Source organism: Girardinichthys multiradiatus, chromosome 7 (assembly GCF_021462225.1).
Source record: "Girardinichthys multiradiatus isolate DD_20200921_A chromosome 7, DD_fGirMul_XY1, whole genome shotgun sequence".
NCBI classification, from domain to species: Eukaryota; Metazoa; Chordata; class Actinopteri; order Cyprinodontiformes; family Goodeidae; genus Girardinichthys; species Girardinichthys multiradiatus.
This window is the reverse complement of record NC_061800.1, coordinates 34,065,084-34,137,172: the sequence shown is the minus strand read 5'-3', so window position 1 is coordinate 34,137,172 and position 72,089 is coordinate 34,065,084. Positions and strand designations below refer to the sequence as shown.

The window sequence follows — 72,089 nt, the reverse complement described above, 5'->3', positions numbered from 1 at the left end:
AGACCTGCAGGAGCCTTTCATGATTTGAAAATACATTCTGAGCAGACCTTCCTAGAATACTCAATATATTGATCTAATGTAAGGAGTTTTCATTTAACATTTGCTCTAATTTCTCTGAACAAGGGTGCTTGCATATGAGCTCTGGAGCATAGGGGAATCCCTGCTGAATTTGCAGCTGTTGGTTAAAGGGAAGTAAACAAAGCTTGATTCATTCTGTGCTTGCTGTGGCCTCCTGGTGGTCAGGTAAGGGAACAGCTCACAGATGCAAAATTGCAAATCAATGGCTGTAGACTTTTATTGATTAATTTACATATTCTGAATATAATACTATAAAGTACAATACAACCCTTGTGCCATATAGCAAGGGTATTTTGCTGGAAATAATTTTTCTTAAATACAAGGGTTACAATAAATCAACACAAAAGTTATAATTAAAGATTTGAACTCTGATCTGATTTTCACTTTCAGTCACAGTCAGTCAATTTCAGCTTAAATCAAAATCTCTGGATCTTCTTTTTGCATACAACATCAAATAAACAATTTATGAAATATAATTTGAGAAAGTTAGTTTCCAGTTTCTCAGTATTTTTCAACAGAGTGCTGTTCATTGGTTCATTGATTGTAGCTCTTCTGTTTGCACCCTGTATCCCAGTACAGTATCCATAGGTCTGTCCCTCTTTTTATGTATATAAAACAATGCGTTTCCTGGTGGCACATTGATTTTCCATTAAAAAACTGATATACATTCTTAAATATTTTCAAGATAACCTATTAGTTTAGTTTACTTTTAGTTTCATACAACCTTAATTTTTAACAATTAAGAGTAAGATTATAAAACGGAAGCAAAATGATAAATGGATTTCAAAGTTTTTTACAAATAGAAATCTAAGAGGTGTAGCATGCATTGGTATTCATCAATGTATTCATCCTCCTTTATTTGGTTACCCCTAACCCCTTACCCTGAAACTCACCCTAACCCCTAACCCTAACCCTAACCCCTAACCCCCTCACCCTAACCCCTAACCCCTAACCCTAACCCTGGGTTTCCTTAGATAGAAAAACTTTTTATCCAATTTGAATAAATAACTGAATCTGACTGCACTGTTCAATGGTTAGGATTAATTGGAATGTATGTACCTGACTTCAGAATCAGAATCAGAATCAGAAAAGCTTTATTGCCAAGTACGTTTTTGGACATACAAGGAATTTGTTTTGGCGTAGTCGGTGCAATACAGTACAAGTTAAACAGTACAAACATATCTACAATATAATATAAATATAAGTGCACAGTTTTAAGTGAGTGAGAGTAAATATAGAGCAGTATAAGATGCAAGAGCAATACAACAGTGCAGGTGATCATTGTGCAAGTAAAGCAGTGCAAGTAAGCAGGAGTCCAAGCTGAGCGTTAATGTAACGCATAGAGTTACAGGTTACAGGTGTCCTGTCAGCAAAAAAAGGGGGGGTGTGGGGGAAAGGGAGAGTGTCAGGGTGGTTTCCGGGCTTTGTTAACAAGGCTGGTGGCAGATGGGAAAAAACTGTTCTTGTGGCGTGAGGTTTTGGTCCGGATGGACCGCAGCCTCCTGCCAGAGGGGAGAGTCTCAAAGAGTCTGTGACCGGGGTGGGAGGGATCAGCCAGAATCTTCCCGGCCCGCTTCAGGGTCCTGGAGGTGTACAGTTCCTGGAGCGACAGTAGACTGCAGCCAATCACCTTCTCAGCAGACCGAATGACACGCTGCAGCCTGCCCTTATCCTTGGCTGTAGCAGCGGCGTACCAGATGGTGATGGAGGAGGTGAGGATGGACTCAATGATGGCTGTGTAGAAGTGCACCATCATAGTCTTTGGCAGGTTGAATTTTGTGAAGTGCCTTGAGACAACATGTGTTGTGAATTGGCATTATATAAATAAAACTGAACTGAATTGTTGTAAAGAGAAAAAAATGTGAAAAGGTTACTAACTTTTCAAAATATCTATGGAGATATTCATGACGTTTTCTTTTTACTTCACAGATTATAATCCATGAAAGCAACATGAAATAAACAGTGTTAATTACAGGGGTTCTCCTATCAGCTTTTAATGTTTACGTGTGTTTTTCAGTAGGCTAGTTGAAAACATTATCAGGAACCCACAAAATCTGTTGTCTTATGAAGTGGAGAAAGTGGAGTAAACAACCCTGTCTTCGTGTTCCTTAGTTACCGCCTGTTTGATTTTTTTGTCTTTTCTTTATCTCGTTTTTACTTACCATTGCAAAGTCACAATTTTAAACAACGTGATTGCATTAAATGCAAACATTCAAGTGCTGTCAGGATTTGAAAGTGTTTGAGTTTTGTTTTGGGTTTTTATATGACTGTTTATGATTTCCAGCTAGTGCTTTAGTTCATTCCTTTGGGTTACTTTTATACTTTTTCTTGTCTTTTCTTCATGGCACGTTTTAGTTTATGCTCTGTTACATATGTAAGATTTGCCTTTGGATAGATTGTTTTCTCTGTTCAGCTCATTCATGTTTTTGTTCGCACTCCCTGCCACAGTTAGCTTGTAATCAGTTTCATTCAGTCCGCCTGTACCATGCCAGTCTCCCTGCTTCACCTGTATATGTACTGATCCGTTCTGTTTGCTCCTCACTGGTTTATACTGTTCATGCTATGCCAAGCCTGACCATGTCCGCTATCCATGACTTGCCTGCACATTTCTTGCCTGTCACCTCATGCCTGGAAGTAAGTTTCTTTCATATTAAACGTCTTCTACTTACCATGCTGTCTCTACCATCCTGTCTGCACCTGGACCCTACACCAAAAGCCACCGCCTTCTCGACAAGTGCATGTACCTGTTCATGTAAAATACTTTTTTATGTCTTATTCTTTTCACTAGCTTTTTTGCATTGTCTTCTCTCCCCATTTGCTCAACCTTCAGACTCAAAAAAACACATTTTAGACAAGATGCTGAACTTTAGGTCTTAGTTTAAATGTAATGTGATTTGATTTATTTTGAAATGCCACCTCACCCCTTATTCACCTGGGTATTTCTACCTCCTCACCTGCATATGTATCATCCCTATACATGCTGAAATAGTATTTATTTTATTATTTATGATATTCATTCTCAAAAAACACATATCAAGTTCTTGATTTTTAATATTATTACATAACATGTACTACATGTCATGGGAAAAAAAGCACAGATAAAGATAACTATTAGCAAATATTTTAGCAAAATGTAAAATCAATATCTAAAAAATCTTTAATTGTTTGTTTACCTGTAGGAAACCTTCCATATGTGTCTTACATGTTACCACATAATATATCCACATGTGAAATGTTTTTCTAGGTGTTCCATATGTGTAAATTTCCCCATTTTTACATTAAAATAGATTATATAATTTTCAAATATTAAATATAATTGTGGGAGACCTTCCCCATGTTTTTCAAGTGTGTTTCACATTAGTACAAATTATAACTTCGGCATGTAAAACATGCATGTAAGTTTCAGTTTGTGGAATGTTTTCCCATGGGTTTTATGTGTGTAAATGTTCCAACATTTTTGACACATTACAATATTATATAATTTTCAAATGTCCCCATATCTGTTTCACATTTTAATACATTATATAATTTCTAGGTGTGGCATGCTTCTACACACTTTTATCATGTGGAAAATGTACGTGTATGAAAAGCATGGACAATCTAAGGATGACACATTTTCCATTTGCAAAACGTCTCTTTCACCATGTTTTACACATTTCATTTTTTTATTTTAACGTGAAACTTAACATTTTATTAATCACACATATGCACACATGTTTTCTTGTGATTTTTTTTTCCACATACAGAATTTATGTTTCTTTCTGTAAGGCTGTTTTTTGTTTGGTCCACAACAGTGATTTGTTTTCTTAAATTAGCTGATATTTATTATTCATTCTGTTCTACATTTGTTCAGCAAATGCTTTTTTGAAAACTATCAGAGAAATAAACTTTGATTTGACTTCTCAGTGTGCTTTTAACAAAGTTATCTTTCCAGCAGTTTTGCTTGTCTCTCTGCAGCATTTTCTTATTCAAACTGATTTGTCCTTCAAACTGTCAGCACTGAAGAAAGCAGAGGAGGAGACATAAAGAACAAAAGTAGACTCACAAAGAGCAGTGAGCAGCAGTGGCAGAGTTGACTATTTAAAGGGCCGTGGGCGAAACTAAGCGAGTCCCACAACTGTATATGGATTGTCAAATAAAAGCCTCTTTAAACATGCAATACCCTGTGTAATAAATATATTTAGCAAGTCTAATAGTGTTAGTGTGTTTTTCAGAAGCAATACAGAGTGACCTTGCAGCGGAGACTGGTGCAAATATGGCTGTTAGGTTCAAGGGAAATGCAAGAATCAGAGACCTCAGCTGGAGTTTCACAGTAAGTCCATCACGTTATTATTATTTTTTACATTGTTCTTGCTACTTAGAGCCGGCTGCTTTGATTTCTCAGACTTTTCGTTGTAGTTTTGCAGAAAGTTGCATGTACCTACCTAGCACACAGAATAGTGCTGTTTGCAAGGACATTTAAATTTTTTGTCCATTTGATTGGAACATTTTGAACCTCACCAGGTAATGAAAGAGAGATGAGTTATTTCCTATTCAAAGTACTTCCTATGTTTCTTAACTACAGGTTGTAGGATTAGATTGACGATAACCGTAGTAGTTTAATAGTCAAATTTGGTAGCACCTTTTTTTTTTTAGACAGAGGTCTAAATTCAATTGTTACCTAAAGATCAGCCTCGAAATTACAATTTATGGCTAAAACAAACGTTTCAACCATTAAATTTTCAATATATTAGGAAAAGCTGTTGGAAGCAAATCAATGCTGTCCTACAACACTGAACCAGAATCTGTAAATAACAACTGGTAAACTGTCATTTAGATAGCAAATATCTGAAGCTGACATTTACCTAATGAAGAGAGATAGTAATCTGCGAGAGGCAAGGAGAGCACATCCAAAACCCGCTCCAGTTTCCCGCTTCGCATGGTTAACCTTTGCAGTTCGAATGGGGTTTGTTGAATATGTTGATGAAATTAGCCCTCTCTGATACGTTCAGGGCGGCGTTTGTGAGTCAGACACAGCTCCGGGCAGATGGCGGCAGGAGCGGTGCACAATGTTTGCTTGATATTCATCAGGAAGCTGACCTCTGCCATGATGTATTCAAGCATCCAAAAAACTTCACTCGGTGTTCACGTCTGCATATTGAATGGATGCAGAAATTGAAAAACAGGCAGCTCAGTTTCATCTTTGCCTCGCTGCAGTCACAGTTTGCTTTTGTAAAATGGAAAAACAGAAATATTTGGGGAAGAGAAAGCACCAGTGTAGAATGTGGTGCAGAGTAAATCAATAAAGTTCATGATGTACTATGAAAAGAAAATGTCCTCAGCCTTACCCAATGAAAACATCAGTAATTGAATTCTTTTTTTACCAAGAGAAATTTTGAGTTGAAAAAATAAAATGCTTCAACTTAAACCGTAATACTGGCTTAAAATTACGCTTTTTTATCAGAATCTTATAAATATGTCTATCCAAATGTTTTTTTTTTATAGATGTAATAGAATAAAAGCTTTGTTTGACTAGATATATGTAGTGATTCTTTACTTTACTACTGCAGGTAAAATTTGTGTTAATGATAAAAACGCTATTGAAAATGTCTTCCTTTATGGCAATGTGTCAAAATGCTTGAGACTTTTATCTGAAAGCCACTGAAATAATATATTTGTGGTTTTCAGAGACTATTCCAACTACACACCTAGAGCATAGTCTACTCCAGAACGTTTGCAAAATGAAACTTATGTAAAAAATAAATTGAATTACCACAAATACTCTGAATCATAAAAACAAAAATGTATCATGTCCAACACATTCACTGATGTGTAAAATCTCGAGCACATTCAGCACTTTAACTTTTAAAGCATCATTGTTTACGTGTGCAGTGCACAATGCCAAATCGAACTTGATAATATGTACCTGATCTCTCTCTGGTTTTCTTTCATTCATCACTCAAAAAGCTCCTTCATTGTTGTCTGAAGTTTTTAAATATTCAGGTTAGAAATGACAAAGAGACACAATGAGCGCTTTAGAAAAGTGTGTGATTATTACCAATATTGACTCGAAGTCCTGTTGAACAAACCATATTAGTCATGCTCTCTTGTTCCTACATGAGCTCTCTACACCTTGCGGACCCTCAAAACTGCCAAGAATAAAAATACATGTTTCCTGCTGTAAATGTCACGCGACAGTTCTTATTTACCAATCTACTGATTTCTGTACTTGGGGCACAAACCTTTTCTGTACTGACTGACTCCACTATATGCCTGCTGAAACAGGTTGACTTCTCAGTACAAACACTTTCAGCATCATGGTTTATGACATGGCTGAAAAGAGTAGCGCAGACATCATTTGATAAACTTGGCCCTCTTCTTCTTGAGCATGTTCTCTCTCTGCTTCAAGTCTCCCACTATGTCGACAGTGAGTTGAAAAGAATTCAGACCTTTTAAACTTTCCACATTTTCACGTTATCATCACTAACTTCCAATTGTCGTATTTGTAGGCAGCCTCATTTAGGCCAATACTCCTGAATAAAATCCAGCAAAAACAACTGCTTTCAAAAGTCACCTACTGAGTTAACAAAAATAATATTCCAACATCTCACAGAGCACTATTCAGTCTACCATCTGTAAACACGCAAGACATGGCCATCAAACAAAACTGACATTAATCACAGAAACTCATGGTGGTATAGCTATTGGTTGTACAGTTCACAAATTTGGACTTTTCAGCTTACCATACGCTATATATGGGGAAACAGCAAAGATGAAAGAATGTGCTCTGGTCAAGAACAAGCGTTTTATTTTGCTAAAGTGCTTTGTGTTAAAGAAGGCTAATACTTGACATCACCCTAAACACTACCATCCCTGCAGACATTCCTATACTTATTATGAGAGCTAACTTATACAAATTCTGCTTAAAAGAATTTGTTAGATGAACAACTTTTTCTGACATTTAACTTACCTTTTTTGTCTTTACACAAGTTTTCTTGTCTTTGTAGTCTGTTATCACAGAAATAACACCACTAATTATAATATACATTCAATTCAATTCAATTTAAATTCAAAAATACTTTATTAATCCCAAATGGAAATTAAATGTTGTTGTAGCTCATTATGAGGGTTTCTTCAAAGAGCCGTTGTTGATGCTGATGGCTGTGGGCAGGAAGGATCTCCTGTAGTGCTCCATCTTACAGCAGATCTGAAGAAACCTCTTACTCAAGACACTCTGTTGTTGTAGGACAGTCTCATGAAGAGGATGCTCAGGGTTCTCTATAATGTTCTTCATTTTATGAAGAATCCATCTTTACACAATGATCTCCAGAGGTTCCAGAGTAGTCCCCAGAACAGAGCCAGCCTTCTTTATCAGCTTGTTGAGCTTTTTTAAGTCCCTGGCTTTGATGCTGCTTCCCCAACAGATGATGGCAGAAGAGATCACACTTTCCACAACAGACTTAAAGAAGATATGCACCATCTTGCTGCAAACACCAAAGGACCTAAGCTTCCTCAAGAAGTACAGTCTGCTCTGTCCCTTCTTGTAGATGGCTTCACAGTTGCATCTCCACTCTAGTCTGTTGTCCAGGTGAACACCGAGGTATTTATACTCCTCCACCACCTCCACTTCTTCTCCCATGATAGAAATAGTTTTTGACTTATTCCTGTTTCTCTTAAAATCTACAATCATCTCCTTTGTTTTAGTCACGTTCAAAATGAGATGATTGTTTCCACGCCATGCCACAAAGCAGTCCACCACCACCTTCCTGTACTCAGCTTCTTGTCCATCTCTGATCCACCCCACAACTGCAGAATCATCCGAGTATTTCTGCAGATGACAGGAGTCTGCCTTGTACTGGAAGTCTGAGGTGTACAGAGTGAAAAGGAATGGTGAGAGTACAGTCCCCTGTGGTGCTCCTGTGCTGCTGACTACCTGGTTACTCTCACAACCCTTCAGTCTCACAAACTGTGGTCTGTTTGTCAGGTAGTCTTTGATCGAGGAGATTGTTGAGGCCTCCACCTGAGTCTTCTGGAGTTTCTGAGAAAGCAGGTCAGGTTGGATTTTATTAAATGCACTGGAGAAATCAAAGAACATGATCCTCACGGTGCTACTGGCTTTGTCCAGATGACAGTGGGTTTGCTGAAGCAGGTGTATGATGGCATCTTCAACTCCAACTCCACAGCGATAAGCAAACTGAAGGGGGTCCTGATGGTTTACTTACTCAAGTGGGCCAACAGGAGTCTCTCTAGGACCTTCATGATGTGAGATGTCAGGGCAACAGGTCTATAGTCATTGAGGACTGATGGGTGAGTTTTCTTTGGTACCGGAATAAGACAGGAGGTCTTCCACAACACCGGAACATTCTTCTGGGCCAGGTTAAGGTTGAAGAGGTGTTGCAGAATCCCACAGAGCTGCTCTGCACAGGCCTTCAGGACTCTAGGGCTGACATGATCTGGACATGCAGCCTTATTCCGATTCAGTCTCTCCAGTTGCATCTTCACTTGACTTCTTGAGACACACAGGTGGAAGGGGGAAGCAAAGGAAGCATCAGCATCTTCTGATATGGTTGAAGGCAAACATGTAGAAGCAGAAGGGTCTAGGGCTGAGGTGGAAGATAACAAATTTGAGGTGTTACTGGACAGCTGTGGGTCCTGTGGGTCAAAGGAAGGTGGAATGTCTGTTTGGCTGTGAGCAGGAGAGGAGGATGTGAAGCTTTTTTCTGAACTGAACCCATTGAATAATGGGTTCAGTTCATTGGCTCTGTCCAGACCTCCATTGGTCTGATCATCTTTCTGCTTGAAGCCTGTGATCTTCTTCATCCCTGTTCACCCATCTCTGATATTGTTTTGCTGGTTCTTGTACACCTCCTTGCTATCCCTTATCTTGACTTTAAGTTGATTCTGTAAACTCCTCAATAATTCTCTGTCTCCCTCTCTGAAGGCTCTTTTTTTCTTGTTAAGCAGGTCCTTCAGGTCACTGGTGATCCAAGGTTTGTTATTGGGGAAGCATCTCACGGTTCTGGTGGGGATGATGTTATCCACACAGAAGTTTATATAGTCGGTTACACACTCAGTTGTGGCATTGATGTCCTCTCCATGTGACTGGCACAGTGCGTCCCAGTCTGTAGCCTCAAAGCAACCTTGCAGAGCTTCTTCAGCTTCCTGTGACCATTTTCTCACAGTCCTCTTTATTACAGGTTGCCTCTGAACAAGGGGCTTATATTTCGAGCAGAGAAAAACAAGATTGTGATCTGATTTGCCTAGAGGAGGTCTTGCTGTAGAGATGTATGAGTCCTTGACATTTGCATAAAACAAATCCAATGTTTTGTTTTCTCTGGTAGAGCAGCTGACAAACTGTTGAAACGTTGGAAGTGTAGCAGAGAGCGAAGCATGGTTAAAATCACCAGAAATTGCCACAAAAGCATTGGGGTTTTGTGTCTGTAGCTTAGCAACAACAGAGCTGATGGCATCACATGCAGTGTCGGCAACAGCGGAAGGTGGAACGTAAACTGTTGTCAAAATAACACTGGTGAACTCTCTGGGTAAATAATATGGACGAAAATTTACTGCTAACAGTTCAATATCTGGACTGTAGAGATGACACTTCACAGTTACATGTCCTGGATTACACCATCTGTTGTTCACAAGTACTGCCAGTCCACCTCCTTTACATTTGCTGCTCCTCTTTAAATCTCTGTCTGCTCGTATGGTTAAAAGGTCCGGCAGAGAGACGCTGGAGTCGGGGATATGATCCTGCAGCCATGTCTCAGTAAAACACATAATACTGCATGCCCGGTATTCTGGCTGGGTCCTTTGTAGGGCTTGGAGTTCATCCAACTTGTTTCCCAACGATCTCACATTGCTCATCATAATCAACGGAAGAGATGGTTTGAACTTCCTCCTTCTCTCTCTTCTCTTAGCTCCTGCTCTGCATCCACAGCGTCTCCTTTTCAACTCATCAGGGATTTGGGGTTGTAGTTGAAGTATTATTTGAGCTTTTGAGATATTAATCAGCTGCTCCCGGTTGTAAGAAACAACCCCGTTTCCATGGCAATGCATCATAACAAATGTCCAAAAATAGAAAGTATTAGGAAAAATCCTCCAAGCTGCACAGTATCTGACACCGGAGAGGACAGTTGTCCACAAATAAATAAAAAATCAACTGTATCCACCACAAGAGGAATAGTTCCCAAAAAAGAATAAATCAGAATCAAAAGTAACAGAGCTATTCCAACCTGTTGCCACCTTGAGCGGCGCAATTCTAGAACAACATGCCTAGAGATGTACTGCTAGAGGTGTTTTTTATTCAGTGAATACCTTCTTTGCTTGACATACATACAGTGTGTCTGTTCAGGCTGAAATTACCCTGTGATGTGTTTATAACAGGATGAGTTTAAGGAGTTTTTCTCTAAGCAGAGAGCAGGCAAACATAAACGTGGTGTCATGCACACACACACCAGAATGAACCCTGCTGAGTTGTGCCAACACATTAGCAGCGAGCTCTGTTGTTGTGGCTCACACAGACGCAGGCAAAAACACCTGGCACACTGTAAGCACGGATGTGATACCTGTGAGAATGTGTCACCCAGCACTGTTCCCACTGCAGCAGTGGGTGCAAGTGAATGGATCTATAATTTCTTTTTTTGGTGTTTGTATATTTGAGGGGTGGCAGAATAAATTACTGTGCATCTCACTTGGTACAAGATTTCTTCTTTTTTTTTTGCTTAAATAAGAGAATAGAGAAATTGTATTTTGTGAACGCTGAAAAAATATATCTGTGTGTGAGTTTATGCTTACGAGTATGTGTGTGTGTGTGTGTGTGTGTGGGTGTGTGTGTGTGTGAGAGTGAAGAAGGGGGTGACATAGGACAGGTGCTTTAAGAGAACCCCTTTGACTCTTTGTCTCTTCACTAATTAGGTTTAAGGTCTGTATGTGCACATGTGTGTGTTGGTTGTGCAGTAGTGCATACTTGTAAGTTCATGGGAAAGCTTTGCCTTTTTCACACTCTTATTCTTTGATAGCCTGGGTCTTTCACCTTACCTCAGAATGCTCTCAGTGTTGTCTGAAAAAGCTAGAAAAGATGTTTTGTGCCATTCACAAGAAAACATGCATTTATAGCTTTTACTGTGTTCACAACATCTGCAGTGATTTTCTTCTTCTAAGATTGAGAAAACGTGCTTCGTCTGTAAGTTCTGTCAAAATCTTTGTGTGTAAAATGTTCCAGTTATTCGCTCTAAAAATCTCATATTTCATTTTCAAGCAGATAAACTTACCATATGCACCTTGGAGACATCTAGTACTGAAATGAAAATGTCTCTTTAATAAGTTAGATATAATATAAAAAAATGTAAAAGCAGACTCTTACTGAATATAAATTTACTATTCACCAACACAGAGAGAGGACAAGTCGGTCATGTTCACACAGACAGTTCTTTGAAAACAGTTATTTTTCGGCACATATAATTACATATGCACCATTTAGTGGCTGATTTCCATTTTTTACTCATTTGACCTGCCAATACCAATTGTTGTCCAATCCTTGTTTTTGCTTGAGAGCTATAAAACAGAAAAATAAGAACAGCTTTGCAAATATGTTTTTTCTAGCATTCCCACATGAGCAGTTAATGAGTATATATATCAAGAGCATATTCAACATCACACCACTGTTTGCTAAAGTCAAAGTACACCAGTCACAGTAAACCAGCGTTTTATTATTATTTTAAGACATAAAACAATTACAGAGTTGATATTTCCATCTGACTTTAGCATCTTACATTTTGCAATTACAGTGGCTAGCATTACCCAAACAGCAATCTCTGTGTGTGCATTCTAGATATGTACTGTAGACCTTATCCTAACTCTTAGATTTCCAAATTGCTGCCAACCTTTCCGAATCCAGCATGTTCCATGACAGACAGAAAGCTCAAAAGGACAAAATAGAGCACCTATGACAGATTTCAGAGCCTTCCCATTATCTGCTGAATGTCTGGCTCTCTCTCACAGCCTCAATAACAGACAGGTTTGAAGTAGAAAAAGGTTTCATTTAAAAAAGGCTTCTTCCACCTCTGTGTTTACTCTGACTTCATTTTAAGCCTACCACTCATCCTAAAGAGAGCAAACTGTGAGTCTTATTCATTCAGTAAAGGCACCCAGACAAAAGAGTGCTGTTGTCAGCACCACCTGGCAGAGCTCAATAAGGTGCATTCATGGATCAGAAAAATATCACATTTTTAAATTTTTGACTGGCAGTTGACCAGTCAGGGCTGATGAAGATGAAAATTGTCTGTTTCCAGTCACTGGTGCTTGTGTGCATGTAAGATACAAAAATAATAAATTACCGACACAAAAACGTATTTTACTGCTGTTCTGCTGTAATGCTGCAATTTGCATAAAACAATGATGGTTTTCTCTTCGTATGTACAAATACGTCTGCATCCACCAGCTGGGACCTTGCTCTACAGCCTGAGTGGGAGTTCTTGGCTTAGAAAGAAGAAGACAGAGAAAAAGTATTTTAAGGTTGATTCTGCTATTGGTGATTTTTTTTCTGTATCACCATTGCACTCAGTTGTTTTTGTAACACTATAGCTTCAGCTTTGATTTATTCAAATCTGATGATGAGGTTTGGCCATGTTGTTTTCAGTTTTTTGGCTTTTCTTGAGGAAAAAAAAATCATTATTGATACTTAGTTTTCTTTTTGTTTTGTTTAGTTTCTGAAAATGTTGGCATTTAATGAAAATTGGGGGCAGATCTGACTGCATTGCATATTTATTTGGTTGACACTTGGATTTATTTCCTATAAATACTAATGCAAATTAACACTGCCTCCCACCACAAACTTCTGTTAATTTTGAGGTGGATTGAAAGGATCAATAAATGTATTAAAGAGAATTTGTGTTCAGTTCCTACTCTGAGAAAGAACATTGTTATAGGGGATAAGTGCATTCCCTCTAAATTTACATGCACTTAAGCAAGCTGAATCTTGCCCACCACCCACTAGCTATTTTCCACCTGCTGCCCACCTACACCAACAATAGTGAAGCAGAGCTAAGGATAAACACAAATACAGACCCAAACAGAATGCACATGGTGGCCACACTCTTCAGATTAACCTTCATTCACACTGATGAGACCCATTCTCTTTACCTGGAGCTCTCTGCATCCAGAGCACCACACAGACACCACTATGAAAACAATGGTTATAGTTACCACTCTTTTAAAACAGTAACTCTGCTTTGGTTTGGGCTCTGCAAGGTCAGTCGGTGTCAACCTGAAACAAAAGCGGACGCAATTAATGTCTCTAAGCTCCCGCAGGACATGTCAAGGTGTGTGGTCAAAGGAATGTGTTTGTCAAACAGCGATTGTTGGTCAAACAAGAACAGCCTGAGCCAAATTGTGAAGTGGTCCAGTAAGCTGACGGGTGAGATGCAACTAAATACAGAATTCTTGTACTTCAGGCGCGTACAGAAGATATCATAAAAAGATTTGGCTCATCCTTTGCACGGTGAGTGCGCAGATTGTTAGTGCCAAGCTGAAACCAGCTTTGTGTCTGTCCATCATTCTCTGAAATTCAATGTAGCATGCATAGTCTTAATTCTATTTATTATTTTCTTCTTTTTATCTTGTCTTATTTTATTTTGTTATTCTTAAGGATTGAGCACATGGTCACTTTTAATTGCATTGTGTCTACTGTATGTCTATGCTATATGTCTTGTTTTTTGGGAAGAAAACTGACTCACTTCAATGCAATTGAATCTACCTATGGGTATAAATAGGAATGACTGATTGAAAAATATGGGGAAAAAAAACACAATATATTACGGAAACCTTGCAAAAATATTTCAAGCTAATTGATTAATTGTTAACTTCAGCTTTTACAGTTTGAGCACTTTGGATTGTAATTTCTTTGCAATACCTTTCAAACATAATAAAGCAGTGTTGTATACATTATATTGCCAATAGTATTGACCGAATATAAAGCTAAGTGACATGTCCTTCTTAATCCATAGGGTTCAATATGACATTGGTGCACTCTGTAACAGCTTCAACTTCTCTGGGAAGGCTGTCCACAAGGTTTAGGAGCGTGTTCATGGGACTTTATGACCATTCTTCCAGAAGCACATTTGTGAGGTCATAGACTGATGGACGAGATGGCCTGGCTCTCAGTCTCTGCTCTGATTCATCCCAAAGGTGTTCTATCAGGCTGAGGTGAGGACTCTGTGCAGGCCAGTAAAGCTCATCCACACCAAACTCTCTTATTGCTGTCTTTATGGACCTTGCATTGTGCACTGGTGCACAGTCATGTTGGAAGAGGAAGGGGCCATCTTTAAACTGTCCCCACAAAGTTGGGAGCATGGAGTTGTCTAAAATATCTTGGTATTCTGAAGCATTCAGAATTCCTTTCACTGGAACTAAGGGGCCAAGCCCAGCTCCTGAAAAACAAACCCCAGAGCAGAATCCTCCATCCACCAAACTTTACACATTACAGTCAGACACATACCGTTCTCCTGGCAACCGCCTAACCCCGACTCATCCATTAGATTGCTAGATGCAAAGGTACGACTGAATGCACCTTTACTGCTCCAGAGTCCTGTGCTGACATGCTTTACACCACTGCTTTTGATGCTTTGCACTACGTTTGGTGATGTCTGGTTTGGATGCAGCTCCTCAGCCATGTAAACCCATTCCATGAAGGCCTCTAGGCACTGTTCTTAATATGAAGGCCATATGAAGTATGGAGGTCTGTAGCGATTGACCCTGTAGAAGGTCAGCGGCCTCTGCGCACAATGCACCTCTTCATCTGCTGCTTTACGCGGCCTATCACTTTGTGGCTGAGCTGCTATCATTCTCAATCGCTTTCACTTTCTTATTATACCACTGACAGATAATGGTGGAGCGAGGAAATTTCACGGCTATTCTTGTTGCACAGGTGGCATCTTAACAGTGTACCACAATAATCTCACTGAGAATAATTCATTGAGCTCCTGAGAGCGACCCATTCTTTCATATATGTTTGCAGAAACAGTCTGCATGCTTAGGTGCTCGAATGTATGCACTTGTATGGAAGTAGTTGAAACAGCTAATTTCAATTATTTGGATGGGTGGGCGAATACTTCTAGTATATATTTCAGGAACATCCCTAGCTTTGACTATCATAGCCTTCTCTTTTATATGAGCTGATCTTTTTGGTTTATCTGCAGATCTTACACTATATTAATGTCTGGAAAAGAAGAGGATATTACAAACCCCTGCCTGCACTTGCAGAGGTAATACATTATTAATGTTGTGTTTGAGATCATTATCCTCACATGGGAGCCACACATCAGTCTTTCACAGAAGTGTAATGCTTACTGCCATAGTTTTGCAAAACATGCTTTTGCTTCTGATAAATGTCTTCTAAAAACTTGGTTTGAAATGTGTAAATATGAAAGCTTAGTAGCTTAGTAACTATAAGCTTTGCAGAGTTGAGTGATCCTTTCTCAGTATACTGTGAAATCAAATGGGAGCATTTATTTTAATAAGACATCTTGAAAATCTAAACTTGACCTTCATCATCTTCGGTAACTGTCATTTTGTAATCACATTATGAATGCAGTCATAAACTATAAGGACTACCTGAGTGCCAAGCGCCTGCTTTGATGTCCCCGTTGAAATGTAATGGAACAAGGTTGGAAGAGTCAAAGTATACATAAAGTGCATTGCAGTGCTGTACATTATTTGACTGCAAACAAGCTGAAACACTGAAATGTTATGGTGAACTGTAACTTTTGTCACATTAAGGTGTCAAACCTCTATGTACAAAGTAGTGCATATCTGTGAAGTGGTGCAAAGGTAAGACATGGTTCTGAAAATTGTAGTGTCTATTTCTATCCCACCCCTTTATTCTGATACCCCTAAATAAACTTAAGTGCAAACATTGCATGCACTATATGAGGCAAAACATTTTCCACATCCCCTTGCACAGGTTGTATTGCGCACAGAGCTGCGGGCCAGAGTAAATTGGAAACTGTGAAGATTTATACAGGCTGTTGCTTTTCATCCAGTCTGACCAAGTTTAAGTTGTTATGCATAGAAGAATGGACAATGCACTGCTTTGTGTTGGTCTATTCACATGAGATGACAATAAATTACATTGAAGTTTCTGTCTGCAGCAAGACAGATCATAGGAAAGTTATGTGTATAAAAACTTTTACAAGGCCAAGTGTGTATTGTCTGGGTCCTTTGTGACAGAACTGAGAATTCAAATCTCTTATTCTGACCAAACTTAAGGTGGTGATGCTCTTCCTTTAGTTCTTTGGTGGAATATATAAAACAACTATTACAATTTTACAAAGAAAACAAGTTGTAAATGATGCTCTGATTTTTAGTTTATATATTTAAGTTAGTAAATTCACCTCCATAGTTTACTATTGTAAAAAAAATGTTGACCAACTTCAATCAGCAATTAAAATTTCCAATAAAACATTAGAAACTGTTGATTTTTTGAGTACCTCTGAGTGTTTGCTTTACTTTGCTATTGTCTCCTCACAATCTTGCAATCATGGAGACAGAAAGAGACAGAGGTAAAGAGGCCGAGGTGAAGAGCAGATCAGGTTTCTCGGCCGCTCTGTACCCTAATCCTGGATTTGGAAATGGGATGACAAGAACATAGGTAAGTACAAACAACAAGCAATTACAGCACTGACATGGAAATGAAAGGTGGGGGGAGAACAGCTCAACAGAAAATGGGAGATTTCATAGGTTGTGAGAAGGGTTGGCTAGATGTAGGTGGGATATAAATACCTGCAGTAGACTAAGGCAGAGAAATGCTGAGGGCATGACAGATGCTGACTTCTACTGATCAGCGAAGGTTAAAACAGACAGCAGGGTTGCATTGTGGAGGCCTGTTCAGCTAAGAATGACATTTCAGCAGGTATACAGTGATTTTGAATCGAACATGAACTACTTCGCTATTCATCTTGTTTTAGTGTAGAATTTTGTCTAAATCTTTAAAGAGTTCTGGAGGAGGTGCTGACAGGAAAAAAAGTAAGGTATTGCAGTTTTCTATCCTTATATTTCCAAGTGACTGAAGGGAGATGCATGCGTAACTGAGCCAGAGAAGAAAGGATTAGAGAAAAAGACAATTCTCAAGCTGTAAGACAACTATCGCAGCCAGAAAGACAGCAGAACAAGAGAAGGCCAAAGAAGACACAACAAAATCAAAAGAAAGAAGGCAAGAACAAAGATTTTAGGAATGCAATATAGAGAAGAAAACAGCAATGGAAGACGAGACCAAATAAAGTGAGTTATTCTGTTTCAAAGAAAATTTGTCTTTTGAGAGAGAAACGTCACTATAACACTGGGACTGTTGAAGAAAGCCAATGCAACATGGCATGCCAGGCATTTGGTGCCGATACCTTCACTCCACTGGCAGGAGATTCACCTTTGCCAATCCTCATGCACCATGGATCCACCGGTGACTGCTTACCATCCACCTCCCATGCCCACAGTATGGTTTCTGCAGGTAAATCAAGCCCACATGTTCTTCATACTTATATGTTTTGAGATTATTCTTCTGTTTTAAGGGTTACGTCTAAATACTTTCTGCTCCATTGATAACATTGTCTTTTAATGATGAATTTTTTATTTCCAGAAAAAATAAAAGCTTTTATAAAAGTGTAACAGCAAACCTAAGAAAGCGTAATTGACATGAACCATAATCTACATCGTGTTTTTGAGATGCTAATCCCAGCTTTAACGAGGAAGGCCAGGAACATTCCCTCCAATCCTCTCCTTCCCAAAAAGATATGACCATTTGATTTTCTGAGCATTAACATCCCTTGGGAGAAATTTAACTAATCATGGTTGTTATCACAGGTACACGTATGGGGTTCCTATAGAACACTTTAAAACACTTTAAAGGCTCATTTCGAATTTTACCTTTTTTTATCTTTTATGATTGACATCACAAATAGAATTTGGGGTAGAGGTCACAGAAATAAATTAATTGAATACATCTGGTGTTAAAGGGTAATTCTTACACAGATACAAAAGTTCCGATCACCACATTTTTGCATTAACAGATAATTGGGAGACTGAGTCAAGTTGAAAAATACAGCATATTTCTTTATATCTGAACTCATGACAAATGTATTCAATCAGCTAGTTTGGCGATTCTGTCAGTGGAGAAAAACATTGCTAGATCTATATTAACTATAGACAATGGACATCAGTGCCATTTTTTACTGAAAACTATATTTCTTTCTGTATTAAGTATAAATGAATTTCAAAAATGTTATATATATTGCTGCACTGTTGTAATTGCAAGTACATTTATTTGGAACAATAAGGAAAGCTAAAAAATGCTGCATATTTCTTTCAAAATCCGACTTCACTTGTGAAAAATGTATCTAATGAGTTACTTTGGCCCAACCATCTGGGGATATTTGCTGTAAGGAGAACCATCACCCCACACTCTGTCATAATGTGATGTTGTGTAAAATACCTTCATTGGGATTTCAGTGCTTGCAAATTATTAAGGTTCATAATAGATGGTATTGGATCATACACTCCTTGTTCATGTAATAAAATTATTTTTGTTTTATTTGCCAGGGGTATTCTGGGTTCATTGTAACAATGGCAGCAAGCATTCATTAGTGCCTGGAGTGAGCTCCAAACTGCCTGAAGATGATCCATGAATAATTATGCAATTAGCAGTGAGAAGAGCATTCAAAGTGACATGTAAATCAGGGCTTCTGAGAAAAACCATCTTTAAAGCATATGTCTTGTTTTATCACTGCATTCCTCCCAGCATCATCCTACATGAGTATACGCAATTCAGAAATCCTCCCAATGCATGTAATTTTATATTTTAAGTAAGATCAAACTGGATCAGAATCAGAATCAGAAAAGCTTTATTGCCAAGTACGTTTTTGGACATACAAGGAATTTGTTTTGGCGTAGTCGGTGCAATACAATACAAATTAAACAGTATAAACATATCTACAATATAATATAAATATATGTGCACAGTTTTAAGTGAGTGAGAGTAAGTATGGAGCAGTATAAGATACAAGAGCAATACAACAGTGCAGGTGATCATTGTGCAAGTATGGCAGTGCAAGTAAAGCAGGAGTCCATGCTGAGCGTTAACGATAAATGAATACTTACTAAAATTATAAATTTATTTTATCAGATAATTAAGACAGTCTAATATAAGTAGTGTCCCTTAAATTTTAAATAGTTTAACAATAATACAGAGGGAAGTTCAGTTTTTTGAAGTAACATTTTGACATATTAATCCATCTTATAAAATATATATATTTTTTATTTAGGTTTAACACAAGAAACTTTTCCTTCTGTCTTAGTTTAACACTTCTACACATGCTGTAAATTCTGAGACATCAAGGACATGGTAATCCTTACTGTATGAACAGAATGTTTCTAAATTTAAAGCTTTTCTTTCTGTCAAATAAAAAAAAACAGGTTTCCTCTGTTCTTTGTTTTCTCCATCAGTATCATCAGGACTGTCCCTGGGTCACACCTCCAAGAGGTCCCACATGCACCTGTCCACTTCGTCTCTTGGGAACGCCCTCAGTAATGCACCTCCAAGTTTGCATTACCCAGTCACTCCCTGTCATTACAGCAACCAGCAAGCCACCTATGGCATGATGGCAGGTGAGCAAAGGTGTTAAAGGAGTTTAAAAAATGGTTATTGGTTAGCTGATTAACAGATAATGAATAATTTATGGGGTTATTTTGTATCAGTTTTATCCAAAGGCAGAGATTGTCAGTATACAGTATAACTACTAACCCAGAGAGTGCTATGTATGGGTCCAGTCAATAACTTAAATGAGTGGTGCCCCGTGGATTTATTGGCCTTCCTGGCTAAGATGGTTAAGAAGCCTTGCAAAAGAAAAAAAACCTTTAAATTTAAGTACATTTATTTAATGCAAAAAAAGAAAAGAAATGTTTATTTTTCCAAAATGTGCCACAATTAGTGGCACCCCTAACCAGTATAAATGTAACAAATACATTTTTAAACTTATGCTTAACTTTAAAAGTAAAGATCAGAGTGTCCATAGGCATATAAAATGAGTAATCTAGGACCTCCTATATCTCTTTGATAAAATCTGATATGATGGTATGGCACAGTCTTAAAAATGGGAAAGACAATAAAACCTGCCATTCAAGCAAGGCTGATGTGTTTTAATTAAAGAAAGTAAGGAAACTGCTACTGAAAAATATGTGCTTCTCCAAAGTTGTTATGTCAGGGAAGTAATTAAAAAGTTTAAAACACTGGAATATAGGGCTGGACGAGTACCCAAGGGCTCCAAGTCAGTTCACCCCTTTGTCAGTCATACCCCGATTTAATACCCAAATGTTCCCATTTCATCCCTTCCTGCATCTGTATTGTATCCATAAACAAACCTTTTCCCTCCCATGTACTTCAAGTAGGACTGAATAATATGAGAAAAACATGAAATTGTGATATTATTTTTGAAAATTGCAACAACAATGTATATTGTTATTAACCCAAATTATTTGCACCCGCCCGTCATCCCTGAACTTTAGTGTCTCATCTCATGAGGCCTATATCAGACTTGGGGATGAAGGAAGATAAAAATCTAATTGGCAAAGTATTTTATTAGCAAACAGAAATTGAATGCATGGCACCTAAAATGTTGAATTATCAAATATAATAAAGCATCTAAGCATCCCTTTGCAGTTGGAATTTTGCGCAAAATGAAAATGTGATGATTATCACTATTCGATATATTGTGCGGGTCTAAATTAAGCCAGTGCGTATCAACTTAGTATTTTCAAGTAAAGTAAAGATAAATTGTCATATAATTGTCAAATCACAGGTATATTCTAATTACATAATAATTTCTGAAATGTTTTTATTGGCATTTAATTGGCATTAAATTTTCTGATCCCTGTTTGAACCGGGTTGACTCCTAACAATCTCCTGCTTGCAAAAAATAGCTGCTTGAGTCACAAGCCTACATTTCCATAAGCAGGACTATGAGTTGAACATAGATATATTGCTTTAAGTCACTGGATATCAAAGCGGGAATAAAATGCCCCCTGGTGGGTACAGATTGGTGTGTGGTTGGTATGAAATATCTCAGGTCAAATGGATTCGTTTGGTACTGATGAGGAGGATGGTAAAGGATGTACAAAGCCTCCAAAGACTGGGTTTTACAGCTCACTTTTTAGTCTAAAATGATGCTATTGCAATAACATATGAAATTATTTAAGACTTTTGCCACCAATAAATGTGGAGGGTGCAATATAATGACAAAAAGGTCTTGATGCTGATCATCAGGTATACAGTGTAACTGACTTTATCCATTAAGACATTATATTAGTTTTGATAAGATATTCTGTCCCTTTGTTCCTTTTTCCTTCTAGCTCAAGAGATGCTTTCTGCCAGTATATCTCAAACTCGTATCCTGCAGAGCTGTGGTGTCCCTCACCCCAACATGGTGAGTGGTGCAAACCCATTACAAGGTAAAGAACTGATTCACACTTTGCACACATTCACTCACTCCCTCGCTTGCTAGTTAATTCCAATAAATTAGGCAGGAAATATGTTTACTTTGTGATTAGTCTACATTTGCTGCAAGATAAAATTGATTTAAGACTTTATTACCTTTTTTGAGCATTATGATGCTACAGCTGAACCAAACTGTCAAATGACTTGCTAATTCCTTTTAATCCTGTTGGGAGCTGAGGTATAACTCTGCCAGGGGAGCTGAACATCCAATGCGGCTTTAATTCTTTCAGTCCCCAGAAGCAATATTTCATTCAACTTTCTAAAGAAATCTATTGGTGGTTTTAATATATTATATATATTTATTTGCACACATGGTAATGATGTGTACAAAATCCTTAAAATAATTTGTTGTAATACCTGGTGCCACTCTGGCTATTTTTTTTTTTTAACCAATTTTACTAATCTCCTCACAGTGAGTGGAGGCAAGATAAATATGGGTCCTCTTCCAGTTTTGCTTGCCACAGTTCAAGATGTTTCAAACTTTAATTTATTGCTCCGACTGCAGCCTTTCCTAATTTATGAACACTCACCTATGCATTACTTGAATGCTGACATGATTTCTTGTCATTTCCATATCTCAGAGAAACCTCAAACTTCAAAATAAAAGTTGAACAAACTGTGTAATCTTTGACTTTTAACTATAAATAATCTCAAGTTAAAGACTGGATTTTTTCAAATTGTTTAGAGTGGGATTTCTGCAATAAAACATGAATTAATTATAATGCTTTTTACACATCTTTACCAGGGGTGCCAATAAGTGTGAAGATTGCCGTAGTTTTCTTCAAAAATTCACTTTTTTATTCACCTCATAATAATATTAGATGCATTAATGTTACACTAGTTCTGAAATTCCCCATCATCCAAAATATCTTGCTGTGTCAGTGGCATCAAGACAACCTGGTTGTTGTTTCTTTTTTTTTTTTATTAATATGTAAGCCCAACCAGATGAAATATGAAACTGAAAAGACACCTATTTTATTTAATTTATTGTGTTTATGTATTAAAAATGCACAGTATGCACATACAGGTCCTTCTCAAAATATTAGCATATTGTGATGAAGTTCATTATTTTCCATAATGTCATGATGAAAATTTAACATTCATATATTTTAGATTCATTGCACACTAACTGAAATATTTCAGGTCTTTTATTGTCTTAATACGGATGATTTTGGCATACAGCTCATGAAAACCAAAAATTCCTATCTCACAAAATTAGCATATCATTAAAAGGGTCTCTAAACGAGCTATGAACCTAATCATCTGAATCAACGAGTTAACTCTAAACACCTGCAAAAGATTCCTGAGGCCTTTAAAACTCCCAGCCTGGTTCATCACTCAAAACCCCAATCATGGGTAAGACTGCCGACCTGACTGCTGTCCAGAAGGCCACTATTGACACCCTCAAGCAAGAGGGTAAGACACAGAAAGAAATTTCTGAATGAATAGGCTGTTCCCAGAGTGCTGTATCAAGGCACCTCAGTGGGAAGTCTGTGGGAAGGAAAAAGTGTGGCAGAAAACGCTGCACAACGAGAAGAGGTGACCGGACCCGGAGGAAGATTGTGGAGAAGGGCCGATTCCAGACCTTGGGGGACCTGCGGAAGCAGTGGACTGAGTCTGGAGTAGAAACATCCAGAGCCACCGTGCACAGGCGTGTGCAGGAAATGGGCTACAGGTGCCGCATTCCCCAGACCTGGGCTACAGAGAAGCAGCACTGGACTGTTGCTCAGTGGTCCAAAGTACTTTTTTCGGATGAAAGCAAATTCTGCATGTCATTCGGAAATCAAGGTGCCAGAATCTGGAGGAAGACTGGGGAGAAGGAAATGCCAAAATGCCAGAAGTCCAGTGTCAAGTACCCACAGTCAGTGATGGTCTGGGGTGCCGTGTCAGCTGCTGGTGTTGGTCCACTGTGTTTTATCAAGGGCAGGGTCAATGCAGCTAGCTATCAGGAGATTTTGGAGCACTTCATGCTTCCATCTGCTGAAAAGCTTTATGGAGATGAAGATTTCATTTTTCAGTACGACCTGGCACCTGCTCACAGTGCCAAAACCACTGGTAAATGGTTTACTGACCATGGTATCACTGTGCTCAATTGGCCTGCCAACTCTCATTACCTGAACCCCATAGAGAATCTGTGGGATATTGTGAAGAGAACGTTGAGAGACTCAAGACCCAACACTCTGGATGAGCTAAAGGCCGCTATCGAAGCATCCTGGGCCTCCATAAGACCTCAGCAGTGCCACAGGCTGATTGCCTCCATGCCACGCCGCATTGAAGCAGTCATTTCTGCAAAAGGATTCCCGACCAAGTATTGAGTGCATAACTGTACATGATTATTTGAAGGTTGACGTTTTTTGTATTAAAAACACTTTTCTTTTATTGGTCGGATGAAATATGCTAATTTTGTGAGATAGGAATTTTGGGTTTTCATGAGCTGTATGCCACAATCATCCGTATTAAGACAATAAAAGACCTGAAATATTTCAGTTAGTGTGCAATGAATCTAAAATATATGAATGTTAAATTTTCATCATTACATTATGGAAAATAATGAACTTTATCACAATATGCTAATATTTTGAGAAGGACCTGTATAGTCAAAGTATTAGGTTAATTAAAAGACAGATTTTGATTTGCTTTGTTAAACAATAATCTAATTCCAAAAAGAAACCTTGTCCCTCAAAACAATTAACATTGGCAGACTTTTTTCTTATTACTCTTGACAGAGATTACTTCTGAAAGTAATGGCTTTAATTATTTGAGGTCTATCTCAGCAACATCCCCTGTCTTCATAAAAATAATCGTTAGTATTGAACCATTCTCGCTGTCAAAGATTGTGTTTAAAACACATTAAGATTAAATTAAAGAAGAGGTAGACTAATTTGTCACTTCAGTGATCTCAGATTTTTCTCCTGCCAAGTAAATAAATGGCAAAATCAGGCCACCAAAATTCAAACTGTGTGCAGATTATGTTGGCAGTTTTAAAGAAACAGAAAGAAGGTATGTGGATTAATACATGTGAGCACAAAAAGATATTGATCCACATGAAAAGAATACTGCATTACCATTAGGATTGACAGGCTGCACCATAAAGGAATATCTGTAAAGAATGTAATGAGATGTGAATGAAGCGTGAAAGTGGAGGTTTGGATATGGAGAGTCACCTGTTATGAATCAAAACATTTGTTCTGTTCAGAGAGATGTAAGATTAAGAACAGAATACACAGTTAGTTTCATTAGTCACAAGAAAAGAAAATAGAGGTCAGACAAAAAGAGACCTTTCTATACTTTAAGGAAATGCTAATTTATTTGGCATTAACAATAGATAAATTTAAGTATGTGTAACACGAGTCATCTTAGTACCCTTAACAGGATCATTTTGCCCCCTTCACCACATCATGTAACATTTCATACTTGTGTTGGAGGTGTTTCAAACCCATTTCAACAACCTATGATGTGGAGTTTTTTCTATAATCTACTAAATCCTACTGTAAAGAAAGTTAGTTAATCTGCATCACACTATTGTGCATCTGCCTTCTGCCTAAATTGTAGGTGAAAAATGCTCTGCCGTCATCTTTCTTAGCAAGTGAAGCTGTAGCAAGTGCAAATTCACCAGCAAAGCCAGGTTTCCACAAAATATTTAGACACGTTCCAAGATTCCATGGCAACCCAGAGACACCATATATATTGCACATATGCTCCACTGATCCAGAATTAACACAAGTGCTGCTTAAATGTTACAATGATAACTCAATAATTACATTACATAGTCTCATGATGTGCAATGAAGATAAATGAGGATGAATTAAGTTCACTCATCCCTTCATGCTGAATTCTTGGAGTGGCTGCACCTGACAGCACTCCAACCTATGTTCTGTTTATTAAGCTAAAAAAAACTTTCAGGGGCCTTCCTAGTCTGTGTGTAGAGCAATGAACTTCCATCCCCAGATGGTCAGGCAGTCATTGAAAGAGGAAAAAAAATGTGACATTGATATCATGGCTACGTAAGATGTGTTTTAGATATGCCAACATAAGGTGGAGCAGGGAAAATGACAACAGCTTTAGGGCTGTTTTAATTTGATGAGGTGTCATAATCTTTCACATCTGATAATAGTCAAACAACTCAATAGTAGAGTGAAGCATAGTCAAAGAAGGCTGTAAGATAAAATCAAAGAAAAATATTAATACCATTAGATTTCACAGGAGATTTGGGCAATTTTCTGATTGCTTATGGCGATAATTCATTGAAATATTTAGACCAATTGAAATAAACTTACTTGAATGGTTTAAAACATATGTATGAGGTATTTTGTAAATATTAATTAAATGGAAGTAGGTTTGCAAGAAATAGTACTGGCTGGGTATTAATAATGGTCAGAATAATGTAGTCACACAGAAAATTACAGAGTTTGATCATTTCGATATAAGTTTAGAAAGCCTTTTAAATTACCATGTTTGCCACTGTGTATGGACTCTAACAATATTGTTTGGGAACTCAGAGGAGGCCAACTGCTGTAACATTGAAAGCAAGCCATTTTCCACTTCTTGCTTGAAGTGGAAAATGCTGCTTTGTTATTTCATGCATTTTAAAATAAAAGTCCGAATGGCAGAAAGGGTCTTACGCACCCTGATTCCAATCTTTAAGCTGCTATGAGCTCAGAAAAAAGTGGCCACCGTGGTGCACCCAGCTTGAATATTTTCCTTTTTAATTGCAGAGTAGAGTTTTAATGCATATTAAGTACTTTAAATGTGGAAATACACATGGATTTATGCCACGATTTCAACATAAGACCCATACTTGAACCTTAAATTATTCAAGCGCCTGGCAGATTTAGTTTTAAAATAATATATATATATACATATATATATATATATTTGTTTTTTTTGTTTTTTTCATTTTACCAACTTGTTCTGACTAGAAGTATATATTATCAGTTGGGAATGTCCTACAGCTATCCCTATTGTGTACTAACCTGTCAAGTGAATGACCATATACAGGTCCTTCTCAAAATATTAGCATATTGTGATAAAGTTCATTATTTTCCATAATGTCATGATGAAAATTTAACATTCATATATTTTAGATTCATTGCACACTAACTGAAATATTTCAGGTCTTTTATTGTCTTAATACGGATGATTTTGGCATACAGCTCATGAAAACCCAAAATTCCTATCTCACAAAATTAGCATATCATTAAAAGGGTCTCTAAACGAGCTATGAACCTAATCATCTGAATCAACGAGTTAACTCTAAACACCTGCAAAAGATTCCTGAGGCCTTTAAAACTCCCAGCCTGGTTCATCACTCAAAACCCCAATCATGGGTAAGACTGCAGACCTGACTGCTGTCCAGAAGGCCACTATTGACACCCTCAAGCAAGAGGGTAAGACACAGAAAGAAATTTCTGAACGAATAGGCTGTTCCCAGAGTTCTGTATCAAGGCACCTCAGTGGGAAGTCTGTGGGAAGGAAAAAGTGTGGCAGAAAACGCTGCACAACAAGAAGAGGTGACCGGACCCTGAGGAAGATTGTGGAGAAGGGCCGATTCCAGACCTTGGGGGACCTGCGGAAGCAGTGGACTGAGTCTGGAGTAGAAACATCCAGAGCCACCGTGCACAGGCGTGTGCAGGAAATGGGCTACAGGTGCCGCATTCCCCAGGTCAAGCCACTTTTGAACCAGAAACAGCGGCAGAAGCGCCTGACCTGGGCTACAGAGAAGCAGCACTGGACTGTTGCTCAGTGGTCCAAAGTACTTTTTTCGGATGAAAGCAAATTCTGCATGTCATTCGGAAATCAAGGTGCCAGAGTCTAGAGGAAGACTGGGGAGAAGGAAATGCCAAAATGCCAGAAGTCCAGTGTCAAGTACCCACAGTCAGTGATGGTCTGGGGTGCCGTGTCAGCTGCTGGTGTTGGTCCACTGTGTTTTATCAAGGGCAGGGTCAATGCAGCTAGCTATCAGGAGATTTTGGAGCACTTCATGCTTCCATCTGCTGAAAAGCTTTATGAAGATGAAGATTTCACTTTTCAGCACGACCTGGCACCTGCTCACAGTGCCAAAACCACTGGTAAATGGTTTACTGACCATGGTATCACTGTGCTCAATTGGCCTGCCAACTCTCCTGACCTGAACCCCATAGAGAATCTGTGTGATATTGTGAAGAGAACGTTGAGAGACTCAAGACCCAACACTCTGGATGAGCTAAAGGCCGCTATCGAAGCATCCTGGGACCTCCATAAGACCTCAGCAGTGCCACAGGCTGATTGCCTCCATGCCACGCCGCATTGAAGCAGTCATTTCTGCAAAAGGATTCCCGACCAAGTATTGAGTGCATAACTGTACATGATTATTTGAAGGTTGACGTTTTTTGTATTAAAAATGCTTTTATTTTATTGGTCGGATGAAATATGCTAATTTTGTGAGATAGGAATTTTGTGTTTTCATGAGCTGTATGCCAAAATCATCCGTATTAAGACAATAAAAGACCTGAAATATTTCAGTTAGTGTGCAATGAATCTAAAATATATGAATGTTAAATTTTCATTATTACATTATGGAAAATAATTAACTTTATCACAATATGCTAATATTTTGAGAAGGACCTGTATAGTTGCTGTTATAGCAAAACAGAACTAACGAAAGAATGAAAATTAGAGCTGACAGAGTACACAAAATCAGGTACCTTTTGCAAAGGCAGGGGCTATAACAAAATCAAACCTTATTAAAAGAGAGCTGCTATGAAGATGTACTCCAGTGTAGCTGTTACATTCTCTATTTTGTTCTGTTTTCCCATTTTGCCTGTGTTTTGCTTTGCAGTATGCTGCCCAGTATGTCTACATTGCACATAAGCAACTACTGTGCTTGCTGTAGCATATAGTAGCTCTTTCCCCAGGGAAAATCAGTGGTAGAGGGCAAAGAACAGTCCACTTTCTCTCACCAGCTCAGTGTGGGGAAAAATCCGTTAACATGTGTTAAGTTTGCAGATAAGTTTTTATTCTCTTGGGTAATAAAGAGAAAATGTTTCTCCTAAATAGAAAATAACTCCAACTTCTCTGTGATGTCAAGAAGACAAGCAAAAATTACTCTTGAATCCCGTTCTATCTGAGAATCTGCAATGTCGCTATCTGACTTGAGTGTAGCTCCAGCTGAACAATGCAAATGGCCGGTGATAGCAATTCCTTTTCTTTGGTTGGGCCTGTTGAAATTAGCGATTGCCTTGAGAGCTACTGCTAAATTTAGTGTTTCGTCACAGTGCCTTTCAAAAATATTTATACTATTTGAACCTTTTGACATTTTTTCACGTAACAACCACAAAGCCTTCATGAATTTTCTTAGGATTTTATGTGATAGATCAACACAAAGTAGGACATTAATGTGAAGTGGTAGAAAAACGATAAATGATTAAAAAAATTACAAATGAAATCTAAAAATGCTGCCTCCTTTACTCTCATACCCAAAATAAAACCCATTGCTTGAAGCAAAACTGTTGGGGACTGCAAAAACCTTGAGATTGTTTACCTTCCAGCAGAACAACCTCCCTAAAAATACAATCAGGGGTATAATGGAACTGTTTAGATCAAAGCATATTCATGTGGTACAATGTTCTAGTCAAAGTCCGGACTTAATTTCAATTAAGAATATCTGGCAAGTTCTGAAAATCACCATTCACAGGTGCACTGCACTAAATCTGACACAGCTTGAAAACAATCTATTTCTCTCAATTAATTATTTTAAATGTTCACAGCAGGTGGAGGCATAAGTGAAAAATCTTGCAGCAGTAGGTGTTTTCTTTTACAAAGTTTTAACTCAGGGGGCATAATTTTCTTTCATTTTCCTTCCACTTCAATTGAATTCAGTTTATTTATATAATGTCAATTAACAATACATGTCGTCTCAAGCCACTTTACAAAGCATATTTGCAGATTTCATGTCAAGTACGTACTGTACATTCCAAATTGATACCAGTTTTTAAAACAATGCACTCAAGTTCAGTTTATTGTTTAACTTGGTTAAAAGATTTATATCCAAAGAAACCAAACAGAATGCATCGAGTCACTGACTTGCAACCTTCACTCCTCCATGTAGCGACAGAGGAATGTTGCTTACATTGTGCTGTTGACTTTGCAGCAATCCCTTGTACTGACCATGCATGTAGCAAAAGCAGAAAGGAAAACTACCCTTTAACATGAAGGGACCTCCAGCAGAACCTGTCTTAGTGTGAGCTACCATCTGCACATACAATTATGCAAACTATGATTCAAAATCGGAATAAAATAATATGAAGTTTGAGTTTGAAACATAATAATATTATTGCAAGGTATTTTCTAATATAACTCAGAGGGCAAAATCTATTGTCAGGTTCGACGGATTGGTTCAATAAAAAATGTTGATCGATTTACATCAAAGGGGTTTACAGTATGTCATGATCAGATGAGTAGAAATTACAAAAACTGCTTAGAAACATCCATGAGGGTTAAAGATACAAGATGATACTGACATTGATCTGGATTAATGTTGATTTGTTAAAATGAAGTCTGCATGTAGTATCAGAAATTGTGTGAATTACAAAAATTTCAACAGTACAAACAGTACATTTTGAAAATGTCAGCAATAGAAACACCTTTAGTAAGGTACAAACGCACACCTTCATCAATAGATTATTATTTTGCATACATAAGATAACACTTTTTAACAATATTTTTACAGTCAGGCATTGTTGTGTGATGGTTAGCACCTCTTTACATTCAGCAGCATTCTGTCCTGGCAATATCCTGTCTCTCCCTGAATAGCTGGCGGGTTATGCTCCTGTGTCTGAACAGAAATAATTGATAAAGACTGGGTGGGTGGCTGTTTTGTACATGGTGTGCCTACAGTGCCACCCAGACATTTACAATCAGAAATCATCTGGACCAGTTTTAAATTATGTTTGGACCCCTAACAGAATATTCAAAAATCACCTTTGACAATTTCTTTTTGGTAAATCATAATTACAATGTTCTCACAGTTTTCTTGTCATAACAACATAGTTCTTAATGTCAGTTTGCACAATTTTGTCAACTTGTGTCATGCATGATTGACATTATTAAGAACTATGTTTTAATTATTGATACATGAAGTACACTCTGTTTTAAACTTTTTTGTCTGACTTAAAAAAACAACACTCAGGTAAAGTTCACTAATGCCTCTTTTTCACTAGTCCCTAATTAGGTTCGGTACAGCTCTACTCACTTTTTAGGCTTTTCCATTAGTAACGGTTACATAACTAATTAACAGTTGCTGAAAACAAGATGTCAAAAGACCGTCGGTCACTGATTGGATAGGGTACAGCGTCACTGGTCACAACATATTTTAATAACTAATATCTTCAACCGTTAAATTGTTGTACACTGGATTTATTGTATATATGACCACTATGGCAAACTAGCATTAGGTAGTGTTAGCTTATCCTCATTCATCCTGTAGCTCGTACCCTTCAGTTTGATATCGCTCCACAGCTTCCTTCCTTCTCCTGTACTTAAACCAGAGTGCTTCGTCTTGTAGCCCTGCAACCTTCTCTGGCTCTTCAGCCATAGACTGAGCAGCAGTCCATGGCTGTTGTTGGGTTTGTGTCATTTCATATCACATCATGTTACTTTTTGGCTGCCTTGCTATAAACAATCCCGTCCACATGGAACTCAATTATAATGGAAAACGAACCAAACCGTGCAGAGCCAACCCAACTCGACCCAAGTCGAGTAGATTAGGTACTAATTGAAAAGGGGCATAATGATACCCAATACGTTTGTAAAGGTATGAAAATTCCATATCATGATTATTGTGTGCAAATTAATTACAGTTCTGAGATAAATTGTAGTATAATAGTTACAATTATTAATGATAGCCATAGTAGTTGTATTTTTATAATTTTATCACACTCTCACCATCATGCCCAAAACAAAGAACTGCAATGCATACAATATAATTTATACGTTTGAATTTACTCATATATCCCCAGTAATACTGTATCTGAATAAATGTCTCTTAACTATGAACAATGTCCTGTCATAATCTCTTTTTGGATAGTTGAGCACTCTTATTAACAAGAATGGTAGCGTTTATTCAAATTAGTTGTCTTCCAAGCAGAGGCCATGAATTTGTCAATAGAATTCAGGTCAGAATCTTGAGAGGAAGCTAATTGTTAGCCTGCTTTACATATTCCAAAACCAGTTTTGATGTGTTTGGGATCATTTTCCTTCTGGTACAGCCACTTGTTTCTAGGGTTTAGTAATCTAGTTGCTGAAGTAAGGTTAAGTTAAAAACACTTGGAGATAGACATCTATTTCCATTATTCTCTCCACTTTGTGTAATGCATCAGTACCACTGGCAGCAAAGCAGACCGACAGCATGAGGTTTTGACCACCATGCTTGATAGCTATACAGTGTTATGCTTCATACATCTGGTAATTATGGCCATAAAGCTCAATATTTGTCTTGTCTGAATATAAAAACGTTTCTAAAACCATTTCTATGGCCCTCCCGGGCTTCCACACCACCGAGCTGACAGAGACACTACCTTGAGCATCAAGTGCAGAGGAGGCAGATTGGCCGTCATGGTGAATTCCCACTGGTGCAATCCAGGGCATATCCAAAGAAGTGTATGCAGTCCTAACATCGAGCTTATTGCCATCGGAATGCGCCCTTACTATCTTCCAAGGGAATTTACAAATGTTATTGCCATCAATGTTTACTATTCTCCTTTCAGAAAAGGATGCTGCATGTGATGTAATTCATTCTGTCATAGCTGACCTCATCACAAAATATTCTGAAACATTTATTTTTATTACTGGTGACTTCAGTCATGCCTCCCTATCTAAAACTCTCCCCGCGTTTTATCAATTTGTGAAATGCACCACAAGAGAAAACAAGACTATAGATCTGTTCTACGCAAGTGTCAAAAACACATTTCATCATCCGCTCTTCCCCCACTGGTTGGATCAGATCACAGCCTAGTCTTGCTTTTACCTTTACGTTAAACAGAAACAGGTTACCTTTAAGATTACCATTAGAAGCTACTGAGTAAGAAATATTTTACAAAGCTCACAGGGAGGATATAGATAGCTTAACAGTGTGTTATATTGCCTTCTGTGTGGATTATTATATCTCCACAAAAATGGTCAGATTTTACCCAAATAACAAACTGTGGGTTACAAGCAAGTTGAAGTCTGGTGACAGGACAGAACTTAAAAGCGTACAAAAACTGCTGAAGTGGAAATTGTGGGAAAACAGACACATCAACAAGAAGAAGCTGGAGCAGAAACGTAATAATAATAAAGTAAGGATGTCTGGGCTGTCTCCTGGTCCATACAGTATCAGCCCAAGGGTTCTAAAGGCTTGTGCAGGTCAGGTTAGTGGATTACTGCAGTACCTCTTTGCTATGAACCTGAAGCAACAAAGAGTTCCAGAGCTATGGAAAACATCATGTCTGGTCCCAGTGCCAAAGGAAGTACATTCTAAAGCACTACAGGAGTATAGACTCATATAGTCTATATTATATGGGTCTATTGACCTCCCATATTATGAAGGTCATGGAGAGGCTGGTTCTGTTGCACCTGAGGACACAAGTGTGTGCAGCCCATGACTCTCCGCAGTTTGCCTAACAGCCCCATGTAGGAATGCAGGATGCAATTATATATCTGCTGCACAGGGCCTGTTCCTCCCTGGACAGACCTGATGCCATTGTCTGCATCCTTTTTTTTGACTTTCCATCCGCCTTCAGTACCATGCAACTTAGACTGTTAAGGGAAAAACTGAAAAAAACCAATGTGGAAGAGTCACTCATAACCTGGATCACTGATTATCTGACGGGAAGACCGCAGTTTGTAAAGTTGCAGAGCTGTGTGTCAGATCGCCTGATATGCAGTGTCCCCCAGGAAACATTGCTGTCTCCTTTCCTCGTTTCCACCTACACTGCGGAGTTTAAATACTGTTCCAGGTCGTGCCATCTGCAAAGGTACTCAGATGACACAGTTTTAGTGGGGTGTTTGGAGAGGGAATGGGAAGAGTATTACAGGAAGTATATAGATAAGAGCGAGGAAATGGTGGTCAATTTTAAACGCAAGAAGACATTGTTGCTGCCGATCTCCATTGCAGGGGTGGATGTGGAGCAAGTAACATCCTACAAGTATCTCGGTGTTACCCTCAGCTGTAAGCTGAACCACGAATACTGAGGTACTGTACAAAAAAGGCATGAGTAGACTTTATTTTCTCTGCAAGCTCAGGTCCTTCAATATCTGTAGTAGGATACTCGAGATGTTTTATCAATCCCCTGTAGGGATGGAAACCTTTCACATTTGAACCGATATGGTACCAGTTTTTGGTACTTTTGTGTGTGTTTATGTGGTAATAAATTTTTATTTGTTTAATAATAAAATCTCCAAATTTTCCAATTTATCGTTTTCATTTCTCAATAAAAAAAAACTTTAATGAATATATCAAACAAAATGCAGCTGTTTGTATTGTAATATCTTAGTTGTTTTAAACATTTCTTCTCCCATGTTGCTGGCTGCAGATGACGAGTCGCTGACGGTGCTGAATGCAGGAGTTGTAGCCGTAGATCTGTGACTGATGAAAATTGTGCACTCTTCAGCCTTGAGAAAAATCTTGTGCTTAACCAGGGGTTTCCTCAGATTAGAAGTATTCCCGCTGCTGGCCTTGCACTTTGCATTCCAAATATTGCAGCGAGTCAAATCTTCTCCGCATTTTGAAAAGTAGAGCCATACTTTCGAGCGCTTTCTATCGGCCATGCTTTGTTGACGGTACTGACATCTCTATGTTCACTATGTTCTTGTGCACGCAATGCTGCGTTAATGTCCGGCATGGAAAATCACCCACTCTTCCACTCCCTCAGTGTCACAATGATGCATTTAGATACTGAAACATGGTACCGTTTGATTTTACGTGAAACGGTACTGATGGAATTCGCTCGGTATCTATAAAAGTACTGAATTCAGTATCCATCCCTAATCCTCTGTGGCTAGTGCAATCTTCTTTGCTGTGGTGTGCTAGGGTGCCGGAATAAAGGCGAAGGACTCACAAAGAATAAATAAACTCATAAAAAAGTCTGAGTCCATTGTTGGGATCAAGCTGGCTCCATTGGATGAGGTGGTGAGAGACAGAATGTTGAGGAAGATCAGAGCCATTATGCACATTATGTCTCTCACCCCCTTTACAGCACTGTAGATGGCCTAAGGAGTATAAACAGCCAAAGATTGCTGCTGCCCCAGTGTGTTAAGGAGCGCTACAACACATCTTTTCTGCCTGAGGCTGTCAGACTTTTTAACCTACATGTAGCCTCCAGAACTGTGCAACCTAGATAACTGCAATTTTATATATTTCATTGAGTGATGTGTGTGTGTCTCCTAGACTTTTATTTGTGTATATTGTTTGTTTTTATTGTTGTGATTTATACTTGGACAAACAAACATCCCATTTGGGGTTTAATAAAGTTTCAATCAGTCAATCAATCAATCACTCAATTTGGCTTGTCTATGTGGGCAGCTCCACATTTCAGTCATTCTTAAAGGGATGAGAGTTGAAGCAATTTATTTCAGTACCCTCTCAGTCCAGACTGACGTTAAACCGGTTCCACTCTGGAAAGTGACACGTGTTCCAGCATTTTTCAGACAAGCTTCTGAACTGTTCCTGAATATAATACCAGTTTCGCACAAAGTGTGTGGTTTCTTTAAAAAATGCTAAGGGACAGTTAACTAAATATTAGCTAGATCACCGGATGTATTTGGTCCAGTATGTATAATGGAATAATTTTAACCCAATTAAGATTTACATGCATTTGCACTAGTTATTTTAGTGCTATTTTTACCAAGCAAAAAAAAAAAAAAAAAAGAACAGCACTACAATAAACAAAAAATCTAGGCTATGTATAAAACATAGTGCCATTAGCTAATTCAATTATTACAAAGAAAGAATTTTCACTGAATATTTAACATTATCTTTTGCTGTTGTGTAACAGTTTGCACTGCATCCCCGTTTACACAAGAGGGGAGTATTGCATTGTTCATTGAGGGTGTCATAATGTTCACGTAATGATGACAGGAATAAAAAGTACTCAATTATTCCAGTGAGAATACCAGATTGATCTAGTGGTCTCATAATTGTTCTCATACAATTAGTTGGAATTATAGATGTCATAGACAATTGGCCATCATGTTTCTCACTGAAGCTGAAACAAAGCATAGCATCAGATTCCTCCCTTCGTGGCATTCTGGAAAACATCTGTCATTAATCTGTCATGCATAATTAGCAACAAGAGTCATCACCTGCATTCTAAGTACTCTGTTTCAACGGCAATGGTGAAAACATTAAATAGTAGCAGTTTTTGGTTTTTTTTGGTCAGAATGCAGAGCTTTAAAAGATAAGTGTAAGCAGGGAACTCATCTTTGCGTGGTAATCCTGAAGCCAAAGGTGAGTTTTGTTAAATTACTGGTAAACTTCAGCATATTGTGTTAAATGACAGGGAAAAGAATAGCTATTCAGCAAGCCCACCTAAAAAATACATCGGGATTAATTTAGCACTCATGCCACAGGCTACCTTGTTGAGACTCTGTTTTTATCAGTAAATTGAACTGGCTCAGCTGTCACCCAAGTGTGCAGCTTCAAAAGGAGAACCAATTCCGCCCAACAAATATCTGCACAAGTACGGCGGTGGGCACTGATTGTGTGTGTGTGCCTGTCACTAGATGCAATAATGATAGCTTAAGCCTACATGCAGTTTCATGAAAAGAAGACGAAGAGGGAGGCACTGATTAAGTTTAAACCTTCTATTCAGTAAGGGATGGAAATTGTCATTATGAGGTCTTTATCTCAAAAACACGTCCTAACTGCAGTCATTCTTCTGAGCGGTTTTGCGAGAGAAACATGAGTCCTAATTTTAAAGACTCTAAGGATACGCAAGCATATTGTGGTCTAACCACTTTTTAAAGCCTTTCTGAGACTGATAAAAGCAGTTGTACTATGAAGGTCTCAGAAGGTTTGTTAGAGAACAATAGTTTAAAAACAACATCACGAAGTTCAAGGGACACACCAAATCAAAACTCAACTTTTAGGCCTACTTGCGAAAACATGTATGAAGGGGGAAATCACTGCACATCATCCTAAATGCATCATCCTTTTGATGAAACATGGTGGTGGCAGCATCATGATGAGGATATGCTGTTGTTCATCAGGGACTTAGTTGATTGAATTAAATAAATACAAGGTAGTACAGGTGGAAAACCTCTTAGAGGCTGTGGAAGCATTTAGATCAATGCATAGTCATGTGTAAGAATGGCCTAGTTAAACTCTAGACCTGCTGTTCACAAAAAAAACATTTCCTCCAGTCTGACTGAGAATGAGCTGTTTTGCTAATAAGAATGGACAAACTCTCAAAGGATACACAGGCAGCTTGTGCCTTAATATCTTTCAGAACTTCTGCCAGTCTTTTGGGCTCTCTAGGTTACACCTTCACTACATCATCTCTTTCTGCCATTTTTTCTCTGCGCAGGGTCTCTGACTCCTTGCATTTACAAGTTCCCAGATCATGGGCTGAGTAGCAGCTCTTGTGCTTTAAGCCATGGTTTTTCCTCGCTACCATCTGCCCTCCTATCAGCTGATGATGTCTCTGGGGGCCCCAGTGGAGAGGTGAAAGGTGACACACAGCGGAAAGGGATGCGGGAGCAGGAGGATGCTCCCCCTATGGACTCGCCACAGATACGAGAACTGGAAATGTTCGCAAATGATTTCAAAATACGCAGGATCAAACTGGGTGAGTACAACCTAAAACAACCTGCTGTCTCTCTGTCCAATTGAGTTTTGGTTTGCTTTGTTTTTTTCTGGATGTTTTTTCGCATTCACTTCCCAACTGCTGACTGTATTCTGTGAGGCATTGCTATTTCTGTTTTATTTTGACCCCAGGCTACACTCAGACTAATGTAGGTGAGGCTCTTGCTGCGGTGCACGGCTCAGAGTTCAGCCAGACCACGATCTGCCGCTTTGAAAATTTGCAGCTGAGCTTTAAGAATGCCTGCAAACTCAAAGCCATTCTGGCAAAATGGCTTGACGAGGCCGAGCTGGCAGGTGGTGAGTCACACGAATCCACTCCATCATCCCCCATACAGTGTTTATTTACAGTAGGTGTCATCTTTATCCATCTCAGTAATGTTTAACCTGTACTTTTGATTTGTTGCCATAGTATTTTATATAAGTGATGTTACTAGGATGAGGCACTAAAAAAGAACATTCTTGCTGCATTTTTACCAGTGTACTGTGGCTTTTTTTGATGAACTCAAAGACAGCTGATATACATGTTTAGTTTTTGTTTGAGTAATGGCATGATGCAACATCGCTACAGTCTATATCTCCAAAGTATGTTTTCTAAAGAATATACACAGTGGTTTGCATAAGTCTTCATAACCCTTAAAGCTTTTCATATGTTGTCACATTGCAACCACAAACTTCAGTGTATTTTCTTTTCAGATTCAGTCTGCTAGAATAACACAAAGTAATGCATAGATATGAAGTGAAAGGAAAACGATACATTGTTTTCATGTTTTATAAATATAATTCTGAAGAGTATGCAATCTGAAAAGGTTGGCATTAATCAGAGAAGCAGCAAAGAGGTCTGGAGTCTGGATGAGTTGTAAGAGATCCACAGCTCAGGTGGAAGAATCTGATGACAAGATTAGTTGTGCATATCACAAATCTAACTTTTCAGGAAGAGTGGCAAGAAGAAGGACGGTGTTGAAAGAGAGCCATAAGAAGTCCCATTTACAATTTGCTACAAGTCATGTAGAGGATACAGTAAACATGGAAGAGCCTGCATATAAGAAACTGATCCTTTCTCTAAACATCACATGCCACTAGTGAAACAGCGTGGTGACAGCTGTAATGTAATGGCCAAGTCTCTTTTTGGTAGGGAGAGGGACGTGTGTCAGAACTGATAGGAAGTTGGATGGAGCTAAATACAGGGCAACTCAATTAGAAGCTACAAAAACTTGAGACTGGGATGGTGGATCGCTGTCCAGCTGGAAAACAACCCTAAAACAGCCAGAGCTAAAATGAAATGGTGCCTATCAAAGCATTTCCAAGTGTCCCAGTCAACGTCCACATCAAAAAACAAAAGACATGTAGCTGTAAACAAAAGGTGGTTCTACAATATATTGAATCAAGTAGGCTGAATGCAAATGCACTTCGTGCTTTTATTTATCTTTAAAAAACATTTTGAAACCTATGCATTACCTTTCACCCCAAAATAACGCTTTACTTTGTGTAAGTCTATTACATAAAATTTGTTAGAAAAGACATTGTAGCTTGTGGTTGTTGAGTCAAAGAAAATGTTTAAGGTATGAATACTATGACAAGGTGCTGTATGGTTTATAAGCTTTTTAGGTTTTGATTTTATTTTTTATTTTGTGTGTTAAATAGATGTTTTCATCTTGTACTGACCTATTTCTGATGTTGTATTGCAATTATTCTGAATTAAAAATATTAGTAGGATATTATTCATTTTTAGTTGATTGAAAAGGAAACACATAAATCTTTTCTTGTTAAAACCTCAATGTGTCGACAGAATGTAAGAGTTAAGTAATGTGCTCTGAAACTGTATATAATTGACTAAATATTTTCATAGAAAATTGGCTTTGAAAATTGGAAACAGAATTTTCCCATAAACTATAAATACAAAAATAGCTGACTTGAGGTGACAACAGAAATCTCATTCATTGGGTCAAAAGTTTTTTCTAGGGTTAATGTATTTACAGACATAAATAATAACACAAATATTAGGTAAAACTTGTCTAGTTGAATTCTGTTTTTGATTAATTTCACATGAATCGTTTTATTAATTTAAACTATTTAAAAAAGGGTAAAAAATGGAAAATATCTGCTGCTATTCATATATTGTAAAAGGTCAAGACATTTTTATATGTAATTTTTTAAAGAACTGCCATTAATGGTCCAAAGTCACATGAAGTTTGATTTTGTAATTATTAGGACTCAGTCAAAGGCCAGTTAAGAAATTTGCATGAAAAAAGTTATGTGTTTAATTGTCATAATGTTTGAATGCTATTTTTTTTTTTTCTGTAATTACAGACAAGCACTAATAAGCTTAAATAACAAAATATTCTTTGACTTTCCTGTAGCCTTGTACAATGATAAAACAGGAATGAATGAGCGGAAGAGGAAAAGAAGAACAACCATCAGGTACACTTTGTGAGGATGAAAAGTGTAAAAACATTTCATAAATTCAGTCTTAAAGGATCTTCCTTTCTGGTTTTTGTCCCCCATTTGATATTGCAGCCTCGGAGCTAAGGAGGCCCTGGAGCGCAGCTTTGTGGAGAAAAGTAAGCCATCCTCACAGGAAATAGCTCGGATAGCCAAAGGGCTCCATCTGGAGAAGGAGGTGGTCAGAGTATGGTTCTGCAACAGACGCCAAAGAGAGAAACGCGTCAAAACAAGCCTCAGCCTAAGCTCCTGTTTAACCAAAATCAGCCCAAACTGCCTCACACAAATGAGCAAAACACAAAGACCTCTTACGTAATTTAAAGTTCAGCTCAGTTGTCTCCAGAGCTAATGTGACAGATACCGCTCATGACCACAACTTCTCAGAATAGGTTATTTTCAACTCTAACTTATTTTACAGCTCTAAAAGTAATACATTCAATAAGATACAGAAAAGCTGAAACAGTCATAAAAACGCTTCTAAAAACATCCCTCATGTTTCTTTTAGTTAACTATGAGTGTACTAAAATTTATAAGACATTGTTTCAGTTTAAATAACGATTTACAGTCCCTTGCAAAAATATTCATAAACTCATACAGCATAAGGTTATTTTATTTGATAAACCAACACAAAGCAGAATGCAATTAAAAAATGGAAATAAATTGACATGAATATTGTGGTGTGGATTTGTTCTTAGCTCTCCTGATTATATACCATTTAGAAATCCAATATATCTGTATAAACAGCACAAGGACATTGAGATTGGATGGATAGTGGCTGTGAACATCAATTTTCAAGTTTTCCAACAGATTATCTATCAGATTTAAGCCTGGCCCATTTTAACTCATCGTATTGCATGGATCTAAACTACTCCATTATAACTCTGGCTGTTTGTTTAGGGTTGATGCCCTGATGGAACATCAACCTCCAACCCTGCTTCAAGTCTGTTACAGGGTTGCCTTGCATTTAACTACCTCTCTTGTCACTGGTGGAGAAAAGCATACTGACAGTGAGATGTCGCAATCTCCTTGTTTCACCAAGGGGTTGGTATGTTCAAGTTAATGGGCAAGTTTCTGTCTCGCATAACATTCTTCATGATAGTTCATTAATGTTCTCTAACGCATCTCTGAAGCCTTCACGGAACAGCTGGATTTATACTGAGTTTCACTTACACATAGGTAGATTCACTTAGGTGACTTCAGAAGGTAATTTGTTGCACTGGATTTTATTTAGGGGTTTCAGAGTAAAAGTGGCTGAATACAAACAAATGCATGCCAGAGTTCAGATTTTAAGCTGTAAAAGATTTTAAAAAGCCTTTAACATTTTCATTCTCCACAATTAAGAGCAACTTTGTGTTTATCACTTAAAAAAACAACACAACTTTTTTAGTGTTTGGGATATGACAGTGTGAAAAACTAGGGTTATGAATACATTTGCAAGACTTTTTGTTCCCAGAAAACACAAATTTGAAAAGATGAAATGAAATCCAATATTTTTGTTGTATGAAGTTGATATTTTAAGCCTAAACAAACTAAATGCAGCAGCTGTCCATACCGGACATTTCAGGTGTAGTGAATCTCAGCTGCATACTTTTTCTAACATGACTACTAACTACTCTATTAGCCAATCACCCAATGTTATTTCCTCCTAAAGCACCACAATGAAGAAATGTACCTTAGATCAGCTCAGTGCCTTTCTGAAAACTATCATCTACGACACTGTCCTTCAGCCTTTGTTCCAAGAAAAAGTGGAAATGTTTATCTGATGAAAATGACCATTTAACGTTTTTTGTTTTTTTTCATTTTTATGTATGTGTTCTTCATTCTGATGTGCTCAATCTTAATTCAAGCCACTTGAAAAATAATTTATTTTCATGTACCTGCAGTGAAAAACAGCTCCATAATATGTTTTAGTTTCAACGATAACTTACATTATTTATTTAAAAATAATAATATATTGAGTTGATGAGTTTTGCTGTAATTTGTTTCTTTTATTGACAGTTCAGGGTGAAACATAAACTTTTAGTTTTTTGTCTGTGATTTCTGTGATGTTCTGATTTGGGTGTTGCTTGTGTTGTTGCTGCTTTGATAAAGTGTCATATAATAGGAATCTGGGGATAACTGATGTGAGATGTCCTAACAGAAAGAGAGAGAACCCTGATAGTTTGGACCTTATATCACCGTAACTACAACTAATATCCAGTGCCAATAAGTGCGATCTGGAACAGCTTGGAATTGATTCATGTAATGACTATAAATGTTACATAAAATGTCAGCAAGATTGATACGAAATATCTTGTATTTGTTCTGTACTCGTTTGGTAAAATAAACTGTCTGTCCCACTTGCAGATACTGGAAGGTACCCTAGGTTCAAACAGTAAATTGAATCTATGACAAACTACAGAACCTGCGCTAAGTCTTGTTTTTACAGCACCATTACCAAATCAATACACGCATTAGCAGGACAGAGTGGGAATTCATAAATAAAACCAGCCGACACTTTAATTCAGGAACAAGCTGTTTCCACTGTGACTTATGTTTGGTTTTATAACTCGAGTGCTACACGGGGAATTAAATGCGGCAGGGTTATGGACTACCGGTGCAATTCTTAGGGTGTTTAAAGTTAAAGAGAAGTTGTGCTTTAAACAGAATTGCTGAAAATCTGCTTTATCAAGTGTCAAAGGGCCTTTGTGTCTGAGGGTTGTGTTGCAAATTTAAAAGTCACTCTTTGTGTCTCCTTTAACTTTCAATACATTTGGGATTGAAATGAAAAGTGAAAACACAGGAAACGTTAAAGCTAAGAGTAACAAGTATTGTAACAAAATAATTGCAAAAGTAAATGCAGTTTTAGAGTCCTTATCTCTATTGTTTAAGCAAAAGACTACACTTTACATTGTTAGTGCAAACCATTCTGGTGTCCTTATTGTTTTTTTATGACACCATCTGTAAACAAGCTCTAAAACAGGAATTATTATGTGGCTGTGCTATCATGTTTAAAGCTTTTAAGAGTTCGAGAAAGTTTTTTTTTGTTTGTTTTTCCACAAATTTACCGCTTCAGTTTTGTTCAATCTTTTTTCTTGTAGGTTATTTATGTCTACAGTATACTGAAGGGGAACAATAAACATTTCATTTACAAGTTTATAAGGACAATTTTTAATAAGAAATACATAACGTTTATGCACACCACTGATCTGAGGAATGTCCTGGCAACAAACCCACAATTTTAGATGTTGGAAACCTGAGCCACTCAGTTATCACTTTTGCCCTTTGGCATGGTCCACCACCATGTTGGAAAAAGCATTGTTCATTTACAAATTGTTCCTGGACAAATTGTTACCATTCTTTGTTCATAGCAGTGTTTCATTTCTGCAGTCCTTTTCCCAGATGTTCCAAACAGTCTGAAAGAGTTGTCTGCAGGGCAAAAAAAAAAAAAACATAAAGAGTCCTGCAGTCCATTCCTGGTGTAAATAATATGGAATATCAGGCTCTCCTTGATGTTACTCTTGGGTTGGGCAGCTTCTTTGATGTCCTGACACCAGCCCAGCACCCAAAGATTTGAGCAGGAACAATTACACCTGCCTGTGGCCTTTTCTGAGCAAGCTCTGTACTGCTGGAAAAAATGTTTCCTTAGTTAAATCCCTTTTTGCAGGCTGCCATGGCACTTACTACACTTTCTTGGTTTGCCCTTTGCTAAACACACTGCAAATAAGGGGTTTGTAATTACTGTAATTTTCATTTACTTTGCATTTAGGTGCATTTCCCATAATCACTCCCAATACCAACTTGTCAATCCAAAGCTAAATCATAAAAATTAAAGATTTTGAAAAACAAAATTTATCTAGTCTCAAAACCCTATGGCACAACTGTACGCTGCAGTTACATTGCTAGCTAATTTAAACAGTCCTGTTTTACCTTGTAATGGGACCACGTGATTGTAAACCTCAGTAAGGCCTCAATGTATATGAAAATGGGTAGAAATTAATGGCTGCTAGAATACTACTAAAAAAACATGTTATCTATAGTAGAACACGCAGAAATATTTTGTAGTAATTAAGAATTATAGCAGGAAGAATAAGACTTTTCTCAGTAAATATATTTCTAATGAGGGTAGTGACATGAAACTCACACTAGATGTCAGCAACAACCAAAGTAATCCACACATGCAAAGAAATCAAACCAAATATGTCTATAAGATAAAGTGGACTGACACAAGGAGTAAGAATTGAAAACAATAAAAAAAAAATAAAAAAAATCAGGGAATCAGCTGAAATAAGTTAGTATTCAGAAAGCACGGCTATAGAACAAGTATAAAGATAATTTAAAGTGAGCTGCAGAACATTTGGACAGGCCAATACTGGTAGAATAAAATCAGGTAAGATGCAACCGCTGGATGTCATTCTACGTAACACGTTGAAGGAGAAATAGTACAGCAAATTACCTGCCGACATTGAAAAACCAATAATTAAGGTAATGTGTGCAGCCGGGGAACATCAAGGGTACAGGCTGTTTATCAGCAGATGGACAGACGTGATGTAATCAGAGGATGATGAATATAGAAATGTACCGAGGCATTCCTGACGAGAATCTTTAAGTTAAATGAGAGTAAATGCTTTAGGCAAAACAATGATCCCAAACACCCTGAAGCAAACTCAGTTTGTTCCAGGTTGAAGAGTATATGGAAACAAATGTTTACTGAGAAAAACCTCTTAAACGTTCTCCTGTCTGTATAAAACGTACTTACTGTATGACCTTTGGAAGAGAAAAACTGTATGAGACCCAATCAGAATCGTACCTTAGGAAACTTTATTCCTTATAAAAGTCATAAACCTTTTACAGAGCCAATTCATGATGACAGAGAAGTAAACAAAAATGAGTATGCGCATCGTTTATAAAATAAAATCCCACCCAGGCAACTGCACTCATCAAAATCTCTTAAGACCATAATTCTGTCTACAATTACATTAGTCTGGTACATGATACAGGAAGAAATAATTAGCAAAACCTCAATGGAGTATATTGAGCTAAACATGTCATACACATGCATTAGAATGAATTTAAGTTCATTTTGGCAGAAGGAACTGATGGGGCAAAAAACACAGGCCTGAAAGAGAGAGAAAGGCAATGTTGGAATGAGCAGATATTGCTGTCTCTCTCAAAAAGCCTGAAGCTGCTGACATTGAAAATTCACTTAGTTGGAAAGTCCGACATAAAACATTTTATATCACAGTGTCATTTCAGCAAATGCTTCCATTATTGTGTAGCTCTAGTGTGCATGTGTAGTTTATATTGTAAGAGGCAGCTCAAAATTCCTAAAGAAAGTCACTGCACAGCAGCTGAGAAAGAAACGGGACCGCAGAACCGGTGCTTTCCTGCAATCACTGATTAAATCCAAAAACCTAGAAGCCAAAACAAAACCTCATTTGATTATTTTGTTGCAACAGACAATTGATTCAAAACTCTTGTTAGTCTTTCTTTTAGTCCGAATTTGAGTTAAAATTTAGCTGAACTTATTGATGGTTAGAAATTCTAACACCTGCATGTACACTTTCTGAGCTATTAGTAAAGAACGCAAATTTGTCCACTGGGGGTTTTAGTAGAGATGGTTCGCCTCAGAGAAAGCGAGTTAGATAGATTTAAATGAACCAAGAGCAAATCAAACAGCAGGTAAATGGTCTGAGGAAAAAAACAAAAAGCAAGTTCCATCTGTTTCTCGACAACCCCAAAGCTCTTGTTAATTAGCATGTCTTGCATTAAAACTTCCTGGAGAAAGAGCATCCACCATTCATTACAGTTCTAAATAAAGACTGACCAAAACAGCTAAATGGAAAAGCTGATTTGTTGCATTTGTAGCCCTTCTGAAGTCAGATTTACATAGTTCTTTGGGCCAAGTTGTGGCCTTTCCAATATCATAATAAATATGTTCTCATAAATACATGTCCAATGAATTTCAAGGCAATATGCATAAGAATGTGAGGAAAATTAGTTCCCTGTTTGCCTTTGACTGTATGCATGTGGAATAGTGTATTCAGCACTTCAACATCTCTTAAACCAGTGCATCTGACAGAGTCTGTATCAACCAGCTTTGAATTGCACCAGTTTACAATGTGAACAATAACAAAAACCAATGATTAATCCACTCCCAGAGCTCGTAGTTGTCTCTCGATCTCGTCGTCAGAAATGGTGGCTTGTTTGGAGGAAGCGGCGGCACCGGGGTTGCTCTTTCCTGCAGCTGGTGCTCTGACCATCTGGATTTACACAAAGGCACAAAACGTCCATTAGCAATAAATAATTCACAGCGTTTCAGCCTGCAAAGAATAACTAGCTTTAAAATCAATCACAAAAATAAAAACAATTCTACATGGGTTGGAAAACTTTGGTCTTTTAGATGAGCTTCTCATCAGCAATGAGACATATTTCCCTTTCAGAAGACAGCATTTACTTCACCAAAACCCAGAGACTTGGCAATACACTGCCTAGCACAAGTATTCATACACCATGAACTTTTCCACATTATAACCACAAACTGCTTTATCTTATAGGGGTTTTATCTGATCAGCCAACACAAAGTAGCAAGTAACGGGAAAACAGAAGGAAAATGACATGATTTTCACAAACACAAAAATAAAAATAAGGTTGACTTATGAAAGCAGTTGATTCTCTAGATTTTATTTGCACACCAAAAGTTTCAGATTTTTATTTGTAAAAACATTTGAGATAAAAAAAGTAGATATCTGGGTATCTTCCCACATTACAGTTATGGCTACTTTGTGTTGTTATGAATTACAGCAAAACTGTTCGGTGGAAACGCTGCCACAATTATTCAGGATTTCTTTCTAAATCTTTGGTGGCAAAACATCCAATGTTACAGCCTTTTTAAGTGAAGACACCTGGTATTACACAAGTACGGCAAAGAAAACACCATTTAAAATGTGTCGTTTTGCATACAATTACAATATGATCTTTTGCTGAAAGCAACTGATAAAATATGCAGGATTTGGTGTTCACTTTAAAATTTTAAGGCATAAAATATGATCCAAATGAAAATGAACAACTCTTGTGTTTAAGCACCATTTTAGTACATTTTTTTAATCACTTAAGTTGGACACAAAACTTTGTTTTCTGCCCTCAAGGAATTTTACACATTACCAGAGCTCTATTTTATAGTTACCCCCTTCTAAGACAAAGGATAATATTTTCAAATTGTCGGTATTTTCACTACAGCTGTGGCTGCATTTATTGGACAATGTGTGCATTTCTGCAGCATTTAGAGAGGTAATAATTCACGAAGCCCCCCAGGGGGAGCCAGACACACAACAGACGGGAAGTGTGCAGAGCCTGAAGAGCTGTAGGCTAGCCCCACCATGTGGCAGCTGTTATGCATTAACAGCTGAATAAAAGAAATGCCATGTGGAGAATTCCTTGTTTTTGTACCAAGAGCTTTTTCCTCATTTAGGAAAAATAGGTCTGTAAAATTTGCAGAAAAATATTTATTTTTGTCCTCCAGAAATGGCTAGGTACTCCTTTATCCAATGCAGAGAGCACAGGGGGTTAAATGTATTCCAGTATGTTAAATAGATCACATTAGAGCCAGGTTCTTACCTTCCCTGAGATCTCAATACCGATCTCATCCAGGACCTGGTTGACAATGTCCTGAGATTCTTCTTCATCCCCAGATTCATCAAAAATGTCATCTAAAGTGTCGTTGACTGGACAGATAATGATGTAGGCCAGAGGAAAAAGACAAGAGAAAAAAACTATTTTAGGGTCATATTGAAACTTCAGGATAAGTGTTCTTAATAAAAATCTTAAATCTTGGTTTTGACTTTTTCTACGTCCAAAACACATACATCCTCATTCCATCCATATAAATCCTTAAAATGAGTTTCTGTAAAACGCTTAGAAATACCACATCTGTGTGCATAAGGTGCACTTACTCATGTCCTCGGTCATGCCCATCTTCATGTTCTCCTTCTGGAAGTCCTGCATGGTCTTCAGTGTCTTCTGTGGATCCATTTTCTTATTCACAGCCTGCATTGTCTGCAAACAGTAGAAAATAAGAGAGGAAGACATAAATCTTTCTTAGCTTTGTTGGAGGAGCGGCAGCAGACAGTAAACCCCTAGATTCCACCTCCTCCGCTCCAGTACGTGTCCGTTCCGTTTCAAACCACCTCCGTCAGTCTGTGAAAAGCAACGCCTACTGCATCCGCGGTAACTCTGTCGAGCTCCGCTCCAAGTTCCATGGAGCCCAAAAAGAGCATGCGCGAGAGATACATAGGTTTACATGGCTGGAGCAGACCAGAAAATTGGAGCTGTTCCGTAATTTTACGGAGAACGACAAGGAGCCGGTCCGTTGACGGTGACATTTGGAGTAGTCGAGGAGAATGTGAAACCGTTCTCATTAATTAAACTAGCAACGCAGTTGCTCCGTCGGACATACGTGAACGGACCTGAGCGCAACGGAGGATGTGGAATTTAGGGGTGAGAACCGCTTCAGAAGGCAGAAACAAACTCTCATGTTCAGTTTGTTAGGATCCTCCCCTAGCTGATCAAGCACACTGGATTGTTTTAAAGAATAAATAAAGACTAGGATTAAAAACGATGCATTATATTTGCATAGAGAACTGTGTGAATAAATATTTTTTTTTAATGTACTTTAAAGGTGTATTTACACCAGGAAAGTCCTTTGGTCTGCTTGTTTGGTCCGGACCAAAAGCGAACTTTATTTTTTTCATTTGTTGCGGTTTGTTTTCACATTGTACTTTTTGTAAGTGAACTATTACTTGTAAACAAAGCCACGCGAGTGACTATCATTGTTCCCATTGGACAGAAATGACGGGGGCGGGACAGAGCACAGACCCGGAGATTTAGGAAAACATCTGTAGACGTGCTGCGTGCAGCAACTCTGTTCTGCATATTTGTGTCGTTATTACAGCTGCAATATTATTGTGAGGCTGAAGAGCAGTACATTCAACACAGACTTTGAGACGTTCCATCTTGGAACCCTGTCGGAGAATGCGTGCTGAACACCGACGTTCTCTACGTGCCTTGTCCCAACAAGCCAGTAGCGTTGCTAAGCAACACACAGTTTATCAGGTATGATTACCTTACAACACAAACATTTGCTACCAGCTACGGTGGCTTTTTATGTCCAAAGAGACGTACGCTTTTTGTAGTTGGTTTGGATCGGGGCCGGTTTGTATTCAGACCATAAGCGAACCGCACCAAAGTCCGTTTGGAAGCGGACCGAGACCACCTCAAAAAGTGGGTCTCGGTCCGGTTGTTTGGTCCGGACCAGGGTTCGCTTGAGTGTATTCACACCTGCACAAAAGGTCCGGACCAAGGGGGGAAACAAACTCTGGTCCGTTTAAAGTGGACCAAAAGTGGCAAGTGTGAATACACCCTAACATTAGACTTTCTAAGAAATAAAGTCAGAACATAAATTATGGCTAACAAAAAAGAAAACCCTGGAATTCATAAAGAATCTGCTTCCTTCCCAGTGCCAATTTTCAGCTGGGCTAGAGGCTCATTAACACCAACAACTGATCAAAATATCATGAGTGTCATAACAAAACTCTTTAACAACTTCTGCTTTTTATCCACCTATTTATGATAAAACTACAAAAGGCTTGATTAGCACTGGACTAATGAGCTCTCAGTCTCTCCTTTTCTATTGTTTCTGTTTGAAATCCAAATCTCTCCATTAAAACTGTGCTTATACTTTAATGTCAGCAGGTTGCTTTGGTTTCAGCGTTGCTGGTTATTGCTGATCAGGGATCAGCAATAGAAAACTGCAGGAGCGTTCACAAACACCAACTTTTGTATAAAACTGTATCCATAAATCAGGTGGGCAATTTTAGCTCCCCTGTTTGCAGGGATGCTGTGATAAACAATGTGATTTTTGTAGACCCTCCATAGAAAATCAGAATACAACAAAGGCAGTATAAAACATTCACCTTGGGAATGTTTTAAGTGACGTAATGAAGCAACACCGGGCTTGCTCTCGGGCTGTGGAAAACCAAACCGTTATTTTTCCAAATCCAGTTCTGAACTGGGACCAGCCCAAGTCTGGTACTGGAATTGCTTTAGTGGAAAACCCCTATTACCTTGGTTTCATATAATAGTCCGTCTATGTTGCCCTGCCTCCATTATAGTGGATTTAATAGCACCAGGTCTAAACAAAGACTCATTCAGAAATTCTGCAGATTATTCATTCTTATGTCAGACAAACAGAAATGTGATCTACTCTTATTGTCACCAGCTGACTGCCACACTTCTTTCAAATGGCTTCAAATATTCCAATAATTATAAATAAACTGAATAAATTTAAGAAAAAGTAAAACATTATTTTATAGAGAACTGCAGACGTGTTTGTGTCTAAACAAACTTGGCTTATATTTAACATGAAGCTGCTAATATCTTAGTCTTAAAGCCTTAAAGCGCAAACACCTCATCACCCTCCATTAATCCGAAGCCTAATTATATTTAACCTATTGGTGTGTGGCTGTACAATACATCGCTCCTGGCCAATAAATGTTTGTCACACTTCATTAACAACGATGCTGGGTCTTCCTTTTGAACACAAACAGCTTCTACAATAATGTTATTTGACAGTATTGACATTTTGACACACCCAAAAAACAAAAACAAAAAAAACTTAGGAAGAAATCAGAAAACAAACTTATAATTACATGTCTGGTGTTACGATATGCAAGTGGAAGTAATTCCTACTTTCAAAGTATAGCTGTTAAAAAGTTAGCACACCTGACCGCAGACCAGCTGATAGGGTGTAGGATTTTACCTTGGCGGTAGTAGACATGGCACCAGCCATCTTCATTTGAGAGTTCATGACTTTTGTTTGCGTTGACATGGACGTAACTTTGGAGCTCACAGCGTACGTCCGGTTCTTCTGCTTCCTCAGCTGGACTAACTGCTTGGCAAGAATCTTACAAGCCTCTTTGTTTCCGCTTTTTGCCATTTTCTTGATCTCCAGCTCCTAGAGAGAAAACAAAAAGAAGATATGAACCCTAAGTGTAATTCTATTTTATTCTAGGACTTCTCAGTTTTTTATTTAAACATGTGATTTCAATGTTTCTGACAAAATTAAAAGATAATAACAAATATTTTAAGGTTTTATAAAAAACTTTCCTTAATGCTTTGGTCAAAAGGCACCTATACCCAACATATTAATAGCTGTTTTGTCAACAAATTGAATGTTTTCAGGCATACCTCACATTATAAATACCTAAAGGTATTTGTATTGATGAATCACCAGAGAACCTCAGAGATACCACTATGTTTAGAAATATAGACACCATAAACAGAGTCTTTTAGGTCAGATACCACTCACTGGCAAGCCAATCCATGCATTTAGCTTTTAGTAAACATGAGGAAGTAAGCGGACGCCTTCAGGGATTCTGTGCGAGAGCATCCCTGGAGACTACAAGCTGCAGGTTACAGTAAGCTAGCCAAGCCTCTCAGCAACAGCATGTATTGTTTATCTAGTATGCTGAAAGCATCCTCTTTAGGAACTAATAATTCTTTATGTTTACGATTGCATTAAAAAAAATTGTCTTTCCCCACTCAGCCATTTGCTTCTACCTCTTAACACAAAACATTTGTGGATTGTCATTTATCAAACATATTAAGCACCGTTGTCATTGTTGATCGGAGCCTCTCAATATTTCCTTTTCCTTTCAGACTTGAAAACAGCTGTGTTGTGATGGATAGATACTCCTCTAGACATGATGTAATGCAGCACTCAACTGAGAGGCCGTTACGTTTTCCTCCATATGAGAACAATAGATGGATAATTAGATACTAAAGCAGCCTCAGTCTATGTTTATGTCAATTTTTCTATCTTCTTCTGCAAACAATATTAAGTGCTTTAAATTTTTCAAAAAGCTAAACTTTGTTGTTGTCTGGATTTTTCACATCTGGAAACAGGACTAAAAATCAGAGATGCACCAGGAAATTGGCTGGTGAGTGGAACCGGGCGATTTTCAGCTTGATCGGCTTGTCAGATGCTTGTCATTTCAATCCTTCGCCATATTTTACTTTACAGATTTGGACGCTTCAAGTCTGACTTTTACAGGTAATAAAAAAACAAAAAACTCTAGTAGTTCCCAGTAATCTCTTTTTTTCAACCTGTTTATCATGCTGGATTATGAAATGTTGGCAGGTTACATGTGGCTCTTTAGATGTCCTTGAACAGCTTGGACAAGAAGAAAATAAAAAACTTGCAGGGAATTTTAATTCTGCATGTTTATCTGAATATGGCGCGTTTATTAAAAACAAAACAAAACAAAAAGCTATGTAGGCATTGTGGTGTAGTCCTCGACAAGCGTACCATTGTAAGAAAGCTCCTGAATTGCCCTAACAAACAAAAATCCCAGAATGCTGTTTTTTTTTAACCAGACCTAGGTACCTACTTATGAAAGATAGTGGTGTTCTCAGTTTTTTTGAGTTGTTCTTAGGAGTTACAACTTGAATTTAACTTAAACAAACAGAAAAATAACAGTCAATACACACTTTTGACAATTAAATAATTATCTTTTATGAAAAATTACGTAAATATAAAGTGTTAGTTCTCAGCATGGATAGTTACATTTTATTGTTCCGTTCCAATGTCCACTGCTGTCAGAAGAAAATAATTTACAGTTTATAATCAAATACATACTTGGAAATACTGTGTACAGCCACTGGTCTGGTATATGACAACAGTCGCAGCTGCTTATGTGGCACTCTGGGAAAAATAATTCCCCACCCCTGCTCCAGGTAATACACACGGGACCAATGTTTATAGTTAGAAATGCTAACTGCACTAATCAGGCTCATTGCAAATATATAAGATACTTAACATATTTTTAAATCCTTCGGTCTTTGTTTTAAATTAGCGAAACACTACGATTATTTTCAGACACACACGCTGAATGACTCCTCTGCTCCTGATCTAAATAATTAATGACCACTCTCAGTTAAAAGGCTGGAATTACATATTCTGAGCATTATTATAGTTCTTAATGACAAATCAAAATGGTCAGAACTTTCTGAAAGTGAAGAATCGAATTTGGCTACAAATCTGAAAAATCAGCCAGAACTAAACGAAGAGAACTCCTCAAACAGAATCAAGTTCGTCTGGTCCTCCTTAACTTTACGGCAAATTAAAAAGCAATGAAGCTGTTAGGCAGCATAACCCAGACCCCCTGATAAATAAATAATATATACATATACAGACTTTTACCTTGGCAGTCAAATCTGACCAATTTTAACACATCCATTTCATTTTGCTCACATATTCCCTCGTGTAAAATGAAATATACATCATAATAAGACATACTTTGAATCCTTGGTCGTTTGCCACTTTTAATAAAGGCAGTGCCTATAAATCTGACAGTGGGCACATTTTCTTATTGGAAGCACAATGGGGGACCCTTATGATTGTGCTAACTTGCAGATATAGGTAGTTTTCATTTGCAAGCCAAGATCTTTTTAATTCAGGGTGCGCAACAAAGCTTTTAAAGACCAGACTAATTAGCGGAAAGCATTAATGAAGAACAAAAATTGGGTTCCCCAGGGAGGTAATTATGTCCCATACGATATTTACTTAATAACCCTAAATGAGGACGACACCCTCTGCTTCTTTGATCTTAGAAAAACGGAGGATGTAATATACGGTTGTGACTATAGGCTCATCAAGTGATAGTCTGACTTGCCTGAAGCGAAGCTACTACACAGGATCACTCCCATCTTTTCACTTGGACCCGTCAGCCACTTGGTGGTGAAAGATTTAAACATGTTTCTGGGACTTTTTTGTGCACGTCATACGCTGTGGGGGTCATCAAAGCTTTGATGCAATATGTAGTAATCTAAGAAAAATACCGTGCACACACTGTGTTCCCCTTATGTTCCCCTTTTTAGTTGTGTGTGTGAATTCTTACCATTTGTTTCTCTTGTTTCTCCAGCGCTGCTCTGTCCCTGGTGATCTGTCTCTGAGTGCCTCGTAGCTCCTTAGACTGTTCCTTGATGATGTCTTCAGAAAATGCAAAACAAGGAAGAAACACCGTTTAATACTTCATATCAATCAACCAATCAGATTTTATTGGTAAAGCATTTTTTATACAATCAACTGTAACACCAAGTGGTTTACAGAAAGGGAAAAACATGGAATTATTAAAAATACAGAAAAATGTTATTTCATTAAAATAATGATTGGACAACTAGAATAAAATGTCCTGAAGAATTTAGAAGGAAGCAAATGCCATCCCTATCACAGATGAGGAAACACTGCATACAGATATTAATATCCAAATATTACAATTCTAAATCCTTAAACAAAACATATGCTTTAACCATAAAACAAAGTAATACCAACAAAAGAAAAAATAGCATTTTATTTTAGATTAAATTAAAAATGGTGAAAAAAAACCTAAGTTAAAAAGATGTGATAAAACGTAAAACTTGCTTAATTTACAAGTTATAAAAAATGATAAACAAATAAAGTATATAAAAAATAAAACACAGATAAAAAGGCACAGATACTGAAGCTCAAGTAATAGCCAAGATTGAAAAATGTTTTTAAATTGTTTTACAAATGGATGCAACCCTCATTATTCTTTTAACAAAGATAAAACCTCTTAAAACTGATACAGAGGTGTGCGTTTAGATAAAACTTAACCTGAAAAATTATTAAATAAACCTTTGGTTTGCGCTGGACTTGTCAAAAAAAAAAAAACAAGTGACAAAACAAAGACTTCCTAACTCCTACAATAAAATAAAACAGAAATCTAAAGCACTGTAGCGTTAACCCTAACAAGCTTGTTTGGTTGTCTGTACCCAGATGCACGCAGAACACCACAGCCTGATCAGCAGTGCACTGAATACACACCGACAACTGTGGCAACTGCGCCAGCAGCTGACACCAAGACTGAGTCAGTCAGCTCCAAACCCTCACACAAACATAAAATAGCATCGTGTGAGATATTGTGCAATCCTGAAGTCACACAATCATCTATCCATCCACAACAATCGGCATAATTTGCATGGCTGCTAGACAAAAACAGTCCACAGATTTCTCTGATGTTGTTGCTCCAAAGTCTGAGGTGCATATTTAGAATATCAATTGTTTCTATCGATCTATCATCTGCTATATATTATAAATATACACATGATCTTCTGCTATTAAAACATCATTATAAATAAAAACAATACAAGTTATTTAACAGAAAAAAAATTATTTCAACATCTAAATTAGAAGTAAAAAACAAAATGAACCACACAGCTTTAACCAACTTATTAAATCGTATCTCATAACTGAAATGACAGAATATCCCACTGTGTCAAAGCAGTGGTGAGTGCCAAAACAAGTTTATCCCTTCAAAAAAGTTAGCCATAATAAACTTATTAGAATCCCATCACTGCAGTGGACCACTTGTAAGGATGATGCATAAGTGCGTATAAGGTGACGTGCCGCCAACGTATCAAAGTGGGAGGGATATCATCCTACAAATATGTGCGATCTATCCCCCCCACCACAACCACCGCAAGTAAATTCAAAATTTACTCCGACTACCAGACCCATGGCAAAAAATTTAACAAAACCCCCGGTCCAAAGAGTGAAAGGGTGAGGGAAGAGTCAGCAAATGAATGACACAAGAAACTACAAAAGAAAAGCCATGGCTATAGATCTGACAACAGCTCAACATACAGTGAAGGTAAGGGAGCACAGTAAGTACAGTTTGCTGATTGTTGCAGTGGGTGAGGCTGGCATGACAGGGATGGGAGGGGTAAATAAGCAATGCAACGGACAGATTTTCCTACAAAGAGCAAAGCCTTTTTTTTTCTTAAACCCGGTCCTCTATTTCAATGAACTTTTTCCACACATAAATTTATAAAAAAGGTCGAGACTCGGATGTTAGAATTTTCTGGCATGCCAGCTCTGAGACTCATTATTTGTAAAAGAATAATTGATTCATTAATTTGTAGAAAAACAGTGTCAGATTTTCCATTTTAACTCTGAATGGCTGATTACCTTGCCTGAAGAAAATATTCAAATATTCATACTGTAAGGCTTTCCAGAACCGTAAAATGAGCATATTACTAAAATGAATAGGTTAGTGGATGACAGCACGCCTAGACGTCATTGTTTAATAACCCTTCAAATTCATTACGCAATTTTATTACAATGACATTTTCATCCTCTTGTTCCCCTCAATAGTCTAAGTTTAGGCAGTCTAAAGTACTTTGGATTTTGTGTGTCAAACAAAAAGAGAAATGTAGTCAAAATATATGAGTTAGAGACACTGGACTGAGGACAATTTGTAAAAATCCGGTGTTTTGTTGATGAATGTAGTTTAAACATAACCGTTCCGGATACTTTTAATATGAAGATAATGAGTTTGAAATGCAATCACGTTTTCTAACTAAAAACATCCTCTTCGAACAGCTCAACGTCAAAGTATCCGTTTAATTCAATTGGTCAGTTACTTTATGAGGAACCCCATTAGCTCTTTGAGATTTTAGAGTCGTTTATTTGTATATTAACTGCCACATTCATATCCTAGCTTGCTTCCTTTAATCCATGTAGAGTTTGGCGGCGTTTCGACGCTTTCTCCCGGTTAGTAGCGTAACTGGTGACTCGACAAAACCCAGAACAGGTTCAACGAGTTATATGGGAACAACTCATTTAAACGGGAACAACACAACAGGCTGAAAACAACCGGGCTAAAAATAAAGTTAGCTAGCTTTTTTTTTTACACAGAACAAACTTACCATCGACAGTCTTCTTCTTGAAGAGGGAAGCCATGTCGCTACCCTGTATCTCAACTAAATACAAAAAAAAAAAAGAAATACAAGTCGTGTACTTTTAAACACTGCTGGTTCCTGTGGTCGTTTAGCCGTCAGTCAGGACTGTCTGCGTTATCAGCCTTCGTTTCCTGGTTGATTTCTGCTGTCGGAGTTCCTCCCTCAGCTGGCGTCACGGCGGGACCTTTGTGTTGCTTTCAAGTGTACTGCGGAAAAATTCTACATGGCGTGAGCATGTTTCTAAAAAAATAACATATTTTGAAAAAAAAAAACTGTGTAGGTTCGAGCTCTTATGGGTGGTGAAGTTCAGAGTAAGGAATGTTCGTATCGTGGTCTTGCCACAACCTTAATTAAAATTAACCTACAAAGCTATGTGATGAAAACTCTACTATCATTACCTTCCATGGTTTCAACAAATAAAACACTCTAATGAAAGGAACATCAATTTTTGTACAGAACAATAACGCCCATTATTTTCATAACAATAAAGAACCCTTGAAACACATACAGTCCCTTATTTTGGGTGCGTTGTCTACATGATTCTTACTGAAACCATTCTCCGTGTAGCTCTTGAATGTAGCACAGAGTCGGAAGCTGTTAATAGAAGAAATGTGCTTGTTTTACTGTATAAATAGGCTAAGCAAGCAAATGAAGTCATGTAATGCATGACCTTCAATTTTTTAAAGACTACTCGATCAGCTAAATTGATTTGTCTTTCCAATCTGACATTTTCCACTTTGCTTTTGCATATGCTCAGGAACTGTACACTTGCATCTTACACCTGTCGTAACACAAACATAAAGGTATTTGCAAAATATTCATATCGGAGGTATTTTTTTTTTTTTACATTTTGTCAAGCTACAGTGCATAGTCAAAAGACATGGATTTGTGGTTTCAATTTTGTTTTTAAAATATACATCTGAAAAGTATGGTGTGTTCTTGGTCCTCTTCAGTCAATGCTTTATTTCAGTCTCTACCAGTTTTGCACTCATAGACACAAAAATGTTGCCCCTTTCTTCTTTTCAAACTAGCTCAGGCTCTGTCATATAGCATGGAGAGCATCTGTGGACAGCAATTTTGAAGTCTTAACACAGATTTTCAATTGGTTTTAAATCTAAACTTTAATTGGGTCTTGTTAACACATAACTATGCTTTGATCTGAACAAATCCATTGTAATTATGGCAGTATTTTCTGGGTTTGTTTTCCTGTTAGAAGGTGAATTTTAGACCCCAGTATCAAGTCTTTGCCAGCCTCTAACAAGTCTTCTTTAAGCATTCACTTGTCCCTGCTGAAGAAAAGTTTGCAGTTGTACTTTACACTTACAGTTTTTGGTTGATGGACTGAACAGTGCTCAGAACAGAGTCAGGGGGTTGAATAAAAATCCATCCATCATCTATACCACTTATCCTTGCAGGGTCTCGGATGGAGCTTTGACCTATCTCCAGCGGTCAGTGGGCGAGAAGGAGGGTACATCGTAGAGAGGTCGCCTGTCCATCACATAGCAACCCTGAAACACACAAGACAAACATCTTGCACAGAAACACACTCAAACCAAAGGGCAATTTCGAGAGACCAATTAATGTAACAGTCTGTTTTTTTGGACTGCAGGAGGAAGCCACAGTACTCATGCTTGCACAGGGAATATGCAAACTCCTTTCAGAAAGACCCCAGGCTAAGATTCAAATCCAGGACATTCTTGCTGCAAGGCAACTAAAAACTGCTCTGCCATGCAGCCCTGAATAAAATCCAAAATTTTTAAGAGTTGTATTATTAATTTAATTTTGCTTCACAACTATTTGCTACTTTGTGTTGGGCTATTACATAAACTCCCAATTAAATATATTGTTTGTGGTTATAACATAATAAAATGTGATAACATTAAGGGGCATGAATACCTTTGTAAGGAACTCTATAAAATTACAGTTACATACAAAAAAACAATTCACTTAAAGTGCAAGTAACTGCACTGCTTAAATGCTGAGCTCCTGTCAGCAAGGTTTGCAGGTAAGTCGACAAGACCGAGAACAGTTTAAACAAGTAAAGTTTGGACAGGTCAGTTAAGATGACATCTGTGGAGCTTAAAATAATTAGCTCATTTTAAACACAGAGAATCTGTACTTTAACATCAACTTTGTTTGGATTTTAGGACAGAGCAGTGATGTGGCTTCCATATTTTAAGAGAATGGCCCATGTATTTCCCCCTACGGCAGTATCATGTATTGCATTTCCAATTTCATTTCTTGCCTTTTTATCCCCAGACGAGAGCTAAACCATCCACTCTATTTTGTATTCATGTATTCCTATTTTCCTAAGTCCTATTAAAAACGAAGGATGTTTGTGTGGGTCAAATGGGACTCTTGAACCATAACCAACTCAATTTTGTGTTTTTGTCAGAACTGGGACAAATACATGACACAGAAGAGAAGACATAAAAGCGGGCGAGGACTCATCCTAGGAATAACGTGAGATGCCAACTTGGGACATAAGACAGAGGGGTGACTTTGAAAGAGGAAGATGGGAAGCCGTCAGCGTTTTTCCCTTATCTCCAAGGAGGTGAGTATGTGTGAGTGCACAGTCGCCTCTGTGCATCCGCATGTCGTCCTGAGGCATTACTCTTGTTAAGGTTATTAGAGAAGATGTTTAGCACTAATAAGTGGGGGACCAAAGGGACCATCACTAAATGCCCTCATCATCACAGGGCCCTGGTGGTGATAAATCTAGCCCCAAGCACTGAGGGGGCTGGCTGGCTCTAAGCATGGCTGTCTCTGACTCTGTATAGGTGCAAAGCAGCTCAATGTAAATCAGTACTTGGGAATTAAATCTGGTATTTTTTTTATTTTATTTGCTAATTTCCATTTGATTTAACATTGAAGTACTGATTAGCTTTTCAACTTGAGTCTGAGTGAAACTGATGTGATTATTAAAAAAAAATCACTTAACCCTGTTATCAGTAAGGATTTGTAATTTAAATGATTAATCTTATGGTCACATTATGATCTAAGCCTTCTCCCTTTTCAATGTAGCAGAAAAATAAACAGCCTATTGAAATGTGAGGAACACTTCCCTCCCTCTTTTTCTTTTATAGACCTGATTGTCTCCTACTTTCTCCACTTAGTTCTTCCAGCCAACCCATTCTCACCCTGTGATCTAGCCCGGAGCAAACTAGCCCGTAATGTTAAGGCACTAACTACAGTGTGTCTGCACAGAGACCCAGCAGAGAGAAAGAAACAATCATGTGTGAAATTAAATCTCTGCACAAACAGAGGGGAGTGAGAGCCATAAAGTACACTGAGCTTTTCAGGTTTGAGGGATCATCAAAAAAATCGTACAAATCCCTTCACTTGATGATTTTTGCAATTTATTTGACTGACATTTCTGTTGCATCTTTTTACAGGTGAACACATTCACAGATGTCTAGATGTGAACCTGATGATGTCCTAACAACATAAAAAAATTCAGATGTTTGACACCAATTTGAAAAAAGTAAATTCATTGGTTTTATCTGAATCACAATTCTTCCATCATATTTTACATAATTTGTTTGTACAGGAATACAATCCCTTGCATAAGTGTTCGCACCCCTCGGGCATTTTCACATTTTATCATTTCACAGGGAAATCAATATATTTTCATAGAACAACACAAAGTAGCACGGAATTATAAAGTGGGAGGGAAAAGATAGATGTTTCCAAATGCTTACAAATTATAGCATGTATCATGATTATACAGTACATTAATGTTCCTATGCAATTGACTGTCCACAGTTGGTACATGCTCGTCCAGGAGAAGTGATTGCTGGTAGTCAGCGACTCATAGCAATCAGCTGGGTTTCCTAAGATAAAATACTTTTTACCAATTTCGATAATAAAGTGAGCCTGTCTCCATGTAATTGGCCTTAAATCTGTCTGCAAAACAGATTGAATTTAGGGTTTTTTGTAGAGTGCCTTGAGACAATATTTTGTTGTGAATTGGCACTGTATAAAAATCAAGTGTGCTATTTTGTTTTGGTCTATCTCTGAAAATTTCAATAAAATACGGTTATTGTAGGTGTATGTAGGTGTATTCATACTTTTGCAAGGCACTGTATCTGCACAATGATTTAAATTAAATCAATATCAACATATTCTGAACAAGTAGGCTGCAAAACGTCAGACAATCCTGCTCCCTAGATGTTTCCTTTTGATGGCAGCTGAGCTTGGTGTCGTATTTCAGCAAAACCAAGGATTTCATCATATGTTCATGATTTATCATTTGCATTAGAATTTCATTAAATCCCCGATGGTCTCCTCAGTGTGTATCTTATTTTCTTGCTTCACAAACATACTATAAATCTGAGTGATAATAGGGTGAAGCATCCGAATATATTACATATTATTCCTTCACACCTGACAAGTAACTGCAGGCTGAAATATTCTTGTCTGTATGAACAGAGAGGCACAGGGGCTGTAATGGGAGATTTGGGATTTTAGAAGCCCCTCTTCACTCTGATGGATCCATGGTGAACACATCACTGATACGTCAACAGAGACAGTTTGCTGTGGCAGTCCCAAGACTGTGTAGTACCTTACCTCTACATGTCAGCGGTAGAGAGCATAGAATCATTTAAATGTCCTTTAGAAACTCACATCTTTTTCCTGGCCTTTCACTGGTTGAGTATGATATACTAAATAGTTCTTAGAAATCCTAATTTATGACTGTCAACGTAATTGTGAAGCACTTTGTTGAGGGAAATGTAAATATAAAGCAACCAGCAGACATTTAGCATTATATTCTGTTTTTTTAGAGAATTTTGGTTTCAATGACAAGATAATCTCAGCTTATGTTATACTGTTTGCACATTATGTGCAATAAATCTTTTTTGGTCATGTTCTTGTATAAAGAATTGAATGTATTTACTGAGAAAAAAACGGTTCCCTGTAAGCTACAGCTTCATGTTTAACTTTATTAAAAGCAATGATTTGTAAATGATAGCATTTTAAAAGCAGGATATCAAAGAAGTTGACTAATTCTGTTTTAAAACACAGTCTATGTGAAATATTAAATGTAAATAAAAGTGAGACATTTTTATTCATTTATGACCAAAGTGATGGAGAGGAGACAGGACATATGGATGACAGCAGGTGTTTGAAAGAGTGGGACGACAGAGGGGGAATTGGAATCAGGAAAACAGGGTGGGAACAGCAGGGAAGTCGCAGGGCAGGGTAGTTTGGGATGGTCTAATAAATCGAGTGAGTGACTCCACTCTTTTTTGCCCGTGGGACAAATGTAGTTGCGCTCACCGACGCAGCACAGCATCAGAGAATAGCGGGTAATGAGAGATTATTTCACCCTGTAGTGTTTGCTCATCATCACTGCCACTCCCAGCTTCCTCAGCCTCCCAGGACACACACACTCACACACACATAATACCACAGACAAGATGGAAGATGCAGTGCTTGGATGCAGTTGTGGAGTTACATACAAATAACCAGAGATGAGCCTGAAATAAGCACACACACACACACACACACACACACACACACACACACACACACACACACACACACACACACACACACACACACACACACACACACACTCTTGTTTTGCTATATGTAGTGAGGACCATCTGTTGACTCCCATTGACATCCATTGATTTTCAGTCATTTTCAACCCTTTCTATGCCCTAACCCTGACAATAACCCTAAACCTAACTATTACCAGTGCATGCCTAACCCTAACCTTAACCTAAACTCAATTCACACCTTAGTCCTAAACCTAACCGTTAGCAAAATAGGTCGTGAGGACCAGCAAAATGTCCTCACTTTGGTACCAACGGTCCTCAATTTGATGGTGAAATCGGGAAAATTGTTCTCACTGTGATGCCAAAACAGGAACAAACACACACACACACACACACACACACATCCCAAAACTTTCTGGTTTGGTGAGTAAGGTCAAACAGTAACGTGGTATTGTTTAAATCTGCTGCTGGCACCTTTTCTAGATTTCACACTCAGTGGGGCACCCCCTCGCTTATACCATTCATTCAATGACACTCTCTATTTCCACAGGTCCTTTTTTGCCTGGGGATGCCAATCTGTTTAAGGGTATGCCCTACACATGTCAAACCAGAACTCTTTTTTTCTTTGGCCCTTTCTCTTTTTTTTTCAAACTCTCTCTTCCGTCTTTCTGGTCCATGGTCCTTCTTGCCTGAAGCCAGACTACGACCACAAGAAGTGGGCTGGTGTTCCCAGCAGGGGACCAGGCTCAGATGAACCATTAGCATGGGGGAATTAGAGTCATTAAGCCTGGAAGGGCAATAGAGGACAAGTCCTTCTTCTGGAGAAGAGGAATGAGGTTTACAAAGTTGGATGTAGGAGGTAACAGATGGATGAGCAGATTTATTAAGACTATAGGTGGTTATTCTGTGCAGTTATGCGAACTGCACATATTTAAAAATTATTCACAGTCCTTGTTCTGAATCTAACAATCTTTGAAAGATCTTCAGGTTTTCACCGGGATATGAATTAGACCTATACTATGCCTTACAAAAAAAATCATGCTCCCTGAATGTTTTTACATTTCTTTTAAAATTGCTTACATTACATCAACAAACCCCTGAACAAACTACCCCCACACAGAAACTTGGTCATGGCAGCATCATACTGTGGGGTGGCTTTTCTTCAGCAGGGACTGAGAAGCAGATCAAAGGTAATGGATAGGTGGATTGGGCTGAATACAGGGCAATTCTGGAAATGAAAGTCTTTTAGATGCTGCCAAAGACAGGAAACTCGTTCACCTTCCAGCTGAACACAAACCCTAACAGTCAGAGCTAATGTGGAATGGTTTCAGTCTTAACTGTCACGAAAGGTGAGGTTGTTTAGGACCAAACTGAAGACAGGAACTCAGAAGCTGCATTTTATACATAAGGATTATATTTATTAAGAATAATAAAAAAAAACAAAAAAAATAACTTACAACAGGCACGAGGATAACACGACAAGAAGCATCGATTGAGAACTGAGCAGAGTAACAGACCATAAGTGTCTGAGTGCGACATTTTGGACTTTGTTTGTGGTTTTGTGTTTGTTTCTTTTTGTCTAAATGTTTCTATTTTGGGTTTTGTAGTCATGTTTGTTTATTTATTTTGCTCCCTGTTAATTTTGTTCTCTCTCCTGCCTCCTAGTGGTTGTTGTTTTCTCTCTCCTCACTCTTAGTTCCTTTAGTGGTTGCTTTCTTATAACTTGGCATGGTTTGTCGTATGATTATAATTATTATGATTATTATTATTATAGTTCTTTGGCTTCCTTGGGATCTCTAGTGTAGTTTCCCGTTTACTATCTCTGTGTTTATTTATGGTTAGGTATTTGTTCTCTTTTTGGACTCTTCTATTTTATTAGTCTTCTTTCCTCTGCTTGTCATTAGTCTCCCCTTCGGTTATTATTTTCTCTGTGTCAGTTCCCTTTTTAATTGTAGTCCTTTCTAGCTTAGTTTCTCAAGTTAATTTCTATTCTTCCAGTCCCTCCTGATAGGTTAGCTTTGGTTGTTTACATCTTGGTTCGTATTTATTCTAGTCCTCACGTTCTCTGCTTCCTTTCCAGTTATTTCAGTCAGTGTTGGTTTAGGTTTGTTTACTTTTGTAGTTAGGGTGTCTTTATGGTTTCTTTTGTTAATTCTTGTTTTGCCAGTTTCTTAGATCTAGGTTGTGGTGTTTCTTCTGTTCCCTCCAGTTTCTCAGTTTACACTAATTAATGATTATTCTAGGTTCTTCTGCCTCTTTTGGTTATTTATCTTTATTTATAGTTTTTGCTTAGGTATTGTTTATTAGTCACTTCTCCCATGCTTTAGTCTTTGTATTGTATTGTCTTTGTATTATGAGCCTCCCTGCTTCCATGTCACACCTATTCCTAGTTATTTTGATTATCTGCCTTTGTTACCCTCTGTATATTAGTTGGTTTTGTTTCATTGTTCTTCGCTGGTTCCTTCCGTTCACTACCCCGTTCACTACCTTAACTATGTTCAGTTTTGTGCTACGCTCCTGCTCTGAGTTTTCATGTAAGTTTTCGGCTCTACTCATGTAAATTCCTGCCGTGACTATGCTATGTTTTGCTATGTTTTTGGAAACTTTTGGAATTAAGACTAGGCTACGTTTTTGCTACGTTTTTGGAAACCTTACGCTACGTTTTTGGAAAAACCTTTAAATAAAGATGAAGCCTGCCTTAAACATGCTGATGCCCAGCTCTTGTCTGCACTTTGGTCCGCCGCAAACCCACAACGTGACAATAAGGCAGTACCACAAATGGTTTCAGCGATGAACAAAGACAACCAGTGAACATATTTACTGAGGCAGTGGTAGAGAAATGACAGGAAAATCAGATGAGCTAATCAGAGGAAATAAGTTGCAGCTGAGGCAGAGAGGGAAGAGGCAGAGCAGCTGAAGGAGGGAGGCTAATTTATATGAAGGGAGCAGAAACACAGAGAAACACAGGGAAGTGTCTAACAGAAATTGAACAAGATAAAGAACACTTAAACATAAAAGAATGAACAAATAGGGAGAACACCTAACAGTATATCTTATCTAATGTGTTTCTTAATATAAACAATAATAAAGAAACATAATAAACAGCAAAGAAATAGTCAAAATACATACACAAACAAAAATCAAGACCCAATACCTCAGGATCATGACATAAGAATATTCATGTGTTAGAATGGCCCAGTCAAAGTCCAGAACTAAGTCATGAATCTGTAAAAAGTCTAGCAATTTGCTTTTTACAAATGTTCTCCAAAGAACAATATACAGAAAGTTCTGTTCCTAGATGTGCAAACCTGGTGGAAACATACCACAAAACACTTGCAGATGTAATTCAAGGTAACAGTTGTTCTACGTAGTATATTCACAATTATGTGATTGTTTGTGTTGGTCTATCTCATAAAATCCCCCCCAAAATACATTTGAGTTTCTGGTTATAATATGACAAAATTCAAAAAAGGTTCAGAGTAAGGCGCTGTGTATTTGTGGCTGAGGCACAAAAACAGGCACACTTTTTTTTGCCAGCAAAAAAAAAAGAAGAAAAAAAAAAAACATGGTTCTTGCGTGTTTTCTTCTTATTTTTTATTCATATGGCAGTTTGGAAAGAATTTTATTACAGTCACACAAAATATCAGCTAGTAATATATTGGTCATTTAAACAAACAAACAAAAAAAAAAAAAAAACATGAAAATTTAAAACATAAACTGCTATCAGCAAAATGCTATTTGAAGTCACTCATGTTCACCTTATTTTACACCTATCAGGATATAAATTGAAATGTCTTGCGTAAACAATGCTGCATTATTACTCAAAATTTGCTGTGAATTGTCCTATTTAACTTCAATCTATGGTCATTTTGTTTAAGGGGAAACTTTTGCGCTGAAGTAACCCTCCGGGGAGGAGCAGCATCAGTGAACTGAGTTCCTCTCCTCTGCTATGACCCTTCCTTTGAGTCTTCATCATTTCATTAACTCCTGGCTGGTAGCCGGAGTAGCTCCCATTATCTTTACACATGCAGAATGGGAACTAAAGCTGGAGGATGGACTTTGTAATTATGCGCTTTTTAAACAAGGTCAGCATGCTGACTCTGAACCTCACATCCAATGGTTGCTCCAGAACAGCCAGATTTCATTGGTGCAACCACATGAGCACACAAAGTGTGAAGGATGTACTTTTCTTTTTTCACTGAACACAATTAAAAATCTCATTTACGTGTAGAAAATGTGCAGAAATGGTAAGAACAATAAAACCCAATCAATGAGTTAATGGATCCGTTGTAAGTGCGTTTGTTTTTTCCTGGGCTTGACATTTAAATTTTGTTTCCATTAACTTACAAATGACTCTTTTCTTCATTAGAGTACAAATGATTCCACCAAGTTATATGTCTTCCTGAAACTCAATTATAGATCAAGAATCATCTTTGTTTTTTTTTAAAACTGAGATTCTTTTTTTATTCTTAGGCTGAATTATTTTTTTGTTCAAACTTCATTAATAATAAATTAAATCCCCAAATTGCATAATTTATTGTGCTTGGGGATACATTAATGGTTAGACTCTTCTCTTCTCCAAACTCAGACACTCACCATGAAGACAGTTCCCCCAAATAGACGGTACAAAACCAATGAAATCATGCAGTGTTGCCATTTGACAAATAATTTTTTATTAGACATGATTGTGTGCTTGATGTTAAAAATGTTTTGTCCTTAAGGAATAAAACAAATTTTGCACATGCAGCTTTTGAAACTCATGAAATGGACAGTCTAGTGGTGTAAAGTTATGTACTGGAAAACAAACCTTGAGTGTGCAATAGGAAGATAAAAAGATTCCACACCTCTGAATCCTCCTGCCCATACTGGTCTCAGCTTGAGACTCATAGGTAATATTAGATGACCAGACACCTGGACACTAAACTACTGTTTGTCAAAAAGCATTATTGGTGATCTTGGCTCTGAGTTAAAGGAAAACATAATTCTGCCCCACTATGGTTCTCAAACTTTTTGTAACATGTTCCCCCCAAGGGAGTTCTTAATTTTTCAAAGTACAATCCCACCAACAGATATTTTAAAACAGAAGTACTTTTTTTCACATATCTTGGTTGTAATGAGATGTTATTCGAGCTATTTGTCCATTTTTGTAAACTTGAAGCAGTCAGCTATTCTTCACTAACATCAACAAGGCATTTTTGTCCCCACAACTGCTCCCCCCTGGATTTTTGCTGGGAAACATTGATAATGATCACCTGCTGATACATCAAATCTTTTAGTCACAATTTCAAATACTGGACAAACTTAAAAATAGTGCTTTATTAGGTATTATATTCAATTAAGTGAGATATGTAACTACTGATGATAATCTTAATTCATTAGCAACACATTAAAGCAAGATTATCCTCTGCTCAAAGCTGGAATGTCTTATATTTCCTCCTAACAAATCTAAACAGCTTATTATAGTTAGGGTCTCATTGTTAGGTAAACCAAAAATCTGTATTTTTAAGTTGGCTTTACCTTCAGACGCTTTATGTGACAGACCTAAAACAAATTAAATAGAACACTATTTTATTTGTTTTATTTTTATCAGTGCTGACAGTGTATCAGCACCTAAGAAAGGCCAATGGAAACACACAGACTCAATAAAATAAGCCATAGTGATACAAATAAAAAAAAAGAAACTGTTAAAGTCAGTAGTGGTTATAGGGTCTAACAGCTGTTAGAAAGAAAAACTATGGTAATGCTCCTTTGTGCATTTAGGATGCAGCAGCTTGTCACTGAAGGAAGTCTCCAATGCTGAAACACTGCCAAACATGGGGATAAGTACATTATCCAGGAGTGTTGTTATTTTAGAGGTCTCTTTTTTCCCACCACCTGCACTGGATCAAGGGGGTATTCCCAGTGGCCCTCCATGTGAGCTTATCCAGTCGGCTCTTCTTAGCTGTTGATAACAACAGCACATAACACGACAGACAAGGGCTGATGCCACAACTGAGTCAAAAAAGGTATTCAAGTTTGGTCCCTGCATCCCAGAGGGACCTGAGTCTGCTCAGCATGTGCAAGAAAAAATGGAAAGAAAGTTATACAGGTTTACAAAAAATAATCACAAAACTGTGGTGTGCGTTTGTATTCAGCCAGCCAGACTCAACACTTTCTAGAACCACATTCCACTGCAGTTACTGCTGTGAATCCTTTTGGGTATGTCTCTAACAGCTTTACCCATCTACAAACTAGCTCAAGATCTGTCATATTTGTGGGAGAGCCTCTCTAAACATCAATTTTCAAGTCTTTCCACAGATTCTCAGTTGGATTTAAGTGTAGAATTTGACTAGGCCATTCCACCACATAAATGTGCTTTTGCATTGTAGCTTTTGGTGTATGTTTAGGGTTGCTGTGCTACGGGAACCTCTGCTCTTGTCTCAAGTCTTTCTCACCCTGTAACAGGTTTTCTACCAGGATTTCCCTGTATCCACCCATCATCCTATCAACTATGACAAGCTTCCTTGTCCCTGCCAAAGAAAAGTATCCCCACATGCTGGCACCAACGTGTTTCACCCTAGGTGGTTCATTCAGGGTTATGTGCATTGCTTCTTTTCCACCATAGATATTTTACATGTATGCTAAGAACCCAATTTTGATCTTTATGTGGCTTGTGGCAAATTGCAAACAGCCTTTGTGGCTTTCCTTTAACCGTGACTTCTTTTTTTGCACTTCCCCACCAAGGCCAGATTTGTGACAACTACACAACTAGCAGTTGTCCTGTCAACAGATCTGACCTCTGAAGAAAATGTTTTACACTACATTATATTTAAGGAAATCACAGTAAAGAGGGAAGCATTCAAATGCATGTCACATTTTTAAGATTTGAATTTATAAAAATGTAAGACAGAATCCAGTTCAGTTACATACATTCAAAATTGATCCTAGTTATCAAACAATGCAGTCAAGTTCAGTTTATTATTTAAATTGGTTAAAAGGTTTTCTATCAATGGAAACCAAGCAGATTGCATCGTGTCACTTACTTGCAGCATTCACTACTCAGAGACAAGCATGTAGCAAAAATGGACAGTCGTTTGTATTGTGTTGTTGACTTGTGTCACATTTTTAGGTTTATGATAAATATGAATGATAAACCAGTATGTAATTCTCTTACAAACTACTACTGTTCAATCATTTTTTGGAATATTTACCACAAAAAAATATTAATAGCAAAATGTGCCTTTTTAGTGACAAAACAGTCTGTTAATAGTATGTTAATAATATTAGGATCTACTTGCATATCTGAACATTCTTAATAATAACTGTCATCATCATCATTATACTTTCATCTTGAGAGTAAACACAGGCAGGTGTACAATGTACTCTCCAGGGCTAAAGAACCACAGCAACTACAGAATGCATGATGCTGCAGTCTGCCTAATGTGAGATCTAATCATCAACAACACTCAGCGTTATTTCACACCTGCTTCATTAGGTGGGAAGTTAAAGGCAGTCTTTTTTTTTTAGAGTAAAAGCAGATTTACTGAAGGGGGGTTTGAAACAAAGCTGTTATATCATTGATGATAATGTTTTTTGTTGTGACAGTTTCAAAGATTTAAAGAAGGGAATTGTTCTTCTTTTACCTCTGAGAGTTACATCGAGGACAAAACCCTTGGGAGCTGTTCTTCATCCCACAACATGAACGTGTCTCTGATCTCTGTCGATGGAAGTTAAATAAAAGCATGAAGTGTCGTCAGATCTCAAAGCACTGGAGGTCTCTCCGACACTTTGATGGAAAAGCAAACAATTGCCCCTCTTTAATGCCAGCCCTTTTCCTCTTCCTCCCTCTGCTTTTCCCTCTAAAACATCCACTAATAATCTTCTCTGTGCCTCATTAAGGAGCAGAGGAGTGGAGGCGCTGGCTGCTCCAGATGTTTTGTGACACCCCCCCCCCAGAAGAATTGCCGACAGAGCAGCTATTAGTTGTGCACTCCAAAAATTGTCCACTTTTTCAAGAAAACCTGTTTTTTGAAATCTGTTTTAAGTTTGCCACAAATCTTGTAAGGAACTCAGCGAACATGCGGATGAAGGTGCTCTGGTCAGATGAGGCTAACTGAGGGAAACTTTGATACATTTTGACAAGCGCTACAATGGAATGGTTAGTTAAAAACATATTAATGGCCCATTCAAAGTTTTAGACCTAAATCCAAATGAGAATCTGTGGGAAGTCTTGAAAACTGACTTTGCTCATGCTGGTTTGCAAAGAAGAAGGGTTAAATTTTTATTTATTATCCTTTATTTACACTTATACTTTAAGTTAGTCTATCACATCTGTTCATACATTTTCTATACCTGCTTACCCTTGCAGGGTTGTGGGGTACACCCTGTAAAAGTCCCCAGTCCATCACAGAGCACAGGGACACAAACAACCATTCACACAGGGCAATTTACAGAGACCAGCTGACCTCACATTCATGTTTTTGGACTGTGAGAGGAAGCTGGAGTACCTGGGACCACACTTGCACAGGGAGACCATGCACACTCCATGCAGAAAGACCCCAGTACCTTCTTACTGCAAAGCAACCGTGCTACCAACTGCTCCAAAGGGCACCCCACATCACATACAATCCCAAATAAAGTAGAAAAAGTGGTACCAATACGATGGCAAAGCAATGTATGTCAAAAACAAGCGACACAAAACTATACTTTTCAGACTTTTCAGCTATTTAAACAGTATTCAAATTATGTTGCTTCAAACATATTTCTGTCACTTTTTACAAGCATCTTTCTCACACAATGATACCACACACTTTCAGCATGCAGCTTGAATAATTCAGCATTCCTTTGTGTCATCAAAGTGAATGAAACAGAAGAGAGATTGATGAGACTGTTATTGTTCAAGTCCCAGAAGCATCCTCATATCTGCTAACAAAAATGTCAGCACACATTGCAGCGCAAAGGCTGGAAATGAACATTAAATCTTCCTTTTGTGTTCCTTGAGCATTAATCTTTACTCAGGTCCAACAGTGCACTGATAAAATGTAGATGAATTCAATTCAATTAAATTCTATTCAGTTTATTTATATAGCGCCAATTCACAACACATGTTGTCTCAAGGCACTTCACAAAAGTCAGGTACATACATTCCAATTAATCCTAACCATTGAACAGTGCAGTCAGATTCAGTTATTTATTCAAATTGGATAAAAAGTTTTTCTGTCTAAGGAAACCCAGCAGATTGCATCGAGTCAGAGATTTGTAGCAGTCACTCCTCCTGGATGAGCATGTAGAGACAGTGGACAGTCACTGGCGCTACATGCTGAATGTGGGTAGCAACAGAAAATTAATTTCTGTGAATGAAACAAGAAGAACCTACTATTTCAATTATGATGGAAAGGTGAGTCACATTTTATTTATTTATTTGTTTATTTATGTATTTATTTATCTAATCTGGACACTGGCTCTCATACCCTTCTTACAATTGTTTTTGTTGGTTTAAAGAAATATGGTTTTGATTTAGAAACAACTTAGCTGTTTATGGAGCTCTTTTTGTATTCATTTATTAATGTGAATATTTGTGCCTGATTTATACTCTCATCATACATATTGCTGCTTGTTTCCATTTTAGCTCAAGTTTTAGCATTGTGCCATTGTATGTTAGTTGGGAGATTTAAAGAGGACACAGTCATATGCAGCAATATAATTAACATCTGCACTTTTCCTGTAAACACTAAGGGAGAGCAGGTTGTGAAAAAAGCACAAGATATCTATTCATTGTGAAAGCATGTAGTTAGAAAGAATATGCAAGCAATTTCTATATAAAATCTACATGATTCTATGATATGATATACATTAACTTCATCCAAGTACTTTGAATATCTTTTTGCAAAGACATTGACTTAAATGTAAATTTCTGCTTGAAATATTAGTTACACCAGTTTAATAATGAACATGCAGT

At 37.8% G+C, this 72,089-nt stretch overlaps 2 protein-coding genes and 1 long non-coding RNA gene across 3 annotated transcripts; 2 read left to right on the top strand and 1 right to left on the bottom strand.

Moving 5' to 3' along the window:
- Window positions 1–16,654: 16,654 nt before the first annotated feature.
- Window positions 16,655–44,491, top strand: pou1f1 (POU class 1 homeobox 1). Its single transcript, XM_047370677.1, has 7 exons — window positions 16,655–17,557; window positions 19,549–19,710; window positions 21,451–21,549; window positions 37,135–37,395; window positions 37,545–37,709; window positions 39,770–39,830; window positions 39,927–44,491. Exons 1-7 carry the CDS (start codon window positions 17,422–17,424, stop codon window positions 40,165–40,167), a joined length of 1,125 nt encoding a protein of 374 aa, XP_047226633.1. The 5' UTR covers window positions 16,655–17,421; the 3' UTR covers window positions 40,168–44,491.
- A 137-nt stretch (window positions 44,492–44,628) lies between these two features.
- On the bottom strand, window positions 44,629–56,807 carry chmp2ba (charged multivesicular body protein 2Ba). The gene is made up of 6 exons (XM_047370678.1): window positions 56,616–56,807; window positions 53,786–53,877; window positions 50,647–50,841; window positions 47,783–47,885; window positions 47,448–47,554; window positions 44,629–46,093 (listed from the first exon to the last, which is right to left on the bottom strand). Exons 1-6 carry the CDS (start codon window positions 56,647–56,649, stop codon window positions 45,977–45,979), a joined length of 648 nt encoding a protein of 215 aa, XP_047226634.1. The 5' UTR covers window positions 56,650–56,807; the 3' UTR covers window positions 44,629–45,976.
- LOC124871413 lies at window positions 55,397–66,429 on the top strand. Its single transcript, XR_007039011.1, has 3 exons — window positions 55,397–55,558; window positions 59,044–59,202; window positions 66,031–66,429. It is a non-coding gene; the product is annotated as an uncharacterized LOC124871413 (long non-coding RNA).
- The last annotated feature ends 5,660 nt before the right edge of the window (window positions 66,430–72,089 follow it).

Coding starts and splice junctions, on each gene's coding strand:
- pou1f1 (XM_047370677.1), top strand. CDS start 17,422: ATGGCATGCCAGGCATTTGGTGCCGATACCTTCACTCCACTGGCAGGA. Junction 17,558..19,548: donor CCACAGTATGGTTTCTGCAG/GTAAATCAAGCC, acceptor TTTCTCCATCAG/TATCATCAGGACTGTCCCTG. Junction 37,710..39,769: donor CGAGGCCGAGCTGGCAGGTG/GTGAGTCACACG, acceptor ACTTTCCTGTAG/CCTTGTACAATGATAAAACA.
- chmp2ba (XM_047370678.1), bottom strand. CDS start 56,649: ATGGCTTCCCTCTTCAAGAAGAAGACTGTCGATG. Junction 53,878..56,615: donor CAAGAAGAAGACTGTCGATG/GTAAGTTTGTTC, acceptor CATTTTCTGAAG/ACATCATCAAGGAACAGTCT. Junction 50,842..53,785: donor AGAAACAAGAGAAACAAATG/GTAAGAATTCAC, acceptor TTTTCTCTCTAG/GAGCTGGAGATCAAGAAAAT.